General features: G+C 38.6%; 3 protein-coding genes across 5 annotated transcripts; all 3 read left to right on the forward strand.

Annotated features, from left to right (window-relative positions):
* The first annotated feature begins 10,003 nt into the window (after positions 1-10,003).
* NOTUM (notum, palmitoleoyl-protein carboxylesterase) lies at positions 10,004-26,340 on the forward strand. Its single transcript, XM_026667223.2, has 11 exons — positions 10,004-10,658; positions 11,684-11,736; positions 14,324-14,419; positions 16,040-16,100; positions 17,457-17,515; positions 19,466-19,568; positions 20,946-21,137; positions 22,594-22,694; positions 23,259-23,406; positions 24,339-24,386; positions 25,228-26,340. The coding sequence occupies exons 1-11, from the start codon at positions 10,330-10,332 to the stop codon at positions 25,532-25,534; spliced, it is 1,497 nt and encodes a 498-aa protein (XP_026523008.1). The 5' UTR covers positions 10,004-10,329; the 3' UTR covers positions 25,535-26,340.
* A 9,610-nt stretch (positions 26,341-35,950) lies between these two features.
* MYADML2 (myeloid associated differentiation marker like 2) lies at positions 35,951-38,435 on the forward strand. Its single transcript, XM_026667337.2, has one exon. The coding sequence runs from the start codon at positions 36,311-36,313 to the stop codon at positions 37,211-37,213; it is 903 nt and encodes a 300-aa protein (XP_026523122.2). The 5' UTR covers positions 35,951-36,310; the 3' UTR covers positions 37,214-38,435.
* A 4,188-nt stretch (positions 38,436-42,623) lies between these two features.
* On the forward strand, positions 42,624-54,010 carry PYCR1 (pyrroline-5-carboxylate reductase 1). Of its 3 annotated transcripts, none has more exons than XM_026667331.2 (8): positions 42,624-42,879; positions 43,284-43,384; positions 45,208-45,278; positions 47,994-48,173; positions 49,842-50,063; positions 50,719-50,811; positions 51,264-51,427; positions 51,526-54,010. In XM_026667331.2, exons 2-8 carry the CDS (start codon positions 43,318-43,320, stop codon positions 51,668-51,670), a joined length of 942 nt encoding a protein of 313 aa, XP_026523116.2. In that variant the 5' UTR covers positions 42,624-42,879; positions 43,284-43,317; the 3' UTR covers positions 51,671-54,010. The 3 variants fall into 3 exon arrangements, with proteins under 3 accessions (XP_026523116.2, XP_026523118.2, XP_026523119.2); XM_026667333.2 differs by having other exon boundaries at positions 42,860-43,038; XM_026667334.2 differs by having other exon boundaries at positions 42,860-42,942.
* The last annotated feature ends 3,322 nt before the right edge of the window (positions 54,011-57,332 follow it).

Raw genomic sequence — 57,332 nt, forward strand, 5'->3', positions numbered from 1 at the left:
CCCCTTTATTGCATAAACTATTAGGTGAGCCTTTTAAAAAAATCACCTGTTCAAAAAGGTGAAAAAGTGTTGAATACATTGGTAGAAGTCTAAATTCAAAATAATTTGACACGCATTCTGTGGATTCCATAATGCAGCAGGCGTCTCCATCATCACAGCATAAAGCCTTGTGTCATCTCTTTGGTCCAGGTATAAAGTGCTAAAACCCAAAAACTAAATCTAGAGTTGAAATCCAGAGCTTATCTAAATCAAACTCCAAGATATGATAACCTTGCATTCAGCATGTTAATAATCTGACACCCTAAGAGATATTGGGAAATATATCAGCAATAATCTCCAACTCCAACTCCAACTCTTTTATTTTCTCTTCTCTTTACCATCACAGAAATATTAACATTAAAATATTAATCGGGATCTTCTGTGATGTGCTACATATCTTTTAGATGCATTTTATTTTAATATGAGCTAGTATGGGATACGTGCTTTTTTCCACACTGAAGCAGATCCCAAGTAAATCGGGCTGAATTCACACATACTGTGTTTCAGATGATTTTGACACAGTACGTTTTATGAACCCAACAAGAATGTGAATTATATTATGACTATTCATTCAAAAAAGGAAATAGAAAAATGATACCGTTTGAAAATATTTGAATATAACCCTTTTATATTTCGAAATAATTTTCATTCTATGCCTCAAATATTAATGCAAACATTGCCTAATTTCCATACTAACTGATAGTTATTCAGTATTTCTTTTCCTGAATCAGTGCTAATATTGCAAAATCTTCAGTTGATTTCACAGTTGTATTTAATATGAAGAGACTTTTGTGATCAAGCCACATTATACAAATGTGATTCTTACATCAGTAGCCATGTTACTTTTCCTTGTGAAATGTAACAAAAAAGGAAAATTTGTGGTAGCCAGTCTCTTAGCAGTGGATTAATCTGCACTACTAAGCATTTTTTTTTAGCCAGTAAGTAGGGATCATGTCCAGGCCAGGTGCTTGCCAGCTCTTCATGTTTTTGACCAGCTGTTGGATATCTGCTACTGTGATGGTGACACTGATTTTTATTCTGGGTGATTGCTGTGGTCCACTCTCATAGGCAAAGGTCTTATAGCCACTTTGCACTAGAGATATGGGTCTTTTCTTTTTTCCATCTGTTCTTCCAGTACTGTTTAGTTTCTGCTATTGGTGGCTCTGTTATTACTATGTTGCTATACTGTAATTGGGGGTACATCTTGGATGGTCCTTTGGAGAATAGGGCATTTATCTTCTTGGCTTCTGTTTTTCTAGTGTATCTCTTGGCTTCTCCTAAATTACAGTAGTTGTAGTGTATTAGTTCATTAGTTTTTGTTATGATGATAAATGGGATTGTCATGACCATATTATCTGATGGTACTTCTATTTATTTATTTTTATTTATTGATTTGTCAAGCAAGTTTTAGATAACAGGTATAAGCATGGTTATGAATACATGAAATGGATATGAATAAAAAAGAAACAATAGGACAGGGACGGTAGGCATGTTGGTGCACTTATGCAGGCCCCCTACAAACCTCTTAGGAAAGGGGTTAGGTCAATAGTAGACAGTCTAAGGTTAAAGTTTTTGGGGTTTGGGGAAGAAACCATAGAGTCAGGTAGAGTATTCCAGACATTGACCACTCTGTTGCTGAAGTCGTATTTCCTGCAATCAAGTTTGGTGCGGTTAACCTTGAGTTTGTATCTATTGTTTGCTCTTGTATTGTTATGGTTGAAGCTGAAGTATTCTTTGACAGGTAGGACATTGCAGTAGATAATTTTATGTACTATACTTAGATCAGACTGAAGGTGGCATTGTTCTAGGTTGTCTAGGTCTAAAATTTCAAGTCTGGTGGCATAAGGTATTCTGCTACGAGTAGAGGAGTGGAGGACTCTTCACGTGAAATATTTCTGGACTTTCTCGACTGTATTAATATCCGATATGTAATGCGGATTCCAGACTGATATTCAAGTATTGGTCTAGCAAATGTTTTGTATGCTCTAGTTAGTAGTGTGATATTACCAGAGAAAAAGCTATGCAGGATTAGGTTAACAACTCTTAATGCCTTTTTAGCTATGTAGTTACAGTGGGCTCTAGCACTTAGATCATTAGAGATGAGTACTCCAAGGTCCTTGACATAGTTGGAGTCATCAACAAGGTCTTGACTATTCAGATTGTATTTTATTTTCTGATTTTTTTTGCCAATATGTAAGACAGAGCATTTATTTGTTGAAATTTGAAGTTGCCATTTGTTTGATCATTCTGATACATAGTCGAGGTCTTTTTGTAGGGTAGCAGTATTGTTTGTGGTGTTGAATAGCTTTACATCATCAGCGAAGAGAACGCAGTTGCTCTTAATATGATCACAGAGGTCATTTATGTAGAGTATAAAGAGAGTTGGTCCTAGAACGCTGCCTTGGGGGACACCATTGTTGACAGGTACAGGATTTGATAGGGTGTTCCCTATTTTGACAATTTGTTGCCTATTTGACAGGAATGCATCTATCCAGTTATGCAGGTGTCCGGAGATACCATAAGATTTTAGTTTTAGGAATAATTTGTTGTGTACCACTGAATCAAAGGCTTTACAGAAGTCTATGTAAATAGCGCCAATTGCTTTGCCCTGATCAAGTTGTGTAGTCCATATATTTTTGCAGTGTAGGAGTTGCAGATTACATGATAGTTTTTTCCTGAAACCAAATTGTTTATTAGAGAGTAGGTTGTTTGTTGCTAAGTGGAGGATGATGGATTGGTTAATAATTGATTCCATGACTTTACAGTCTGTAATGGTCTGTAATTTTCAACTAGGCTGGGGTCTCCCTTTTTGAAGATGGGGATGACCGTGGCTTGTGACCATAGTTTTGGCAAGGAGCTGGTCCTGAAATATTTTTCAAAGATTATGTTTAGAGGTTCTGCTGTGGCAGTGGATAGCTTTTTTAAGAAGTAGGCACATATTCCGTCCAGACCAATAGCTAGAGATGGTTTTAGATTGCATAGTGTTTATTCAACATTATCTTCTGTAAAATCGATGAAAAATCTACTGAGTCTTGATGACTGGTCAGGGTTGATTGTAGCTAATTTAGCCATTATGCCTCATATCAGCTACTATGCTCTATAGTGGAGGAGTGGCAGAGATGTTCCAGCTTCCGGTGTTGGTTGGACATCCAGTTGTTCTTCCAAGTCTTGAGTCCAAGATGCCTATGAAAAATTACTAAAGCAGTTTCCTCTTCACTATGTTGAAACATTGGGTAACTCTGTATTTCCCACTCAGTTTGGATGCAAGTCTTCTTTCCATCTATATTTCCCTCAAATGTTTCCTGTCCCACTTCTCATTAGATCTACTGTTGTAGTTACATTCCATCAATTCCTGGTACTCTTGTCTCGTCCATATATAATTTGTTCCAGTAATTAGCCCACTTATCGGGTTGTCCTGGATCCCAAATTTCTGGTGCAGATCTTGTTAATCCAGGTTATGTCCCAGCTGGCATGATTCTCCTAGTCCATGTCATTCTCATATTAGTGATAGGCAAGTGAAGCATTAGGGGACCTTATCCCATTTAACTCTATTGTAAGGTAGGTACTAGCTGGTATTTGAATCCTGATCTCCCATTTCAAAATCCATGCTGTAACCACTACACAATCCAGCTGCACCACACACATTTATCTCTTTTTTTCTCCCTCCTTCGTCAATCTTTGTAAAGTTTAATGGCAAATATAAAATGCTAAATTAAAAGATGCTGCATATTAAATTTTATGACTGAGGCATTTGGAAGGGAGATGGGTCTAGCTGGCAGGCCCTATTAGGCTCAGGAGTCAGTAAAGTAAAAGTGTTACATATAGCTAGGCTAAGAAAGGTGTGAAGAACTGCTATTAGCCAGAGTACACAGGGAACAACATGAACTATTTGGTGGAATAAGGTTGAGTGGCAGGAATTATTGAATATATGGTAGTACTGGCAAAGTGTTACTGGATAGTGTAGCATGACTTGTTAGTGCTTGGCATACCCCTAAAACAGCTCTCAGTGTATTACTGGATAATGTGTATTCTTACCAGTGTCAAAATAAAATTCAGCTTTCAATGTTGCATAAAATGAGGAACAGAGTGAACTGTTTTGCCTTTGCCCTATGCAAACAATGTATTTGAGTGGTTCAGAGGCAACTCATGTTTTTAAGAAAACATCCCTTTAAACTTGCCAGAATAAGGATTTATCATAATTCCATTTTTGAATATACTGAAAAGTAATTAGTTCTTCTAATAAATTGAAAAGGCACATACCATTAAAACCCACTGGCATGTATTTAAAAAGATTATACAGCTAGCACTTTTTCCTTCACCCAGTCTGAATTTGGAATGGCTAATGTTCTTCTCTGAAGCATACAGCTGTTTTCCATTTTGTGTCTGAAAGTGGCACATCTTTATAAGAACTGTGTAACTTCTGTAAGAAGAACACTCTTTGAAGTAACTTGAGCTCAATTATCCATGTTGCACGATTCAACCAATGACTCCAATTTCCAAAGGCATATAATACAGTAATCACAACTGTTGTAAAGAGGTGAAAGGTCACATTTCACATCCAGCACAACTCCTAATTTGAAATAGTTGGATAAAATTGGAAGCATCAGGACACAGAGGAGGGGGAAGGAATTACCACCTGGAGCTCATTACAGTTCAGCAAAGAGAGATGCATTCATCTGAGAAGAGGTGACTACACACTTTTCAATTCTCACTTCTTCCATTGATTTATAAAATAATTCTTGAAGTTCATTTATACCCCATTCTAAGCAGAGCTCAACTGTCTCTTTCTCTCAACTGAAAATGTTTCTGTTTCCCTTTCTCTTTTAACTTCATCAGCATAAAGTTCAAAAGACTTAGCTAAAGGACTCATGACTCAAACACAGGCTTTGCTTGTAAAACATGTCATAGTCTATTATATCTCCAGTGGGGAAAAAATAGGTAGCTTATGACAGAAAGGGCTTTTTTTCTGGAATCCTAAAGAATCAATGCCAGTAGACAACAGAAGGCTGAACTGGATGGATTATAAATCCCCAGATAATGTTGGACATCCTTGTCTTGCCATTGTTTTAAAAACTATAAAATTAGTATCTTGCTATATTAAAATATAGTTAACCGAACATATATGTACAATATACAGGGTATTTCAAAGAATAGTCAATACAAATAGTAGGTTATGATCATCTTAAGTTTGGAGATGCATTTTGGGACATACACTGACATGATTTGACGTTGCCCTAATATTACCATATGTGGCCTGAAATTCATAGAATTATTAACATACTTAATAGTAATTGCTGATTGTTGTAGTCACTTCTTTCTGGAAATATTCCCAGTAGTTGAAGATTATTAAAATATCAGGTAATATGGAATCTGTATGTATATATCATTGGAAAAATAAATTTATTTGCAGCAATGCCATTTGCCAAAAAATTGAACTATTCTTTTAACTGAGATTAAAATATTTTCAAGCAAACTTCAAATTTTCCTAAGAGTTTTTTACATAATAAATTTCAAGGCTTCCCCCTTCCTTTTATAGCATAAAGTTATATCACATATAGCTTTATTATTGCTTTTGTTGAGATTTATTTGTAAAGAAATTGTATATAGCCACCTAATTAACTCACAATAACTCTGGGCTGTTTACAAAAATAAAACCCCAATACAAAAGCTAAAAAATCACCTGTGGCAATAATAATCAGATCAACCACTTGATGGGCTCCATTCATCAGAGGTGGTGTGTGTGTGTGTGTTTGACCATGCCACCAAAGGGTGGGGGGACCAAGTAATGAAATATAATTTGAGATACAAACACTGCTTTTCTGCTTACATGGGACACCATGGTGCAACTATAAAAGGATGGAGCATCTGACATTTCATCCTTTTAACATCATTATGGTTAGGAATGGATGCCTATGCATGCCATGTGGATTCCAGAGAATTAGCATGTGATAAAACGAGCAGCATATGTAATCTGAGATGACACAATGCATTTTGAAGTAATTCTTTGAGAACCTGCTTACTATGTGAGGTCATCTCATGAGAAAGGTGGCAAAATGTTATATGGATGAAGAGTTGAATAGACCTCTAGTCAGGCCTCAGGAAAGTATTTTTCCTCCATCTATGTCCTACATCTTGCACAGGTCAGAAATGCAGAAAGATGCACTTAACCAACATTCTTGGTTTCTTTCCCTTATCTGCAGTATAAACTTTCTTCAGAAAAAAAGATAAGAGATTTTTTTTTCAGGCAAGTCTTTGTGGTATAGGGTTGGAATGGGCATTTTAGGCATGTCTGGAAAAGGATCAGAGAGCTGTTTGGGATCATAAAGCTTGAAGAAACTGGTTGTCGTGATAGCTTTCAAACTGAAGAAACGTAAAGATAGTTTATAATGTGACTTTTAAAGGCCAGATAGTTTAAACAGTAATTGAGTGTTAGTAACTACTAGAAAATGGCATTATATTTGAAAATCTGACTTTGTGCAATAACTCTGAACTAAAACAATAAGTCAGCAGAGTTCAGGAACTCCACCAATCCTGCAAAAGTCTCCTGTTTCTCTGTGTCATGATATTGTCAGGAGCTTCCGGACCTAGCAGATTCCAGCAATGAGACAATTTGGATTGGACTGCGGAGCAAATTTCTAGATTTCTCTGCTGTGGAGAAGACTTCCAAATACTCAGCCAAATAGCAGCAGCTACAGCAGCAGCAGATTGGCCAGTTTCAATTCCTGGGGTGAAATGAGACTAATAATGCTGTTTGCTAGTCAATAAAAGTTGCAGATGCTCATATGATTGTTATTACTTTTAGTCTGTATTAATCTTTCCCACAATTGCAGGTACTCTGGCAATAGTTTAATAGTAATTGACTTTGGAAAATAGAATTCTGTTAAACTATATAATGTAACACAAAACTGCACAAGTTTAGTTTGTCCTATGATTAGGCAATCTGGAAATACAGATAGTCCTTGACTTAACAACCAACAATTTAGCCCAACATTTCCATTGCTGAGCAAGGCAGTTATTAAGTGAGTTGTGCCCAATTTTACAACATTTTTTGCTGCAACTGTTAAGCAAATCACTGCAGTTGCTAAGTGAATCATGCCATCATTAAGCGAATCCAGCTTCTCCCATTGATTTTGCTTGTCAGAAGTCAGCTGAGAAGGTTATAAATGGTGATATGACTCCCAGGAGAGTGCAACAGTCATAAATACATGCCAGTTGCCAAGTGTCCGAAGTTTGATCACCTGACCATAAAGATGCTGCAACACTTGTAAGTGTGAAAAAACGGTCATGTAACTTTTTTCAATGCCATTGTAATTTCAAATGATCAGTAAATGAATGGTTGTAAGTAAGTCAAGAGCTACTGCTACTCTTACAGTTTGATGGGCATACAAATTCATCTGTTTATTATAATATTTCAAAAATGATATAAATTGTGCAATTGTTCACTCAATTGCAATTTTTTCCTAGTAAAACATAAAATATAACTACTTTAGTCTTTGATACAATAATTTTCAGATCCATGCTTTATTGCATCATACAGTCTAATGTGGAAAATAATTTTGATTCTCAATAACATGGCAATGTCAGCAAACAGAAATATGCATATATTCATGTCTTCTCCTAATATATTTTTAATATCACTGTGAGCATTTCTTACACATTCACCCATAAGTAACATTACTACATAATGAAGTATGTGCATACAGAAGTATGCATACATTCATCTATTCTCCTAAAATACTTCAAATATTACTAAACATTTCTTGTATATTTACTTCTAAATACACAATCTGCTCACACATCCTTGAACCATTTGCCAAGCATTCCATTTATTCTCGTGTATGCTTTATTTCCATCATTTACCTGTTAGTGCATCCAACAACTACCCTTCAATGCCATAGCACAAAATATTCTATAATTCCCCCTATTTATGCTTTCTCAAATCAACAAATAAACTTCCTGTTTTGCTAAAAGCATCATATGAAGACATTATTTGGTTCATTTATCTTTAGTTCTGTATACTTAGGAATTTGCTATTAATTTTTTACTAAAAATATTCACTAAGTATTGGAAGAACTACATTTAGCTGCTAATTAGATTAATCTGTTGTTTTAATTTATTCATAATCAATGCTTCTGGATAGTGGATCAGATCTTCTATATAAATGCTACATAAGATTTTATATATAGTGTATGTGATTTTATATAAAAACTTACCAATACTATATATTCATGTTATGTGCAATTCTGATTTTAGAAATGAGACTCTCCTTCTCTTCCACAAAGGTATCTTCCCCAAAAATACCTCTGGTAAGAAACAATTACAGTATGCATTACCTAAAAACAAAGAAACCTCTGCTTTTGAAAACATTGCTTTTACCAATTTTCAAATGTATCCATATTTCATCAAATAATCATAATATGAAACCGTTGACTTAAATGAGCGATAATGCTTATCCTTACACAACAGTCCAAGAAATAAGACAAAAACACTCAGAGATCTACTTTACAAATATTTTCAACTAATCTCACTAAGGCGAGCCGTACATAAAAGTCCAGTATTCAAACAGCTCCGCTTTTGAATTTGACACTGGTGAGGAACACTGATCTGATGTTGCTGGCATTGTTTGCCATGGTTTCAAATAAGTCAGAATAAGACGTATCTACAAGAGAGATTCCCATTGTTTATAGGGATTTAGCCGGCCAGGCAGCTCGTCTGGAAATGATATTTAGCTATTATCTCTCTGATATGTGAGGGTGAAGGACAATTGTTCTCCGAGCTTGTGACTGGTTTCCGAACGTTCCCTTACCAGACTAGGTAACAACTTCAGTGGAGTTTAGGAGATCATAATATCTCTGATATGTATTGAGAATAAATTAATAAAGAGCGTCTTGTCTCATATCATTTACTGATTGGCAAAAGTCGTCTGGCTGGACGGCTAGAGCTGATGGTGGTGGTAGTTTTCTCTAGCTCCTTATTGCCATCTAGGGGTCATCGGGAATCTTGCAGCCCGGATATGGTAAACCTAATGGTAACTACAGTATCGTGAAACCTGAAAGGTTGGGTCGGGTTCTGCCCTTGATGTTTCTTACGTCCTGACGGTGAGGAAGAAAATTATGAAAGCAGCTAGGACCGAAGGTAGCGGGACACCCGCAGATCCTTCTGCCTTTTCCCCAAAGAGCTTCGGCTCGAGAGAATCGCCGCTGTTCCTCCACAATGCTGTACACACGCGAGCGCCGAAGAGGCTGCCTGGCGCTGCCTACGTGGTTGAGGGCATCCCGCATTGGGGCAGGGGAAGGGACTCAAAGCACGGGCGAGGAGGAGGAGGAGGACGGTCAGGCGCATGGGGGTCTCTGGAAGAAAAGGCGGGCTGCAGTCGCCGATCCTTGAAGATCACAACCGAGGCCCCGAAGGCTGTGGCTCGTCTTTCACCGAAGCGATTCCCACCCCACCCCAAGCTCCGCTTGCGAACGAGGGGAAGGCGACTGTTCACCGGCGTCCGTCCCCAGCAGGGGTGCAAGTCCCGGCGGGAAACCGGCGGAATTCAAAGTGCCGCCCGCTTCGCCCTCCCTTCCTCTGAGTCAAGAGCCGCGGCCGCTTTCCCGCTAGGAACGTCGCCCTGCGTTTTTGGGCGGGAAGTTACGAAGGTGCTTTGGCCTCCCTGAGCGTCTCGCCAGACGGGACGGGAAAACAGAAAAGAGGACGACCGGCAGAGCGACGTCTGTTGGCTGGGGCATGAAAGAGAATTCTCCCCCTCCCCTTGTACTCCTCTCCTCCCCTTCTCTTCCTTTTCCAGCGACGGGAAGGCGGGGGCTCACTGGCCGCCGCCGCCCCATGCGACGCCCAGGCTGGCGGCGCCCCCGGTGGGCTCCCCGTGACTCCTGGCCCCTCTTGTCATGCTTGTGGTTTGGGACGAGGCGGCGAGTCCGTGCGCCAAGAAAAGCCGAGCGCCCTCGAGCCCCGCCGCAGAACCCGGACAGCGCGAGCACCAGGCACCGGCTGCCTCTAACTACGCCCAGACGCTGCTTTGCTCGCAGCTCATTGGAGCGAGCGAGACGGGGCCGCTGCTGCCAGACCCTTGGCAAGGCAAGGCAAGGCAAGGCACGGAGCAGGCACAGAGGCCGAAGCCCCTCATCCCGCCAAGCGCCTTTGGCCACCAGGGGCAGAAGGAGCATCCCGCCGCCCGAGGCCAGACGACCGAGCCTTACTGTAGTCCCAGCTCTGCCCCCTTGGAGCTAGCCGGTGGCGCTTACCCGGTCCTCTTTCCTCCGCAGCAGGTGGCTCCGCGTCGCGATGGGTCGAGGGACGGTGCAAATGCTACTGCTCTTGGGGCTCCTGCACTGGGGCCCTGGCGGGGAGGGCAGGAAGAGCTGGAGGCGGCGTGGACCGCAGCAGCAACCCGCCGCGGCGGCCCGAGAGCGAAGCGAAGCGGCTGGGCAGCCGGTGGAGAGCTTCCCGTTGGACTTTACCGCTGTGGAGGGGAACATGGACAGTTTCATGGCTCAGATCAAGAGCCTGGCGCAGTCGCTGTACCCTTGTTCCGCGCAGAATCTGCACCAGGAGCTGAGGCTTCACTTGCTTCTGAACAGCTCGGTCACCTGCAACGACGGCAGTCCAGCGGGGTGAGTGTAGATGCCAAACTTGCTGCGCCTCGTCTCTTTCTGTTTCATTCAATTGCCAGTTTTCTTCCTGGATCCTATGCAGAGTAGAAAAAGAGAACTTTTCATGGAATGCTTCTTCGTGGGCTTTGCTTCATGTACCTTCATTTGTATATAGCTTAATTGCGGATCTGTATCCTCCCGTTTATCATTATTTTTTTTCCTTGCCTGAAGTATCTGGAATTCAAAGCGATACTGCTTGGAGGTGCCTTGATTCACAAATCTTTAACCGAAGGCAGACGAAAACCCTCAAAGTAGGGAGGAAAAGAGAAATTGTCTTCTGGATTTCTGAGATATTGATGACTGACCTGTATTAGACAAATTTACTCTAGTCAAGTGCAAAAAGATCAGAAGTTTGCAGAATGTATTGAAAAGATGTAGAAAGTTTCTCTGGGTTCTAATAAAAATGCAGTTCTCAGACTTTTTAGAATGAGCTTAGCTCTGGATCAGAACTTAGTGAATTTTCTAAGCAAGCCTGTAGCCTTTGCCTGTATGTGCTTAATGTATGGCTAGTCTCTTCCCTTTTTTCTGAAAGCATCATTTCCCCCCAAGAAGAGATGCTTCAGAGAGCACACAGAACTGTTTGCTATTAATACTTAGTACTTCAAAAGTGCTGAAACAATCCATCCTTAGTGTTTAAGCTTTGCTTCCACCATGTGGCTGTTACCAAGAGCACAGTCAGTAACAGGTGGAATAACTCTTTCCTGCCTGGAAATACTTAGGAATGCTAGGAATTTGTTTAATGCATTTAGTTTGGAGCAAGATGAAAGCCAGCTCAGCCTGGCTCAGAGTCCCTGAGAAGGTCCTTTGATCAGACTCTGTTTGGAGCTCTTCTGACAGCCATCCTGTTTCTTTCTCTTGTTCTTTAACCAAGTATTTTATGTAACTCTCTTGATATTATAATGAGTTGGTGTATCAAAGGGATTGTGGTTGAGCGAGCCAGTCTCCCTAATTAAGTTCACGCTGCCTTCTATTTGTTTTTATTTTAGCTACTACCTCAAAGAATCAAAAGGCAGCAGAAGATGGCTTCTATTCTTGGAAGGTGAGATTGAGTTTTCTTTAATTTTATTTTGAGTTTTAAAGCAAAGTTCAATGATTTCAGACCCTTTAGGTTAAAAAATTTAAGAGACGACAAAGTAACATCCCAGCTGCTTTCTTCAAAAATTTGTGACGAATATTAATATGTGCTGGCTGCTTTCTTTGCAACCAATGTCTTCATCCTTTCATCCTTACTGCCATTGTTGCACATGTCTTTATGTCTTGCAAACTTATGACAGTCTAATTAGTCCAATAATTCTAATCAGAGCTACATATAGGAATAAATGTTGCTGAGTTCCATGAAACCTATCCATAGGTGTTCTAACCTGGTGCACTTCATACACACTGAGTACAATTTCCAAAATCACCACTCAGCAACGCAATGTCTGAAGGGCACCAGAAAGTAGAAGAACGGTACATGACTCTTGTTGCCTTAGTATTCAATCCATTTCTTCTGTTTGCTTGTACTTTAATTTTATCTATCCTTGTAGTTTCTAGATTTTGCTGCATTTATTCAGTAAGCCTGTGAATTTGGAAATCTTATATGGTTTTTCCTCCCCCCCCCCCCTTCTAATTCATAAGCTTTTCTATTTTATGTCTACGGAGATTTTCAATCATCCAGGTCATGGTTGTCCCATAGGTGCTTTTCCAAAAGGCAATTGATTTTCTGGGTTGTTTTTTTCCTTGAAAACATTTTGCTTCTCTTCTTCTTTAGTTCTAACTGAATGGTGGAAAATGGAAGGTGGAACCTTCTTGGGACTGAAGGTTGTCCACCCTAAAGATAAAACATCCAGACACAAATTGAGCAATGTGGTTTGTGAAGGGGATTGCAGCGAGACATGTGCAGATTTGTACATTAAGGAAACAAAACAACCATTTCACAAACACATAGCACAACACAGGAAAACAAACCCATCGGGACATGATTAAGAAGTCCATCTGAAAGACAAAGATCACTCTTTGAAGACAGCAAAGTCCACATTCTGGACAGAAAGGACCCTTTTTGAAAGAGGGATCAAAGAGGCTACCTATATTGAAATTGAACAGCCCTCAATAGAGGGGGAAGGATCCCACACCACCTATCTTCTGTTTACAACACAGTCCTTTCAGCAGTCCCAAGAAGGTATCACACCCATTTGCACACTGGTTCAGGTGAATCTGAGCATTCAGATAAACCCTCAAGCGGCCTCAAAAGAATAGCAGAGAGAGCCTGACAATCAACCTTTAGAGCGCTAAAAGACTAAATGACTGCAAAGATTAGAAATCCTTCCATTCCCCACCAATCAGAACTAAAGAAACTTAGATGAAAAGCAAAATGTTTTCAAAGAAAGAAGAAAGAAAGAAAGAAAGAAAGAAAGAAAGAAAGAAAGAAAGAAAGAAAGAAAGAAAGAAAGAAAGAAAAAAGAAAGAAAGAAAGAAAGAAAGAAAGAAAGAAAGAAAGATCCTTTTGGAAAAACACCTTAGGGACATTTCTATTTTGAAAACCATCTGTTTGGAAGTAAGTCCCACTAAGTTCAATAAAATTTTGTTTCAGATAAAAACAGTTAGGATAACAACATTATGCTACTTTGGAAGAAATGATCAACTTTTACCTAAGGATTACCATTGTGATTTTTTTTTACATTTGCTATTCAGATAAACAAGATATGATAAACTAGAGATGTCAAGTAGTTCTAATTTCAAGAATCTTGTCAAAAATCCTGCATTTTCTACATAGGAAGCCTTCAGTTTTTCATCACAACCCTCAAAGCATACAATTTAATCTAATAAGGGAAAACAGATGTGCGTGTGTGTGTGTAATATATATATTACACACGGACTAAAGGCAGAGTCAAGTTTTCATGGTTATGACCTGAAAGTAAATCCTATTGAAACTAATTGGATTTATTGGATTTGCATCCATGGATCCTATCCTAAGGAATGAATGTGCCTGTTGTGTGCCCTGTAAAGAGCAGAACTATCTTTATTGGCATTTGATTACTCAGTCAGAAAATAATAAAGCAATCCTATTTCACTTGGATCACTTCCAGATAAGAGAAATAGGGTGTAATATGAAAAAACCAATGGCATACAGATTAATACTTTGAAACATACTTTGAAAGCTGAATGAAGACATGATTTATAAGGAAGAAATTCAAGACAGAACACACTGTATTATGAAAATGATAGTAATCTGCCAATGAAACCAATGGGTTGCTCATTACTTTTACAGTAGATGTTAAAAAGATGGCAAAAGTGGTAAACTACAATGCAGTCCTGTCCTATTCAGTACATATTTTCATATTAACAGGAAGTTAATATTGCTATGTTCAGATTATTGCAAAGGAAGTTTGCATAATTTGACAAGTTTAAGGTCTTGATCAAATTAGATTCTATGATTATTTTATGTGGGATTCTATATAGCTTCTAAAATATATCTATCTGATCCATAAATTTATATAGGAAAAATAATATCAAGTGTTATAAAATAATTTTATGGCTAATTCCATCAAGCATCTATTTCATAAATCACAGCTTAAAATTATGTGAATTAGTGATACAGGAAACAATTACTGAGGTATCATCATCATTATTATTGTTATTGGATGCAGGAGGCTGGTATTGCTTCAGCAGAGAGAATTGCAACTCTCGTTATGAAACAATGAGGAGATTAATGAGCTCCAAGGATTGGCCCATTACCAGAACTGGTAAATGTTTTCTTCCAATAAGTCTGAGATTTAAATTGTGAATTATATATTGTTTCTGCTGTCTACATAAATGCATACTTTATGTGTGTGTGTGTGTGTGTGTGTGTGTGTGTGTGTGTGTGTATGTATGTTCTATTATTTATTTGGAATAAATAATGTTTGCTTTATTCACTTAGTATTTATGCAGAGAGTTTTTTTAAAAAAAGAGATAACATACTAAAATCAAAATAATGCATGCTATTATTTTGAATTTTAATAGAAAGAAGCCTCCAATGCAAAATCTCCTTTTCATTCTTTGCAAAGCATATCTTCTTCTATAAATTGAAGAGAATGGGAAATATTTGAGTAGCATCCTAGAGCTGGAAAAGGCCATTGCAGTCATTAAATTTATCCCTCTGTTTAGAGTAGTGATTCAAACTGATATATTGTTGACAGATAGCTAGTAGAAACTCATGTTGTAAAAGAAAACCCACCACCTCTCTGATTAATTGGTTCCATTGACAATTGTAATTGGTTCCGCTGTTGTTATTTTTTTCAATCAGAAGCTGCCCCCCTCCATAACTTAAATCTATAATCTGCTGTCTTCCAGAATGGTGTGGAATAGAAATGCCAATGTTAGATTACACAACCAAGTTTTGACACTTCTGTTGCAAGTAGGACTTAATCTGAAATATTTTTTTATGTTAGAGAGCAATATTAATCTCAGATCTAACTGGCTCTGGAAGGAGTGAGAGTAATAACTAGATGGATGTATCCCCTCTCTTGCTACACCACATGCAGATCCCCAAATCTGTGTTACAGAAGTGAAGCAAGAGGGGAAAAGGGACCCAATTTCCTCTTTGCCAATATGGGTATGAAGCAACAGGGCTTTAAATAAAGTAAAAGATCAAATTCTTGTACAATTTTCCTCTTTCATTAATTATAGGGATTTGTAATGAACTGTTTAAAAAAGGAGAGACAGGCCTAATAAATAGATTTTACTACAAATCTCTACAGGACTGCACAGCCTCTATGGCTTCAGCATCTACATTGATGTTCATTGAAGTTGGAGAAGGATCCCCAAGAATGCTAAGAGACCATTGGCTGTCCTTATATGGCATGTTTAGTTATCATAGAACAAAGGTTTAGAAATGGAGATTGGTTAATTTTTGCTGGCTCACCAATACTTCTTTCCTGCCAAGCTTAATAATCAGTTATGCTCAAAGTATTCAGAATGCTGTAATTTTCCTTTGTTCCCTTACTTAGATTAGTCTGTGTTGTTTACTTCTAAACATGCTTAAGTTTCACTTAAGTATTTGTATGTGTTTAGGTTTTCCACTATGTAAGCTTATCTGTTTAGACCAAAAAGAAAAATTATTTCAAACATTAGTGATATAGGTTCTATTTTTCTATACATGAAGTACAAAAATGAAGTATTAAATCTAATATTTTCCTATCTTAGTCTGAAATATTTTTACTGTGAATATTGCATCCTTTCAGATGCTCTGGCATATATACCTGCAAATGTTGTTGGGTTTTTTTTAACCATCTGTCATTGAATTAATGCTGAATGTTCTCTGTTTTTTGCGTGAAGGATATTTTTCTCTATGTGTTAGTATGTATATTTTTTTCCATCTACAGGAACAGGCATTTTGTCATCACAACCAGAAGAAAATCCTCATTGGTGGAATGCAAATATGGTGTAAGTAGAATAAACAGCTGTGGGATTGAATGGAATAGTCAAGCAAAAATAAACAAGATAGAAGAACAGTAAACTAGGGGAAAGGAGAACTTAGCCTGCATATGAACAAACAAAGGACTGGAGTTTGCAAGTTGTAATGTTCCTATAAAAAAAGCATGAGTAGAAATTACAAATGAAAATAAATGAGAATAATGAGGAAACAGAATGGATTGTTAGTGCATTAAGAAAGTCTTCCAGAACAATCCAAAGACTGTGGGGAGGGAAAAATCCTGATAGTGAGATCTGAAGTTCTGCCTCATTCATGCCAGTAAGGCAGAAGTTCTCTAGGTGGGTAGGCTGGAAGGGAAAAACAATGTTAGCCTGAGATCTTTGTATTCCTCCCTTATTCTATGACTGTGTTAGAAACACCACTGCTAGATCTTTAATGCAGAATGGCTTGGCCATAATGGAGAAGCCAGTGAGGATGGATTTCATTCTCTGTCTGCACTTCTCTGATGAACTGTAGTCTTAGATATTTTCTATAATAGTAATAACTGACCCAACTGATTATGTGCCATCAAATTGGTGTTAATTCTTAGCAAAACTATACAGAGTTTCTCCAGCAAATAAATTCACACTAAGCCTTTTAGAAAGGTAATATAGTTCCATGTTAATAGAACTTCTGGCTAGGATGATTGGATAGCAGACTTAGGAAATAAAAGTAAATATCAGAGGATAGCCATTAATCTGAAAGCCCGCTTTACATATTTAAATGCTGTTAGAATGGCTGATTAGAATTAGAATGGCTGTTCTGTTCATTGGGATATTTTTTTTCCTTATATGACATTGTTTTTAGACAGCAGGGTCATTCTTTGACCAAGAGTAATGTCTAATTCAAAAAGCATCTAGACTAATTAATGTGTAGCTATCAACTAAGATGATGTTGATAGCTTCAATGGAGCACAATACAGGGGAAAGTAGAAACAGAATCAGAACAGTGGCATTTGCCATGCAGATCTATGAATTTTAAAATTACTGAACATTTTCCATGCTTGCCACAAAAGTAAGAATAAAGCTTCTATTCTTAAACATATATTGGAAATGCACTAAACTTTGACCAAGTGCAGCTCCCTGGCATTTAGCTCCAAGTGTTAGAGGAATTTTCATTTCATTTCATTTTATTTATTTATTTTGATGCTTCATGCCCTGGGATATCAGTTGTATAAAATGCTGGTACCATCAGATCTGAGTGAGCCAAGCTTAAACGATTTTCTCTTATCGCTCTTAGGGTTTAATTTGCTGGACTTTTACTCTTGTCTTACCCCTCCATGCATATCAAAAGAATATTGGTGCTCAAGGACATCTGTTCTCTTGCAGTTTCATCCCATATTGCTCAAGTGATGTCTGGAGTGGAGCCTCTGCCAAAACTGAGAAAAGTAAGTGCTTCTGACAGGCTCTTGCTGCCAAACAGGCATTATGCATTAAAGGAATCTGGCCTGAATTCTCTACAGTTGTGCAAAGGAAGAAAGGATGCTTGCCAGCGGGCAGGAAGAAATAATAAATATCCTCTAGATAATGCATCCGCTTGCAAGCCCTGCTTTGTCACGGTTCAGAACCCCACATGGGAGTAACTGAGCAACAGCCTGAGGGAAATGGTTGCATCTCAAGAGTCTGAGCAACTGTTTCATTTAGCTAAACTTGAAATAAGGAAAGACCAAATGGTGTCCGGACTTCCAAATGGAATCGAGAAAGTTCTTGATATCTGTGCATGCGCTTGAAGGCCATCATCATCTAGATCTATCACAGATATGGCATGGGAAGGCACTGTGTGGCCAGAAACATCCATCTGGATGTTGTTGATATAAGTGATAAACATTTGCTCTCTTGACTGACTAAAGCAGAGCTTCGGGCAGTTGGGACTTTTTAACATAACTGACTCAATAGATAAAATATGGACCTTTTGTATTTCTCTTTCCAGAACTTTATATTCTCCTTAGGACTCCTACCTTCCATTTGGCGTCAGTAGCTGACACCCCAGATTCCTGGATATTGACCATCTTCCCAGTTTTCCATTTGTATGGAAAACAACTGAGGAACTTCTGACATCTTCAGTGTTGCCTTAAATGTAGATTGATGTATGGTACCACAAGCCCCTCTGTTGTTTTTCATGCAAAAAATGAAAAGACGCTCTCCCTAAGCATGAACAACCATTCCTGACTATATCCTTGCTAATGTCACCTCAAGAACAATTTCTCTCTCTATAGTTCTATTCTACTTTCTACAATAGGATGTAGTCTTCTCTAGGATGCACTTCTCTTTCATCATAAGATATCCTTTATGTTGATTGAAGTTCATCATTTGAAATTGATTGAAACTCTATTTTCTCTTCTTCGGTCTAGTTTTTTTTTTAAGGTTTAAAGTTTTTTTAGAAAAGATGTAAAGTAATTAGCCTGGCTCACATGTTGCAACGAGTCATCATATAGCTGGGTTGATTCTGGCATAGAGTTATTTGTGACTCTAATTACTGTGGTTTGTAAAGATTTTACACAGTATGGAAGACCAGGTTGTTGTTGGTTTTTGCTAAATCAGAGATGTTCTATGAATGCAATCCCAGTTTCCAATGGTAACATTTGGTCTCAGTTAGCAGTGATCATGTGCTAGGTATTCTAGCAGGGAAAAAACAATAGCTATCTCCTGTAGTTGGATGCAGGTTAAGTGAAAGCAGAGGTTAGCAATTGCCAAAGCATGCTACAATCTTTCTCAACAGGATCTTCCCATAGATGCTACCTTTTTCTGTCCTCTGTTCTATTCTTCCAATGTTTGGATGGGGAACTTGTAGCTTCTGGATTTGCTGAACCTCAGCTCCCAGCTATTGAAGCTGTCATGGCCAAGTTGAGAGGTGTTGAGAGTTGGAAGTCCAGCAATATTTGAAGCCCTACAAGTTCTGCTTTCCTGAAACAGGAGAGATATATACCATAATTCAGATTCCCTGCTGTGGATAGAGGTCCATCTTGCTGCTATTTTTTAAAGAATCTTTTCCCAGAATTCTGTTCTTTCTTTGATCAGCTTATAAAACATGTACTTGGAAGGTAAGGCAAATAAATGTTCAGAAAACTAATCCTAAACTTGAAAGAAGATGAAAGGCAGAGATTGTCCAGTTTGTCACGCTCAACAAATAAATGAAAGAATTTAGATCTGAAGCATGCTAACAAACTTGCAATATTTGCTAGGTTCACTTTTCCACTGAACACTCATTAGTAACTTATGGTATAAAAGTATATTTTTCAATATTAATTACTCCATATCTTCAGTGAGAATAGCAAAAAATCTTAGCCAGTTTTACTTACTATAATTTTTTTCATCTCCCCTCTCTTCATCTCCTACAGATGAATTTGTCTTCATGGGTGCTCTCATCATACAAGAAGTTGTAAAGGAATTATTGGGGAAAGGCCTTGGAAATGCCAAGGTGTTGCTGTTGGCAGGAAGCAGGTATATGTCTGTTTATGAAAACACATCTAATAAATATATGCTTGTGTGTGAGTTGGAGAAGGATGTTAATAAAACATTTCAAAAGTAAACATAGAAAAATAAATAATAGAAGCAAACTTTTAAAGTAAAAGATGCAACTCAGTGATACCCAGGGGTGGGATTCAAAAATTTTAACAACGGGTTCTGTGGGCGTGGCTTAGGTGGTGGGCATGGCTTGGTGGGCATGTTATTGGCTGGGTGTGGCCAACTCAATATCACTCACATCAAGGCACGCATCTCCTCGCCTGGCCTCTTGTGACTGTGGGAATGCAGCAATAGTCGTAAGTGTGAAAAATGGCCATAAGTCACTTTTTTCAGTGCCATTGTAACTTTGAATAGTTACTCCACACAAGCAAAGTACCAGCAAAGGAGGGGGGGAAAACTCCAGAGAAGTTCCTGAGACAGGAAGTCTACTCCTGCCAAGAATGTAATAAGGGTTTTCGGAGAGGCAGTTTCTGTAAGCAACACCAGAATGTTTCCTTCCTTACAGGATTAGGCCAGTAATTTCTTCTAACAACCAGTTCTCTTAACTGCTTAGAATGCTAACAATCGGTTCTAGCGGATAGGTGCGAACTGGTAGAATCCCACCCCTGGTGATACCTATAAATAACCACAATGACTAACTGTACTTGTTGAAATGTCCACTTAGACAAAGTAGGGTTGTTGTTTTTTTGGTCTGAATATAAAATCAATCAGCTCCAGGAGAGATTTTTTTGGGGTAGGGTGTTTCACAGGTGGAGCACAATCTTCAAAACCTGCCTTGACGATAATTGTCCACTTAATTTTAAGGTGCTGGGATCAACCTACAAAATCTATTCCCTCATGTTTTTTCTCATAATGATAAAATCATTTTTGAAGCCATTCTACAAATGCCCTCCCATGATAAGCATTCAATGGAAGCCATGACGAGCTCACAGATCTTGTGCCACCATACAAATGATAACAATTTCTATCAGTTATTTGTACCATGTTATGATATCATTCTTATGCAGCAGTGCAGTTAGTTGCCACCTGGAATGGGCTTTTTCAGTATCCATCCATGAATGCCTTCTCAATAAAGTACTCTCAGTTGTCTTTTCAGAACCAAAGGCATTTTTATTTCCTCCAGTTAAAACTATTGTTTAATCAGTTCTTAAAGAGATATGCTGCTTAGAAACTATTTGTGTGGTTTTTAATGCATTGTAAATGGCCCAAAGAATGAACAAACGAATAAGCAATTAAATTTGGTATTTAATTAACATTAATTGATGTGATGTGATAGACCTTGCCTACAAGCCATGGTTCTGCAGGCAACAATATGGAGGAGTTCTGCTTCAAAGACTTGACTTGTCATTGCAGTGCTGGTGGAACAGGAGTCCTCTTGAATGTGGATCGAGTGGCTGAACAGCTGGAAGAGCTGGGATATCCTGGGATTCAGGTCCGTGGTCTTGCAGACTCTGGCTGGTTCTTGGATAATAAACAATATCGTAGGACAGACTGCATTGATACCATAACCTGCGCCCCCACAGAAGCCATCAGGAGAGGAATTAGGTACTGAAGTTTTTAACATATTTCCTGGAAATCTAAAATGAATGAGACATTAAGTGAGACTTTCCCTTGATAGTTAACATGAGCTACAGTCTTCAGAGATGCTAAATAATATTCATGAAATGTGGTGTTCTGACCCAAGCCTCGTTCAAATCAAAAAACGCAAAACAGAGATGAAAGCAAAATCTTTTTAATGCATTTCTGTGAATTCCATTCATTCACATTAAAATGCTATTAAAACTAATTTTCCCAGATAAGAGCAAGCCCTGTCAAGGTTGTGCAAGGCTGCCAAGAACACAAGATAAATTGCCAGGAAATATTCAAAGCCAAAAGTCTCCGAAAACAAACCAGGATAAACCGAACTTCCACAATAACTTGAAGTGCAAGAACTTCTTTGCTTCCTGCAAAGAATCCCACCTCTGAGGGCTGGCTTTTATCCCTTAAGGGAGGGTCATCACCTTGCAGCCTTACTCCCAAGTCGCCCAGGCTGCTGCAACTGCTCTTTCCTTTGAGCAGCCCTGCGTGCACATGCACTGGGCACAGGCTCCTCGGGGTCCCCTGCATCACTGCTACCAGGCTTCACAAGCTCCGAAGGCAGCCTCCCACTCTCTGGTAGTCCTGGCCCCATCCCTGCATCACACGCAGGCCCCTCAACCGAATCCTCACTCTCTGAGACCTCAGCCGTCCACACCTGCTGCCAGCGAACCACAACATGTGGTTGTGTAGAAAGTACATAGTAAATATTCTAGTAATCTATCAATAGACAGAGAAACTGAAGGTGTATTTCATTCCAGCAAGCAACACATGATGGGGTGAGCTCCTTTTCTCACCCCAACTCCTGCCATCCTAGCAGCTTGAAAGCATGCAAATGTGAGTAGATAAATAGCTACCACTTTGGTGGGAAGGTAACAGCGTTCCATGCGTCTTCATTGTATAGTCATGCTGGCCAAATGACCACAGAAAGGTCTTTGGACATTGCTGCCTCCCTCTGCTAGGAAACGAAGATGAGCACTGCTCCCTAGAGTCAGACGCAACAGAACAAAGGAAAACTTTACCTTTTAACTTTTTAAAAATATATACATTTTCAATGTGTGGTTTGTCTGCCCTCTACTGTCCACTGTTTTTGGAATTTACATACTAATAAAGGATAAACTTTATAGCTCAGGGTTGATGTGAGGGGTTCTTGGTGCTCTCTGAGTTTGCTTGTTTTCTTGGAGACGTTTCATTATCCAAACTAGGTAATATCATCAGTGCTAGTGCTAGTCCTAGCACCGATGATGACGCCTAGTTTGAGTATTGAAACGTCTGCAAGAAAATAAGCAAATTCAGAGAGCGCCAAGGACCCATCATGATTTACATACTCTTGCCTCTCAATCCCAAATATTCTATATAGCATAATTAACTATTTTTGTAGAATGAATTTGGGTAATTAACTCGAGCTATTTTTTTTAACTCTCAGATATTGGAATGGACTTGTTCCTGAACGCTGCAAAATGCAGTTTAGAGAAGGAGAAGAATGGAATTGTTTCTTTGGCTATAAAATTTATCCTACTCTCCGATGTAAGTGTGCCAGTAAAGGCCTGTTGCTGTGTGATATCTGAAATGCATTTCAGACAAATTCTCCTTATCTGTATAATTAATACTAACTGGTTGTTATTAAGTATTGCTAGTATTGTCAGCCAGGTAAATGTTTTGTTTTAGTTAATTATGTGATTTTTACGTTTTTCATTGATTTGCTGGATATAAATAAATATTCATATTACTTTAATACCTCAGTGTAAATAGGATGTGTTTGGGGAATGTGAGACTATTTTAATTGACTATTTTAACTGAAGAAAGTGTGGAGTAATCTTCCAGAGACATCTACAATTTAGCAAATAAAGACTACCATGTGATTAGATAAAAATGGTTTCAACAGTAAATGCACAAGAAAATGTTACATGGCATACCAGGATATACCAAAATTTGTCCTTAATTTTTTGTTTCTCTTTCTAAAATTTCCATATACTAATCTAATCCATTCTTGGTTACTTAGTTCAGTTAAGCCAGTAACTTAATCACTTAAGCCAGTAAGTTTATAGCCCTATTAGTGATGCTATTAGTACTAAATTCTTCTTTGTGTAGGTCCTGTTTTTGTGGTGCAGTGGCTGTTTGATGAAGCTCAACTCACTGTGGACAATGTACATTTGACTGGCCAGCCTGTACAGGAAGGACAGTGGGTTTATATCCAAAACCTGGGCCGTGAATTGAGGAATACTCTCAAAGATGTGACGTTAGTTTTGTTTCATGTTTCAAAATTTCCGTTTAAGGACATTTCCTTTCCTGGGATCTAAGAATTTTATCTTAAAATTTTTCAATGATATGTCACATTATTAAACACTAGACTTGTATGGTTAAATTTTTTTGCTTATATTGCTGTTCATGGGAGTCAGCAGTGCATCTCAGGCCTTTTACTCTGTTAAAATTAAGATAAGGACAGTGACTTTATATTCCTGTCACATGACTCAGTTGCTTTCTCTTGACAGAAGTATTCACAATACCCAGTCACAAGAGATAATGAAATTAAATCTGTGGTGACTTAGCTTCTGTGTGGTATGTTAAGAATAGTGCTTCAAAGCAATTCAAGTCTGAGATCTAAGCTTCCTGCATCTAGCAAGTTATATACTGTATTTTTCGGCCTATAAGACGCACCTTGGTTTAGAGGAGGAAAGCAAGAAAAAAATAGTGTTTTGCCTCCATGCGTCCCGTTTTTGCCCTCCCCAGCGTCCAGAAGCACTCTACAGGCCAAAAATTTGGCCCGTTTTTGGCCTCCTAAAGCCTCTGAGCATCCTGTTTTCGGCCTCCCTGACACCAGGAAGGCAAAAACAGGATCCCCAGAGGCTTCCGGACGCCAAAATCAGGTGCATTTTTGGCCTGCAGAGTGCTTTTGGACACCGGGGAGGGCAAAAATGGGACACGCAGAGGCTTTGGGAAGCCAAAAATGGGCCCGTATTCACTGTATAAGATACACAGATATTTCCACCCACTTTTGGGGGGTAGAAAAGTGCACCTTATACTCCAAAAAATACGGGTAGATACCTTTATTGCAGCAATATGCCTAAATTCTACTAGGTATTCTAAAACTCAAAGTTGTTAAAAAAGACATACCAAAATGTTTCTTTTTCTATCACATTGATTTTATGACTTTCCCCCCTTCTCATTCAGAGCCAGTTTTGCTCCAGCTTGTTTGTCCCATGAGATCATAACACGCAAGTAAGTATGTAGAATGGAAAGGTGCACCTTCCTGTTTTCTCACTTCTCTATCGAATGAAAGTCATTCACTATTTATTAAGAAAGGCTGGCTAAATCAGCAGTGAGCAGAAAATACACTGAAATCTATAGTATGTTTGTAGATTTCTGGGTAATTTACATTTATAAGCATTTATGATTAGCAGAGGTGACATAAATTTGCCCACAACTTTTAACCAGGCTGCTAAAAATGAGAAAAAGTGGGATAGACAGAATTGATCTTTTTCTCTGAAAAAACTAAATATAGTTTGGATACTGAGAATAAATGACTGGTTTCAGAAGCTCCCCTTTTTGCATTCTGCTATTAGATGTCTACTTTGAGTAACTGTTTTATAGTAAACGTCAGTGGATCTTGAGCTGTCTTGGGAAAAGAGCAAAAAGTGAAAAAATCCAGAAAGTGAAATTCTGCCTCTCCTTCTCTGGAACACTGCTGACTTTCTAGAATGTTAGAAAACTATATTTTGAGCATATAAATTATATATATAAACAAAGCAGATCATCCAACTTTTGGAACTTCTAGTAACCTGTGTAAATTGATTCTGTATTATTTTGATTCTCATACATTGTCATGTATTCTGTGTTATTTTGATTCTCATACATTGTCATGTATGTTTCAGATAGATTGAACCTTTTTTTTTTTGTTGCTACCTCATAACCCATGAGTGTTCAGAAGCACAGCTGAAAGTTCTAATGTCAGCTGGCTCTCTAGAGTTATGCCTATATTGTGATTAGTCACCTATAAAGTAATGTTCTAAGTAACATGCAAATTGTCACACGTTTTCATCTGTATGGGTTGCTTTTTCAGTCACTGGACAGACATCCAAGTGAAAGGGACCTCTTTGCCCCGAGCTCTGCACTGCTGGGATCGCAGTCTACATGACAGCAATAAGAATGGGAAAGCCCCATTAAAAGGCTGCCCGGTCCATCTGATTGACAGCTGCCCGTGGCCACATTGTAACCCATCATGCCCTACCATCCGGGACCAGTACACCGGCCAAGAGATGAATGTGATCCAATTTCTCATGCATATGGGTTTTGATGTGCAGAAGATGGCACAGCAGCAAGGGCTGGAACCCAGTAAACTTCTAGGGATGCTGAGCAGTGCTAGCTAGAAGTGTATTCTCTTAGCGACAATGGCTTGACTCTTTAGGCACCCAAACTTTCTGCCTTCTTTGCTCACGTACAGCACATAAACATGTACAGAGACAAGTAGCCAAACTAATGCACATAGCTCTTGCACAATTAGCCTATCAGGATCAAATGGACAGAATCTCATCTACCCACTTAAATGAAGCATTACCTCCACATTACTGCCAAGCAGTACCTCTGTTCACAAGGACAATCTACAGGAAGTAATGGGTGCCTAGAAACTCCATCTTCAAGAACACATAAGGGCCTTCATGCATTTTGTCATTTCCAAGGCATTTCTAGGCCATAGAGTGACTTTGGGGATGGGTGGGAGCACTGAATTATTCTCCCATCAGAAAGGAAGATACGACCATGAGGACTTCCTGGAGCCAGCAGCTCACCATGTAAGATACTGTACAAACAAAGCACAGTGGCTACAAATGGATCTACCATGTATTCTATTTACTTTTGTATTGTTTTATAAAATGATTTTATTACTTGACTTTTAAAAGAAATAAGCAAGAAATATAAAATTAATGATATTGTTTTGTAACATATTTTTTAAATAATGAAGAAAACAGCTTATGCTATTTTGGCAATGTGAAAATATTTATTTTAATATGTAAATGCTATTTATAAGGGCTGATCCAAGACATGCTCACATGTTGTAAAGTTGTAAATACTTTCTTGGAAAGGTTTTCCTTGTGAACACATATGTGTGGGAGAGGGCAAGGGTCAGCATTGGCATTATTATATTATTATTATTATTAAATCCTTATGACTCCCTTTGTACTATGTTCATTTGTGGAAATGAAATAGCAAAATTATGAGTGAAGGATTCAAGAACTTTTTTCCAATTTAATTTATATGATGTTTGTACCTTTATTCATCTTTTCATTATAGGAAATGCATAAATTTGAGGGAGAGAAGCAAGGGCCACTATGAATAGTGTGAATACTGATTTAAAGTGGATATGTATGCAGGTAGTCCTTACTTAACAAGAATAATTGGGGCTAGTAACTTGATCCATAGGTGATGTGATTATAAAGCATGATGCCATATGACTACACCGGTTTACAATAACAGTTGTGACAGCCCCAGTTGCCATCATTAAGTGAACCCTGTGCAGTCACATTATCATGTGATCATGTGATTGCCATTTGCAACTTCCTAACGGCTTCCCCATTGACTTTTTTGTTGGAAGCTAGAAGAGAACAGAGAAGAATAAACATAAATTCTATTATTCCCCCTCCCCATGGTAGAGACAATTGTTATTTGGCCCTTCCTTTGTTAGTCTTGGGCACCAGCAATTGACACAACAGTTCTTCCTAACCTGAGAATTCTGATTGTTGAATTATACACAAGCTCCTGTTGTCCAGTTGGCCCAAGACATTTTACTTCTCAAATAAAACAATCCAAATTACACACTTGTGTTAAATGTAAGCCCAATAACAGATGATGATATATGCTTTAATGTTATTACAAAACCTGCTCCAAGCAAACCATGATGCTGAAATGAAGACAGGTATGATTGGGTAATCGTACAAATGCCACAATTACATAAAATGCTCACTTGCCTCAGGACATCTGATACACGTACAAAAATCATCCATTGTCATATTCATGTTGCCATTGTTCCCTCCACCAGGCCAATACCATGGCCAATTGGGATGTTGCCTCAAAATTTTAGTTCCACATTTTTATAAAATAATAATATGAATATGTAAAGATCAGAACCTCAAGGGGAAAAAAAGGGAGTTAAGTATTAAAACAGACCTAATGCTATTTAGTCTCGAAACTTGACCATAATTTATTTATTTATTTGATTTGTCAATTGCTTACAAGATAATAGGTATAAGGATAAACATAGTTATGAATACAAGAAATGAGTACATATAAGAAAAATAAAAAAAACAACCAATAGGACAGGGACGGTAGGCACTTTGGTGTACTTATGCATGCCCCCTACAGACCTCTTAGGAAAGGGGTAAGGTCAATAGTAGGCAGTCTAAGGTTAAAGTTTTTGAGGTTTAGGGAAGAAACCACAGAGTCAGGTAGAGTATTCCAGACATTGACCACTCTGTTGCTGAAGTCGTATTTCCTGCAATCAAGTTTGGTGCGGTTAACCTTGAGTTTGTATCTATTGTTTGCTCTTGTATTGTTATGGTTGAAGCTGAAGTATTCATTGACAGATAGGACATTGCAATGTATGATTTTATATACTATACTTAGATCGGACCGAAGACGGTGTAATTCAAGGTTTTCTAGTTCTAGAACTTCGAGTCTGGTGGCATAAGGTATTCTGCAACGAGTAGAGGAGTGTAGAACTCTTGTGAAATATTTCTGGACTTTCTCAACTGTGTTAATATCAGATACGTAATGTGGTTTCCAGACTGATGAGCTGTATTCGAGTATAGGTCTGGCAAATGTTTTGTATGCCCTAGTTAGTAGTGTGATATTACCAGAGAAAAAGCTACGTAGGATTAGGCTAACAACTCTTAATGTTTTTTTGGCTATATAGATACAGCGGGCTCTAGCACTTAGGTCATTTTTTTTTTCATTTTTTAAATTTTGTGCTCCACTTCCTTGTCTCTAATATTTTCTAAATGTAAACCTGAAAGTAGAACAAGAAACAATAAGACAAATCTGGGATTCTACTACTATGAGGAAATTCAGAAAATAAAAATTTGGGAAGGCTCTCTAATGTAAAATGAATGTGTAAATGTGTTGTTGCCACCTAGTGGTAAAGTCAAAAAGTGTTGCGAAAAGTAGTTTCAGGACAGTTGCCATACTGTGGACTGTACGGGTAATCCTCAACTTGCAACAGTTCATTTAATGACCGTTTAAAGTTACAATGACGCTGAAAAAAGTGACCCATGACTGTTTTTCACACTTATGACTGTTGCAGCATCCCCAGGGTCATGTGATCAAAATTCAGATGTTTGGCAACTGGTTCATACTTATGACAGTTGCAGTTCCCAGGATCACCATTTGCAGCCTTCCGACAAACAAGGTCAGTGGGGAAGCCAGATTCATTTAACAACCATGTTACTAACTTAACAGCTACAGTGATTCATTTAACAACTGTGGCAAGAAAAATCGTAAAATGGGGCAAAACTCACTTCACGAATGTCTCACTTAGCAACAGAACTTTTGGGCTCAGTTGTGGTTGTAAGTCAAGGACTACCTGTATAGCAAAGACAAAAAGTCAGCAATTCTTTCACCTTACTGTATTAGTATAGTATACACACACAGAGTGTTTATGATATTGTGGAATTCTAATGTTCAGAGCATTAGAGTGGAGAAGGAATCAGATGAGCAACCAAAAGACGAGTTCTGGACTTGCCTTGGGCACAAAGGCCAGCTGGGTGATCTTGGACCAGTCCCTCTCCCAGCTCTAGGAAAGAGGCAAGGGCAGACCATTTCTGAAACCATATTGCCAAGAAAACTGCAGAGAATAGTCCAGGCAATCACTAGAAATCAAAAACTTACTCAAATATACAAAAAAAAATTTTAGGATTATCTAAGAGAATTTTATCCCTTGATTTTAATCTTTATAATTTTGAATACAAGCTGTATATTAGACACAAGAAGATGTTTCAATCAATTGTGTTCCTTGTGGTACTACAGTGATTGATCCAGATAATTTAATTTAATTTAAATGTCTTCAATACAGGTAGTCCTTAGCTTGCAACTATTCATTTAGTAACTGTTCAAAGTTATAACAGCACTGAAAAAAAATTCTTATGACCAAAAATTTCTTATGACCATTTTTCACACTGATGACTACTGCAGCATCCCCGTGGTCATGTGATCAAAATTCAGGGACTTGGCAACTTGGTATGTATTTGAACTGTCCTGGGATCACGGGATCACCATTTGTAACCTTCCCAACCAGCTTCCAACAAGCAAAAACAATGAGGGAAGCCAGGTTCATTTAATGACCACATGAGGTACTTAACAATGATTCACTTAACAACTGTAGAAAAAAAAGGTTATAAAATGGGGCAAAACTCACTTAACAACTGCCTTCGCAACATGTCAGTTTAGTTTAGTTTACTTTGTCATTGCACCTCGTACAACGAAATCAAACACCATCTTCAATGAACATCATGACCATGAAAATAAACACAAACACACATCCTTCACCCTCCACACATTGAACCGGAAACCCTCGACACCACACCAACACTGCACTATACAGCAGAATTCAAAAGCTACTGCCTGGGATAGAAGCTGTTTTTCAGCCTATTTGTCCTTGTTTTTATTATTCTGTACTGTCTGCCAGATGGTAATAGTTCAAAAAAAGGGTTCCCAGGATGAGATGGATCTTTGAGAATGTTTTGAACATTCTTAAGGCAGCAGGAGCTATAAAGCTCTTCCAAAGAGGGGAGAGGGCAACCAATGATCTTCTGGGCAATGACATTAACCTTCCATTGATAAGCAAGGGCTGCTTGTCTGATCTGTTCCTTCTGTAGTCCACTATAAGCTCCTTGGTCTTATTGGTGTTGAGGAACAAGTTATTGTCTCCACACCACGAAAGCAACCGGTCCAACTCATCTCGATAGGCAAATTCATCCCTCCCCCTGGAGATGAGTCCCACCACTGTTGTATCATCTGCAAATTTAGCAATAGTTTTACTAGCATGAGTGGGAATGCAGTCATGCACATAAAGAGTATAGAGTAAGGGACTCAATACGCAATCCTGTGGTGTGCCAGTGCTAAGAATAAGGGCTGAAGAGGTATGATTACAGGGGTGGGATTCTACCAGTTTCCACCTATTCTCTAAAACCGGTTGTTAACATTCTAAGCAGTTCGGAGAACCGGTTGTTAGAAGAAATTACTGGCCTAATCCTGTAAGGAAGGCAGGAAGGAAACATTGTGGTGTTGTTTACAAAAACTGCCTCTCCATTAACCCTTATTACATTCTTGGCAGGACTAGACACTCCTGTCTCAGGAACTTCTCTGGAGGTTTTTCCCTCCTTTGCTGGTACTTTGCTTGCGTGGAGTGACCATTCAAAGTTACAAAGGCACTGAAAAAAGTGACTTATGACCATTTTTCACACTTAGGACTGTTGCAGCATCCCCACAGTCATGAGAGGCCAGGCGAGGAGATGCGTTCCTCGATGTGAGTGATATTGAGTTGGCCGCGCCCAGCCAATAACATGACCACCAAGCTATGTCCACCCAGTCACATGACCACCAAGCCACGGCCACCACCTAAGCCACGGCCACAGAACCAGTTGTTAAAAATTTGAATCCCACTCCTGTATGATTACCTAATCTGACCCTCTGTGAGCGGCCAGACAGGAAATCCATAATCCAAAGGAAGATTGAATAAGAAAGTCCAAGGTCCAGAAGTTTAGACACTAGTCTATGTGGAAGAATTGTGTCAAATGCAGAACTAAAATCTACAAAAAGCATCCTCACATAGCCGCCCACTGTTCTATTGTGTTAATTATTATGTTAATTATATGTGTTCTATTGTGTTAATTCTATTGTGTTAATTTTTGGGTTCTATTGTGATAAGTCAAAGACTACCTGTAGTTGAATTTTTGGTTTCTATTTTTTGAAGTGAATGGGCCCCCTTCTGCAAAATAAACCATTTGTAAAGTAACATTAATAGATGTCATTTCAACAGGGTTTGCAGGTATCTTCATGCTTAGAGGGACCTGAGGCAGAACTCATTAACTGTCCCCCTTGTCTTGCATTAGTCTGCCATATCTAAGGTGTAGGTTTATGGATGATCATTAGATGGCAGCAGAGAATAGCAGCAATCTCTATATCTTGTTCTAATCTAATGTCCAGATCTGCAGTCTATATGGGGTAGCCCGTCTCAGATTGTTTTTGCTCTAAGGATTGTTAATTAAGATTTAGAAAATTACCAATTCACTTTGTTGCTGGGTCACCGTGAAAATGTCACTCCTAGCTCATTATCAGAAAACAAAGGAAGAGATAAGGCACCTTGCCAACTATGCAAAATTATCTCCTGACTTCATCAGAGTGCAGTTCTTCAGCTTTCCCGTGTTTGTGTAGCCTTAAGGAAGCTGGTCATCAGGCCATCTCCACCTCCTGTGCTGGCATGTGTATCCAAAGTCACAATCTGATGCCACCTGTTACATCAGATAAAATGGTATTTGAAAGTAGTGAGAACCATTTGCATCAATTGAAATGGATCTCCATCAGTAAATTTACACACCCTACCTTCAGAAATTCCCTACCTTGGCAGGAGAGCTGTCCATCATTTTTCTCCCCACCCCACCCTCTCTGGGTGCTCCAACACCAGAGGTTTTTGAGAAGAGATTGGACAACCATTTGTCTGGAGTGGTATAGGATGTCCTGTTTGACCAGCAGGCTGGACTAGAAGATCTCCAAGGTCCCTTCCAACTCTGTTATTCTGTTCTTTCTATCATCTATCTATCTATCTATCTATCTATCTATCTATCTATCTATCTATCTATCTATCTATCTATCTATCTATCTATCTATCTATCTATCTATCTATCTATCTATCATCTATCTATCTATCTATCTATCTATCTATCTATCTATCTATCTATCTATCTATCTATCTATCTATCTATCTATCTATCTATCTATCTATCTATCTATCTATCACATTTCTAACTAATGCAATGGCTAGGTACAGGATGGCAGTTGTGTCCAAATTCCCATTATTTCTCTGACATTCTCTACGGGTTTTTACAATGCCATTCCAATATTTTAATCATTATACCTCACTGATTCTCTAAACCATGATAGCAATGCAGTTTAATTACAGCACTGTTCAGTTAACACTCTTCTTCCTTCCATTCAAGTCAATAGCAAGTTTGGGATGGAGTGGGGGGGATAAAGAAGAAACAGCCCTCCACTATCTAACTCTACATCGATTCCCAAAACTTCTCAACTCCTATATAAATCCCACATGAATACAGTGGCTGGCTTCACTCATATTTAATTGTAAATCACTAAAGAAATATCTGAAATTGCACTAAACATTAAGCCATAGTTTACAAACCACTAGGGTTGGCTTCACAAACTATACTGTATACATGCATCTTATGCTAATCCCTTTTGGGACAAGCAACATTATGTAGAAAAAAAAAAATAAGAAGCAGCAATGAAAAGCAATTAAATCCAGAGACAAAGCAGCAAAAAAATAACTAAATTAGAGTTGTACCAAAACTATACCTCTTTGTCATGAAAGGTGATCCAGAAGGAAGTGTTAGGTTTACCAGAGAAGTAAAGTTTCTGGGCTGTAGACTAGTATTTCACAACCTTGACAACTTGAAAATATGTGGCTGGGGAATTCTGGGGGTTGAAGTCTGTAGTTCTTCTAGTTATCAAAATTGAGAAATACTGCAATGGATATTAGCTCAGCAGATACTATAGGGTGCCAATAGCAATGAGTTAAAAGCAACTTCCCCTTCTGCAGTACTATTGGAAAGGTTTTGGGGATGCAGGAACTGCTTGCATCAAGCACATTAGCTCTATATTGGTTCTCTATATCCCCGCTGAAAGTCAAGGGGTGGCTTCTTTCAAAGCCTGCAGAGAACAGGAGCCTGTGAGCCTGCAAGGGAACACACGCAAAGCCATATTTCACACATTATGCTACACTACACCGTATTCGCTTGGTTTGGAGTTGTGTAAACCTAGCCACTATGGTTTGTAAGCCAAGTTTCCTGTTTTGAATTTTGTGTAAATTCAGCAGTTGCTCATTCAATTACTCGGCCTTGAATAAAGCACGTCATTACTTGTTATATAAACTAAATCACTGTGTACTTCTTTTGTTTTTTGGTTTAATAGATAAAGTGAATCCAGCCACTGTAACATGTATCTTAGCAAGCTAGGCAAAAACAGCCTTTTATTCAATGAGCCGTGATTTGATACGGTGTCCAAGCCTGGCCAAGGCAGGAATGGCTCCTGAAGCATGTGAGCAGAGTCGCCTGAACTGCAAGATGAGCAGCAAATAAATTTGATAAATGAGGGGTCCTTGGTGCTCTCTGAGCTTGCTTATTTTCTTGCAGGCATTTCATTACCCTAACAAGGTAATATCATCAGTTCTAGTCTTAGATTAGATAGATACTGTATGATAGATAGAATGATAGATAGATAGATAGATAGATAGATAGATAGATAGATAGATAGATAGATAGATAGAGCAGTTGTTCAAGAGAAAGAAGGGAAGAAGTGAAAGGATGGAGCTTGGCTACAATGACATCTGAAGCTAATCATGATGATGTCAACATAATGGTACCTTCACAGTCTTCCAAAATATGCTTGGTTCTACCATCTCTATACCCATAATTTGTTGTTCTCTTATTGTTCTTTGTTCTCTCTTTTGGAGAATCTCATTCAGCTTTACCTAAGGACAAATTTCTTGGTCTTCTCCTTCCTCTCAACCCTTTTGCATGTTCGTTTATTTGTTTCTTTTGCAGCTCCATCCTCATTCCTTCTCTATAAGCAAACTTCCTCAACATCTGTCTCTTGGATTGGTCACGCCATTTTGTATTCACTCAATAGCAGTTTCAGGTGAATCAGTATTTCCAATCTGAAACAAACTGAAGCAATACAAGGCTTATCCTCTTATAAGAGGATAAGAAAAACTATAGTTGAAGCCCCACAGTTGCTGTCAGGTGCAGAGTTCATACAACATGTTGTTAAATTAAAATGCCATTTGCTTTTAAAACAGTAAAAGCTTAGATAACCAGTGTTATTTGTACACCAGGATTTATGGCATAGCGGCATGTCACGATCTGCAAAAAAGAATGGGTGGCCAATGTGTTTGAATTTACATTTTAATATAACTGAAATATAGTAAATGTAATTCTTCAATCATGTATTTAACCATTTCCTTTTTCTGTCTCATTCAAATTATTTGGTACCGACTTTTGCAAGTCTCTGGAACCACGTTCAAGATTTAGGACTAAAAGTGGTTCTGGGGCCTCCAATCTTGCACTTCTGGACTTGTGGGTTGTGTGAATTGTATCAATTGTGGTCTATTCAGTTAACCGTAAGTAAGCAAACTAGTAAGCTTAGTAGATTGCATGAGCACAGTCACAACTACACTAGATTTATATACAATCCACTAAGCTAAAATGTGGTGAGTTTGTAACTCAGTACAAAATCCAACATGTATTGTTCAGAATTTTGCCAAATCCTGATAACTGGATTAATTCATTAAATCATGATTCAGTTAAGTATCGGTTGGCAGTATATAGATACAGACACAGTACAAGACAATGTTCTAATCTTACAAACAATTTTTTTTCAACCAGCAACTAAATCAGCAGGAAATACCATTTTTCAGTAAGCTCTTCTGAACAGGTCAGCACAATTCAGCATGACTTGTTTACTATTATATTAAGATAAGTACTGTATGTTAAAGTGTGGTCAAAGTCACAAGCAGCTCCTTTTAAGTGGTCCCAAAGTCCCTTCAGTTTAGTGCTCTTATATTTGTGTAGATGCTATATATAGTCCTAAAACATAAACTGTCCAGAGATCTGTAAATACGTGGAATAGGCAACTATATGTACCATGATTTACAAAGTACGGTCCATGGATCGCTAAACTGCAAAGAGTCAAAACCAAATAAATCAGGTTAAATTTGGTATAATGTGTAAAGACAGCCAATGTTCTTTCCCATGAACCATGCTGACTGTTTGGGTGCTCAGGTAGTCCTCAACTTATGGCCACAATTGGGGCCAGAATTTACACGGCTAACAAGGCAGCTGTTAAGTGAATCAGGCCCATTTTACAATCTTTTTGCCATGGTTATTAAGTGAATCACTGCAGTGTTAAGTGAATCACATGATTGTTAAGTGAATCTGGCTTCTCCCATTGACTTTGCTTGTCGAAAAGCTGGCTGAAGTTATAAATGGTAATCTTGTGATCCTGAGATGCTGCAGCTGTCATAAATACATTCCAGTTACCAAGAGCCCAAATTTTGATTACATGACTATGGGGATGCTGCAACAGGATCCACTATTAGTTGTTTTTTTCCAGTGCTGGTGTAACTCTGAATAGTCACTAAACAAATGGTTGTAAGTCAAAGACTACTTGTAATATGCCATGAGTTCAGCATTTTGACAGAAAAGTTAAAAGTGTACCTCTAATGCAAAGATGTAATATATCTGCATTTTTGCATTTGATATGTTTCCCATCCTTGTTTCCTGTTGGATTACTTGCCTTTTGCCATTCAAATTGTTTTAGTTTATTTCTGCCCCAAAGAAGAAAGCGGTAATACACGAAGCTTATCCTGGACATAGCTAAAACCAGCTTCTCATTCCTCCATGCCCCATGCAATTTATTCCATTCTGGTAAGTCTATTAATATAGTCTTCTATTTATATGCTGGCCCTTTACAGCTCAGAGTTGAGAGCTACAGCTGTGTAACCGAAACAAACCTCCTGAAAGTCACTTGGGAAAAAGTGATCAGTTGAGACAGAGAAGAAAAGCAACAGGAGTGCAGCCAGAGTGCTTGGTGTGCAGAACCCAGCGGGACAGGTTTGATGGATCGTAACTGCAGCACAGACAAAGACAGGTCAATACTTTTACTGCAGAGGCAAGTCCATCTCAAAAAGCTGTCAGAAACACGTACTATGCTTGCCGCATAAATAGCAGCCAGCAAAGATTTGGGTGGAGGGGATACAGAGCTTCTTCTCGTGGCACTTCCTGCTTAGCCTCTGAGCTTCTGATAGGACAAGGACAAGGGAAACCAGATCCAACCACCAAAGGGAATCTAGGACTTCCGATCCAGCGATGGAGAGATCAAGCAGGACATACCTCAACGTGGATGCTGTGGTCTCTTGGGTGGGAGTTGCTCGACTCTTGCAGGCCATGTTTGGATGTACTACATTCAGCCTTGTGGCCCACCGAGGGGGATTCAGTGCGGCCTATGGCTCTTTCTGTATATCGGTCTGGTGCTTTTGCTTTGCCGTCACCGTCTTCATCCTCACCTGCGAGTTTACTCGCCTCCATAGCTACCTAAGCATCTCCTGGGGGAATTTCACAGCTGCCTTTGCCATGCTCGCCACCCTCATGTCTGTCACCACTGCTGTGATCTATCCACTCTACGTCCAGTTTGACTGCGATTCCAATAGTTGTGAGGTGAGAAACTTCCGCATTGTCAGTACTGTTTTTGCAGGGCTTCTGTTTTGGGCATATGCCGCAGAAGTATTTTTAACTAGGGCCAAGCCAGGACAGGTGACAAGTTACATGGCCACAGTTTCAGGCCTCTTGAAAATTGTCCAGTCCTTTGTAGCTTGCATCATCTTTGGCGCTCTGGCGAAGGACAGCCAATACAATAAGTATGCAGCTACCCAGTGGTGTGTGGCTGTTTACAGCTTCTGCTTTGTGGTGACTGTGGTTGTGGTGGCTCTCAACGTCACAGGAAAGGCAGCAACGCTGAAATGCCCCTTTGAGCACTTTGTGGTAGTTTACACATTCGTGGCTATCCTAATGTACGTGAGCGCTGCAGTGATATGGCCGGTTTTCTGCTTTGATCGTAAATATGGCTCTCCGCAACGTCCCTACCAGTGTTCCCGAGCCATGTGTCCATGGGACAATCAAGTGGTCATTGCGGTATTCACCTATGTGAACCTAGTACTCTACATGGTGGATTTAGCATACTCGCAGCGTATCCGCTTTGTCTCAGCTCATTAATGCTCAGCTCTGGTGCTGCAAGAATCTTAAATGACTCCAAGAATGAGAGGGTCGGGACCCATTATAAAGCCAACAGTGACACACAAAGTATGAACTTGAGGTGTATTCATGGGGGGAAACGGGATGGTTTGAAAAAATATGTAATGTGGTCTGATGGGCCATACATAGAATAGAACATCTTCAGTATTCTAGCTCACAGACAGGTTTATTGCAGCATCCGGGTCTTAGACCTAATACTACGAATTCAGAAATAGATTTTGAGCCCTTATTTGTTGGAAGGACTCCTGAGTAATTTAAACTTTAGCAGAAATGGAACGACAGTTCAAATGCTAGGAAAAAAGCATCTGTCCACCCTAAGATAAGTTTTTGGTGAAGGAAAACATAACACCATTTTTATAAACCTGATTGGTATTGTCAACTATTCCACAGTGGGAGGAAAGAAAGACTAAACCATCATGAAGATGTTTCAACTTCAACATTCTTCCAGACAAAGGAGAATTTCTGTGTACCTGTGCTGCGTGGGGAGTATTGGGGTATTCTTGTTGGGACATGTTTGAAAAATATGTTGACATTGTAACTGACAACTGCAACATAAAGGCTGCTGTGCTTTCAAAACAATTACTTCCAGACTGTCCTTCTCAACCTGCAGTCGTCCAAGAAGAAAGAATCTGAAGACACCTAAATGCCTGTGGAAATTATGGCTATCTGCAAGATATGTTTGCCTTTTAGATCAAAGTATACTAATTCAGGCAAATGATTGTTATGTGTAGTACAAACGGTGATCACAAGATCCCGGGACATGGCAATCATCATAAATGCATGCAAGTTGCCAAGCCACCAAATTTTGATCACATGACCATGGAATGTTGCAATAGCCATAAGTGTGAAAAATGGTTATAGGTCACTTTTTTTCAGTGCTGTTGTAACTTCAAACAATCACCAAGCAAATGGTTGTAAATTGAGGACTACCTGTATTGGGACAATAACTCCCAGAGTTTCCAGGTATAATGGGGGTCACCGAAGAACAAGTTGTGTGCCTTGTCATTGGAAAAGAACTTGATAATTTTAATAAATTCAAAGAAGTGCCTGTTGCCTGAAATATACTTGTTCTTAAATTATAGCTAGGAAGTCATTTTCAAAAATAATCTTGATGCAAATAACAATACAATGGTTGATATCTTACAGTGTGAAACAGTATCTAAATAAATTTATTTTAAAGAAATGGATGTGTTTGTTCTAATGGTTTATGTTAAATGTGTGTGAATAAGATATTTCAATCCAGAATAAAAATGGCTAATTAGAAAAAAAAATATTAAAAAATCTAAAGCACAAGAATTTAAACAACAAGAACTGAACTCTGATTGAACTGCTGTTACCATGTTACTAATTTAACAGCTACAGTGATTCACTTAACAAGTTGGGCTCAACTGTGACCATATGTTGAGGACTACCTGTAAATGAAGATAAGTGAATGTAATGTATTTGTTTATATCTTATTTTAAATATGATTTTCCCTCTGAAAAATTGGCACACAAATAAAGAGCAACACGATCACTTTCATTCATGTGGCCTGAATCATGCATTCAGAATTTCAGCAACTGATTAATGAATTGACAGAGAAGATAAATGCACATTGTGGCTGGCAAAAGTGTGCTTGAACAAAGCTACATAATTCTGGAGAGAGTGATCAATTCTCAATTGTTTGGGGGAAGCAAAAGATGTAATGATATAATTTCTCAATCAGATGTTATTTTAATTTGGTGGAATGAGGGGATTACTGCAATTATAGCTCTGATTCCAATTAAAAACATACAACTTGAAAGAAACATATTTTACACACAGATACACACAGACACCCAAAGAGAGAGAGAGAGAGAGAGCTCTCCAAATCAAGAATTAACTGTCTTACACCTGTTCTGCTACTTAAATTGCTCTGTTGCCTTTAAAAGCATCATTGATAGTTTGAAGAATGCCATTGCATTCCTCGCAGTATAAATTCCATCAGGACTCCAAGATAAAAAGAGAAGAGCATTTGTGGAATGTTCTAAAGAATCAGCTGGAAAAATCATCCTAAGTTTTAATTCAAACAGTGACCTTAACTTATCTACTGTATTATACAAAGAATTAGTAAATAGTTCTTAATTCTTTTTAATCTACTGAGCACTACTTTTCTTCCAAGGTTTTATTGGATCCTAAATTGTTTGAGGTACATATCATTAAAAACGAAGGGACTAATATTATATTATCATAGAGCAAAAGGATTTACAGTAACTAGCCTTTCCCAACTATGTATCCACCAGATATATTGAATTAAATTTCCCAAAATTATGTTTGCAAGAAATGCAACACACCTGGAATGAACCAAGAGAGTTTGATTTTACCATGAACATATTTAGTAACACACATATGCTGATATTTATCCACTTATACAGGCACAGTGACCTATACTGTATTATATAAGCTCAATTGACAATGATGGTTATATCATATTTGCAGAAATCCACATAACCTCTGGATGGCAACAAGAAGTTAAACATTTTTGTAGTTTATATATTGTAGCTATAGTACTAAGGGAAAGATTTCCACAAATTCTCTTCAAATATTTGTTACTTGAATACAATTTAATATACAGGTAGTTCTCAATTTACAACCATTCATTTAGTGACCATTCGAAGTTACAACAGCAGTGAAAAAATGACTTATGACCGGTTTTTACACCCACGACCATTGCAGCATCCCATAATCATGTGATCAACATTTGGGTGCTTGATAACTAGCATGAATTTATGACAGTTCCTCTGTCCCAGGTCATGTGGTCTACCAATCACTTCCCTCAGTCTGGGCTGAGGGAAAGAGGAGAAGTTTTGATGTATGCGGATTTAGCCATCTGTCAATACTTTTAAATAGAAGTATGGCTCAGCTCTACCCTTGTAAAAACAAATATGCTAACAGGCAAGCACAAATCTAACTGGCAGTTATTATATATAGTACTGCTTTCTCCAGTAACAAGAAAACCAGGATCTCTTTATAGTAGCCTTCTTTCCAAGGCAACTTTTCTTTAGAGAATTAAGGTTTGTAATTTATTGAATGTTGCAATTCTTCGTACTTCTTACATCGTTCTAGTGATGTAAACCAGGGTAGTGACTTGCCTATCATACCAATATAGAAACAATTTAACAGGCAGTCGGCTTTGTGACCATGGATGCTCTTGAAATACCACAATGAGCATTCCAGGGACAAGTCAGGAATGGTGAGAATATGGGAATTCTGCAGCCCTGGAGACCTTGTATAAAAATTGTCAGCAAATGGACAGGTAATAGGGAAAAAAAGGGGAAGAATCTTGTTTCTTTTTGCCCTCACTGGTTTGAATCTGGCATGGCTTAGGGAAAGAGACATCTGGCTGGTTAGCCCATTTGGACTTTTGAAGATCTATTGTAAACACTAGAGATGCTATGAGTTGAAAGCTACTTATTCGCAAGGTAGCCGCCATCTTATAAAGTCACAAACAGAGGTGGTATTCAGCAGGTTCTAACCAGTTCTGGAGAACCGGTAGTGGAAATTTTGAGTAGTCCGGAGAACCGGCAAATACCACCTCTGACTGGCCCTGCCCCCATCCATTCTCTGCCTCCTGAGTCCCAGCTGATCAGCTGGCTCTTCTTTTGTTGCCCTACACAGGAGAAGGGAGCTGGAAAGCAGGTTAGTGGGGTGGGGAGGGAATGGGATTTTGCAGTATCCTTCTCCTGCCATGCTCACCAAGCCATGCCCAAGCCATGCCCACAGAACCGGTAGTAAAAAAAATTGAATCCCACCACTGGTCACGAAACAAAAAAGTCAGATGACATAGAAAGTTGTGTGAAGTACTAAAAAGTGACAAATTGATATCACCTTTTGGTGCTTCACACCACCACACACTAAAGGCAAACATTAGTAATGGTAGTGAATTAGAAGATAAAGTTGGCTACTTCCATATTAGCATTTTTAATTCAATCTAATATTTCTGAAAATCCATACTGTAGTATAGTGAAGTCAAATTGTTGTATCTTATATTAACTATAATCTTCTGGAACATACAACATATAATAATACAGTTGAAAAGGGTGTTGCGGGTCTTCTAGTCCAACCCCGTGCTCAAGAAGGAGATCTATATCATCCTTTTAAAAAAGACATTCCTTTATTTAAAACATATATTTAGGAAATATATATTCATGATGCAATTGGGAACACAGGGGGAGTACCCTAATACTTTGTCCTGCCTGGAACTTAGGAAAACCTTTTAAATAAGGTAGTTAGCATTCCACAAAAATCATGAAAGAGACAAAAACAACAACAGGGAAACAATAACAATAGAAAACAATAGTAATATCAGCAGACAAGGCAAAGGCAAAAAGTAATTTTCTGATATTGCACAATATCAATATTATATTTATATCCGGGTGCAAAGAGAAAATATCTGCTGTGAACTGCACATAGGCATCAGGAAAGTCATCTGGCCAGTAAACACTCAGCTCCATTTTGTTTTCCCCAACCCCACCCTGAAGGAAAGGATTAAAGGGTCATAAAAACATGTTTTTGTGTGTGTGTGTGAGAGAGAGAGAGAGAGAGAGAAAATATTTTTAGGGCTCATGTCAGACTAAGAAGTAGCTACGAATTAGTGGAGTTCTGTAGAGGTACTGTGAACTGAAAATGGCTCTGTGAAAGTGGAGCTGACAACTACAGCAGACAAAAAACCTCATGAGTAAACTTCTTTATACACTTATTTTTTCTTAATTAAATTTTTATTTGTTTACCTAATTTATTGGCTACCCATCTTATCACGGGTAACTCCTTTCTTTTTTTCTTTTTTCCTGCATTTTCTATTCTTTCTTTCCATTGTATTTTCTTTAAGTTTTGTTTTAGTTTTTACTACTGTAATTAAAATTCTTAATAAAATGTGTATTCAATAGAGAGATTGGGGAGGCTGGGAAGAGACTAAACAATTCAGCATATGTGGCAAGAAACCCGTGAAGGAGTATTTCAGATCATTCCAATAACCGTTCCGTAACGAACTCACTTTATATGAGAGCTGGAAATTCCTCTTCCAGTTTTCAAGATGCTGCATATACCCAAGGCGAGTATTAAAAATACCTTACTGGAAGTCCCAACTCTTCCCCAAAGTTGAATTAGCAACATTGCAGTTAGAAAATACTGCTGTCAGATCAAACGATGTGATTTCCATGCAAGTTTCATTCCAAACACTTTAAATCAAGTCCCCGCATTTAAGGGGTATCACTATTTTTCTATCATCAATTTTTTTCAAGCAGGTTTTTTTTTCCCCACCAGAGACTACAATTCCCATGAAGCAGCGCAATCGTGAACCCGTATTTGTATCGTATGGAAACGCCCAAGATGCAGCAGCCATTACCGGCAAAAAAAACAAAGCCTGAGCATCGCTCGAAGAAATCAGTCCTTCGCGGCTTCCGTGGAAGGTCGACTGATGCAACTGCAAACAAAGCTTATTCCAATAGCTAGCGGGCGATGCGCTTGCTCGGCAGCTGATTGAAGGAGAAGGCAAGGAAGCCACACCCTCTCATTCGGATTGGCTGAGGAATTATCTTTGTCCTGGGCTTTGCCACGGCTTCTCTTCAACGCCCCCCCCCGATTCTGAACGAGACACGTGGGAGTATCAGGTTTGTTCGCTAGGGGGTAAATGGGCTCCATAAAGACGCCTTGGTGGTGGCGGGGGGAGCCGGGTAAGGGGAGAAGCTGAAGAGTATGGAAAGGATCGATCCGCGATGCAAAGGGGACGGGGGACGGTAGGATGGGCAGGAAGAAAAGCAGAGCAGCAGGTGGGTGGTGGAGCCGGCTCCAAGTTAGGAAAAAGATTAAACGAGCTGTCATGTCAAGTTGAGGGTGCGTGTTAGTTAGGGATCCTGCAGTAGCCCTTCTAAACTTTTTTTTTAAATCCCAGATAAACAATCTACCCATTCTCTAAACCCAGTGCAAAATCTGAAGATCGTTGCTGGAATTTGCAAGAATTATATTACTATCATCGGCACGTTTAGATGATATTCTCAATTTTTGTTTATACCAGGGATCCATTAGGTCACTTCTAGAAACTTGTTACCATGAGTGTGGGATTCATCGGTGCGGGGCAGCTCGCCTTTTCCTTAGCGAAGGGCTTCACCGCAGCAGGTAAGCAAATGCAAGAAATTGGAACTGATTTGCAATAAACTCACTGCTACATCAGTGTTACATTTATTTCTGCAATTTTCTTACAAGTTTGCACAGTATGTTAGATGCCATGTAGTTTGTTTGCTTTTGGTTTAATATATTGTGCAGACAAGCCAGTTGTATTATTCAGTTAACCATGTGTAATGTGCTTGTAATAGCTTAAATGTAACATTTCTGAAACATTAGAAATGGTATTCAATTTTTATCAGGTCACATATCTATTTGTCTCACAGATCTTTATTTTTTCTTTGATTCAAGCATGCTTTGTATTTGTGTAATGAACTTATTGTAATGAAGACATAGTGCTACTTTTATTGGAATACAGTTAGATACAAGTTTGAAACTAATCTTCTTTTGTATTTTGGAATTCATGTTACTATATTACAACTCTCTCCAGATTAACTTGTTACAGTATTGTTGGGAAAATGTTAATGAGATACAAGCAGATATATGTATGCTATATTTTTAGGAGAAACTGAGATGCATTTAAATACTTGTATCACAGTAACCAGAACCCTAGAAGCCCCTCCTAATTTCTAGGAGTTGTTTTTTTTTAACTTCTTATGAAATAGTATAATTACAGGCTAGAAGAGTAGCTCACTGGTCATAAAACTGCAAACACTGCAATTGTTTTGCAATGACAGCACAGAACTTTCCATAGATTTAAAAAACAAAGTTCTCAAGAGTGTAGTTCTGCATGAACTTTGCCTGCTTATATATTATCTTAGTTTAGAATTTTCCTTTACTTTAAAAACTGTATCAATAAATTTCAGGATCTCTTCACTTAAAAAAAATATAAATCTACAATTAGATAAGAGGTAGTAAAAATTATACTGATTGAAAAACAACTATATAAGCTTAATATTTAATAATGACAAGGATGATGCAATATGAAATTAAACGAATAAAATGAATAGGTAACTATGGTCATGTTTGTATTGAGAGGTGAAACCTGGAACCACACTGCTTGCCAAATGAGAATTTTTCATTAAAAAAAATAAAATGAAAACAGAAAATTGAATAATTGAATTATTAGGTATGAGAAAATTGAATAATGGAATTATTAGGTATGTTTAATTGATATGGTGGTAGGCATTTGGAGAGAGTAAGGTTGAAAATAAATATTGAAGTATGAATTAATATGAATATAATGCAATGAGAGATGTATGGTATACTGATGCCACACTGTTAATGTGTTGTTATATGTAGATTGAAATAAAAAAAATTTGGAAAAACAAAAACAAAATGGGTGTATTGAGAAGAGATGTGATGATAGTGGCAAGAATATCATGAAAACAGAGGAGGGCAGGCAGAGCAGGTTATGCCAGGCTCCAACAAACCTGATTGGACGACTGCCACAACTGGGCAGCACAAATTTAATTGATCACTAGATGGCAGTAAAGAAAGATCCTTTAGTGTCCTCTAGTGGTCATCTAGATTTATTCAGTCATGATAAAAATAAAAAGGGTTTCATGCAATTAGGGAGGGGAAATGAATTCCCTATGAGTCAAGGGGTCAAGCAGGAAGGGGGGAAATGATACTTCAAATAGAGAAGGGAACTCCTGACATGGCATATATTGTTGTAATAGCATGGAAGAAATGGCTAGGTGACCTTCCTCTTCCCTTTCTCTCAGCCTGGTGGGACTCTGCATCTGAACTCTCTCGGCACTGGAGGAGCCCATCTAAGAGGAGCTGTAAAACACTAACTGTGCCTCTGATAATAAGAACTGAATCATCACTTGAATAAGATGTAGCAAAATGAAACATAATATTTATTTTTCTAGGGATTTTGGCTGCCCACAAGATAACAGCAAGCTCACCAGACACTGATCTCCCAACAGTATCAGGCTTGAGGGTAGGTTATAGCATTTGAAATATTAAAATGCCTCTTTTCTGCTCTCAAAACTCTCTTAAATCTCTTGGTAGCTGTGTTTGTATACTGAACTCTTCATACATGATGTGCACACTACTTTGATTGATGTCACTGATGACTCCTGGCAGGGAATGCAACTAACAAATCAGGTGTTTTTTGGTTTGATTTCCTTGCATAGCTTGACAAGAAACTTGGTGGTTTATCTTGGAACAACCCATATCCTGATGCCAATAACAAAATTGTGGCACCAGTCTGGCTTGTTCCAAGATGAATAAAGTTGAATTCCTAGTTTATACATCTTAGTCACCTAACCACAGAGCGTACAGGTTTTTTAAACTGTGACTGAGGGATCCAATGGATGGGATAGCAACAACAGGGAGCAGCATACGTTTAGTGGTAAACCAGAATACTGGCTTGTAGTTCCAATAAGAATATGGGCATTTCATGCTTCATCCATGTGCAGAGATAGTTTAGGATTTTTTAGCTCTGATTTATGTCTACAGGAACTAAACTTCCCAGTCAGAACTTTTTCTATTACTATTCTAGAATTGGGATATATTTCACTCATATAAAAAAGAAAAATTGAGAGAAAATAGTACGGCTACATGTTACTCAGAAAAACATATACAGGTGATCCTCAAGGTACAACAGGCAATTTAACAGATATTCAAAATTATGATAGACTACCCAAAATCACATATGACCCCATTTCAAAGTTATGATGGCTGCAGCAGGCCTGCTGTCCCCCCATCCCACCCGTTGAAACCCTACAGCACTTGAGCCTCCTCCCAATACGCCCATTATGCCCCATACTTATCTTTTGAAGCTCTCTGGACCTCAGGTTATAGAAGGCAAGCAGGCCATGTGTCCCTGGACCAGGCAATGGTGATCCAAATGCAGATGCCATTTTATCTCACCCATTTGTGGGAAAAACAAAATGTTGGCCACCAGAGAAATTGCTTCATTTTGCTGCCTTAGTGCTGCAGAAGCTTCTGAATGTGGCAGAAAGCTTCTGCAGTACTGTGCAGAACTTGGCAGTGACTGTCATTTTGTGGGAGGGACAAAATGGTAGCTACTTTCAGAACTGTGCCATGTGGCCACACAAAAAAGAAAATCAATCTGGAAGGCCTCACAGTTTTTCAAAAGGTAAGCGAGAAGGGCATTTTTCCTGGTGGGTGGGGTGGGAATCAGATCTAAGGCCTGGGAGGATCAGTGGGAGTGGGAGGAGGCATGTGAACACCCAAGGCACAGGAAGTGGAGCACGGGGTGTCAGCGATGGGGAAGGCCTTGGGAGGGCCTGGGCAGGCAAGCTTGGGTCTGTATGAGGGCTCCAAGACCTCCCCCACTCAGGAAGCACCCCACACTCCACTTAGTAACCCGCATGTTCTTTTTATGTTTCACTGGGGAGAGCAGGGATGGGAGGGGGGGGTTGTTAGGTGACACCTTTCACCTAATGACTGCCATGACATATGATCATAATGGGCAGGCTCCATTACAGTTGTTTCTCAAGGTCTACTTATACTTTGATTTTTCACTTGAAAAATAACTTTAGGATGAGATACTAGCGTGGAAATACTTGTTGGGAGGAAGATATAATCCTTTTTTATTTATTCAAAGGGCATGTCTTCTGTTGCAAATAGATAAATGTATGGAGAAGATTTGATACATTTAATTACTGCCTTGCTTCTGTTATTATTTATGGTGACATTGCTAAAGGAATTACGTGTTATATTTATGTCCATAATACATTGTTTAATCCTTAGTTTCTATCTTCAGGAATATCATATTCCTAGAGTTTAGTTGAGACCAGACTTCTTGTTAAACTGTGGACTGTCTGAGATTGTGGTTTTGATTATAAAATTTATTTATAAAATTTTCATATATAAATACAGGTAGTCCTCAGCTTACAACCATAATAGAGCCCAACATTTTTGTTGCTAAGTGAGACTTTGTTAAGTTAATTTTGCCCCATGTTATGACCTTTCTTGCCACAATTGTTAAGTGAATCACTACAGTTGCTAAGTTAACAACTCGGTTGTTAAGTAAATCTGGCTTCCCCATTGACTTTGCTTGTCAAAAGGTTACAAAAGGTGATCACATGACCTTGGGACACAGCAATGGTCATAAGTATGAACCAGTTGCCAAGCGTCTGAATTTTGACCATGAGATTATGGAGATGCTACAAAGTTGTAACTGAAAAATGGTCATAAGTCACTTTTTTCAGTGCTGTTGTAACTTTGAATGGTCACTAAATGAACTGTTTTAAGTTGAGGACTATCTGTGCTAGAGTCATCATAGCACATGGTAAAACAGCACTACCATAAGTGTTAAAACTGAATATACATCTAGATACTGAACACGTTCCAAACATGATATATGATTCTTCTCAAGAAGTTCCTCTCTATCTCAGTTTGTATACAAGCTGCTGCAGTTATTTCAATCAAAAAACCTCATCCCAGCCCCAGTAGTCAAAACAGTTGAACCTCTATGTTTGCCTCATTTTTTTGCCCATTTAAAATCAAGATGTGAGATTATTTTGGCTTTAATCTATCAAGTTTATTTTGCCTTTGTAGTTCTAGGAAAATAAATGTGTGCCCAAGCTTGCCTGGTTTCATGCTTAATTCAAATGTCCTTGTTATAATCTCAGCACAAAGAAAGAGGTGCTTCATCAATTGCTATGCAACTTCTTAATTCCAGAAAATGGGTGTAAATTTCACCATAAGCAACAAGGAGACAGTTAAAAACAGTGATGTCCTGTTTCTGGCAGTGAAACCTCCCATAATTCCCTTCATCTTGGATGAAATTGGCTCAGACATAGAAGATCGACATATTGTAGTCTCGTGTGCTGCTGGTGTTACTATCAACTCAATTGAAAAGGTGAGAATCAGCACTCATCTATGTTAGGTTTCTTGGACCTAGAGATGTGCAAGGGAAGGGCAACTAGCAGACATTTCTGAAAAACAAACTAATAATGTGGGTGGTGATAGTGCAACAAATAATTGCTTTGCTTATATAGAAAGAAGAAGAAACGAATCTCCGGTTGATGATATAGTAAATAGCTTTGTAAGTAAGCTGGTTATCAGCCTGCATGAATTGGCATTAATATATTATGTTTATCAACCTGAAAAAAATAGCATAAATTATTCTAAATTAGTATAAATTGTAATAAGTTATGAATATTATACCATAGCATGAATTGTGGGTATTACTCAATAAATTATGAATTAATATATTATTATAAATCATTACTACCCTGGATAAATTATTAGGAGTATTACCCAGATAAACTACCATGAATTAGTAAGGCGTAAATTAATAAATTATGGTATAATTATTATAAAATATTAATCTGGATAATTACCATAATTTAATACATTCCCATAAATCATTATCCTGGATAAGTTATATATTATCATAAATCATAATTAATATCCCAGATAATTTATCATAAGTTATTGCACTGGATAAATTATCAGAAATTGTGATTCTTAATCTGGATAAATTAGCATGAATTGCTAAATTATTATGAGTTAATAAATTGTTATCAACCTGAATAAATTAACATAAGTTGTTCTACATTTGTATACATTTAATATTATTCTGATTGAATTCTCATAATGTGTCTAATTATCATAAATTGTGATAAATTATCATATATAATATGCCAATCAATGGACATTCCTTAAATTGCAAATGGGGCAGTTGGACAGGAGTCTGTAATGTATAACTTAGCTTTTCTGTACTTGGCATCTCCAGATGTGCTGGGATTACAACTTCTAGAATAATCAAACCCTCAGTTAGGAAAATGGAATTGCAATTCATCTGGAGGACACCAAGTTGGAGAATGCAGATGCAATGCTTTTAAAACTTTCAGTACTTCTTCTGTAAGGATCTTCTGATATATGAATAAGAGAAAAGTGCCTAGGGAGAAGAATAGGTTCCTAGCTGAAATCTTTGCCCTCATCAGGCCACATTTCATTTAAAGATATAAAGAGATATTATATGGGTACCAAATGAACATGCATGGATTCTTCCCTACCTGTCAGTAACCTGGCACAGATGAATGTTCTAGAGCAGGGGTCCCCAACCGCCGGTCCGCGGACCGGTACCGGCGGAACAAGCCTTACCGGGCCGCTGGTTGCTGGGCGCCGCCATCTTTTTGGTAAAAGCGCTTCTGGTGAGCTTTTCCGGGTAGAAAGCTCACCGAAGCGCTGTTTCGTCATAAAAGATGGCGGCGCCAGCGCTCGTGAGCTTTTCGGGTAGAAAGCCATTTCTACCCGAAAAAGCTCACCAGAAGCGACTAAGCGCCGCCATCTTTTATGAAAACAGCGCTTCGGTGACGTCACCGAAGCGCCTTTTCATCATAAAAGATGGCGGCGCCCAGTTGACGCTGGTACCGGGCGCGGCGCCCAGCTGATGTCGGAACCGGGCCGCGGCGTCGAAAAGGTTGGGGATCCCTGTTCTAGAGCACTTGTCAGATCTTTTTTTTTAAAGTTCTGAATTAAGTACGGTATTCTCAATTGTTCCTCTTATTTTTATCTCAAGAAACTTTCTGCCTTCTGCCCCACCCCAAAAGTGATGAGATGCATGACAAATACACCAGTCATTGTGCGGGAAGGGGCCACTGTTTATGCCACAGGCACACATGCAGAAGTGGAAGATGGGAAGCTCTTAGAACAGCTGATGGCAAGTGTGGGCTTCTGCACTGAAGTGGAAGAAGATTTGATAGATGCCGTGACAGGACTCAGTGGCAGTGGACCTGCTTATGTATGTGCCATATCTTTGCTGTAAATTCTTCAAAAAATATATAAAATTTTTGGGTGGGGACGAGGGTACGGTTACATGCAGAAATGTAACTAATTTTATGCTATATCTTATTTTACGAAGAGGCAGATTGGCTTGCAATATTTGAGAATGAGGCTTTATAACTGAGTACTTGATTTCCTAGATGTCATTAGAGCTATTAGTCTAGGTGATTTATTCTAAACTGTTCTAGGCTATCTACAAGGAACCACTGTTAAAATTCTAGAATACAGCAGTTGCCTCAGTCTGTATTAATTGGAAATTCTTGACATTGTAGCTGTTGCACAGTTAGATGGCACTGGATTGAAGAACTTTGATTAGAATAAAACAGAATATTCTTTATTGGCCAAGTGTGATTGGACACATAAGGAATTTGTCTCTGATGCATAAACTCTTAGTATACATATAAGCAATAAAGTGATAAATCATAAATCATAAGATACAATCATAAATCATAAGATACAACCAACAAGTAATAGTCACAAGATACCAATAGAGTAGGTAATAGGAAAGGTGAGAAGGATAATAGTCATGATTTAGGTTAATCAGAAAAATACATTGCATTGTTATGTTCCACTTCCAGAATGTTTACTTCTCTTTTTAACTACTGATTTCCTAGGCATTCACAGCCCTGGATGCCCTGGCAGATGGAGGAGTGAAGATGGGCCTTCCTCGTAGGCTAGCGGTCCGATTGGGAGCTCAAGCCTTGTTGGTCAGTATCTTAGCTTGTGATTATCAGAATGGTCATTGACTACTCTGCTTCCTGATATTTGATAGGAAAAAAGTACAGTGTAACTGTGTACTGTGTGTGTATTATTCAAACACTTCTCTCAAATACGTCTCCCTGTATGCGCTCATTCTCCTAACGGGGATTTACCTCAACAGTCAAATTATTTTTTTTTAAAAACTGGTGTTTGAAATTCAAAGAAGGACCCTATTACCACCTAGCTATGAAAGTACGGTACAGAGAAACAGAAATACTATTGGATCATTCAATCATGTATGGTCAGGTTTTTTTTAATTCAATGGCCAATTTGCAGTTTTAAGGAACTCTTGTCTGCCACAATTTACATTTTCTCCCTCAAAGATTCAGCTAAATATAGGTTAAAGTAACATTGCTCCTATCCCCTAAGTTGCCTTTGTCTTGTCTACCTAATACCATAGGGAGCTGCCAAAATGCTGTTGGATTCTGAGCAGCACCCTGGACAGCTTAAGGACAATGTTTGCTCACCAGGAGGTGCTACCATCTATGCTCTCCACTTGCTAGAGAGTGGTGGTTTCCGCTCATTGCTCATCAATGCTGTAGAGGCATCCTGCATCAGGACACGGTATGCTTGCACATAGCAAAAAAAAAAAAAAAAGCCCTCTCACACACCCCTTGAGCTGTGTTCTTTGATTTGTTTAATCCACTCTCTGTCTTCAACAGGGAACTACAGTGCTTAGCTGACCAGGAGAAAGTCTCTCCAGCTGCCATTAAGAAAACCTTAATGGATAAAGTGAAATTAGAGTCTTCCTCTGCCAACAAGGTCAGCCTATTCAACAAGAAGAATCCTGACAACAAGAAATACTGAAGAGACTCAGGCCTTGCCTGAGCCTGTTTTCTTTTTCTTTGAAGGGAATATTTAGCACAAATCATTTTAAAATGAGATGTTTGGGAGAGCGGGGGGAGAGGTGTCCTGGACTTGAGATGCTGAAAGAAAGGCATTTAAATTTCCAGAAGTAATTATTAAGGTATAGTAGATAGGGCAATGTTCTTGGAGGCTGAGGGGAAAGTAATTTTTTCTCTTAGAGAGGAAACTACAGCAGTCTTCATTTGAACTCGACAAAGTTCAAGATGATGATTTGAAGATGATTTGTTTACATTTTTCAGTCCAAATTTTCCCAGTTAACCTCACAACAGATTTGCACAACAGGTGATCAAAAGAAATAATGACATAGTCAAACAGAAAGCTATATTCAAGTATTTCCAAGTCTTGTTCACTTGCATTCATTCATTTGTTCATTCCTCTCTCACACATGCACACACACACACACACACACACACACACACACACACACACAGACAGACACACAGGATAGAAGCAGACTCTTCAGATCTTGTTTCTGCAATGTCTCTCAGTTTAATAAAACAATTGTTTGTCTACTGCTTTCAGATTTCATACAGGTTATTTGTCTAGGCTGATCTCACATAATATGCTTCAAAAAGTAACTATAGTAATCTATAATCTCTTCATTCCATAAGAACATAAGAATCTGTTTTAAACAGATCAGTCTGATTCTCCATTTGGCCACATATTGTGTCTGTTCTGACTGGCAGCATCTTTCTAGTCTTTAGCAGAGCTCTTTCTCATTTCTTGCTACTTAAATTGGATTTGCTCAATATTTTGATCTTTCATTTTCATGCAGGTAATGTGCAAGCATCTAGTAGGTAAGCTATAAGAAATCTCATCTAGGTTCAGAATCTGCTACAGCATATGTCTGAAAGTTGTTCAGATTGTATGGGGATTATTCATACATAATTTTGATTTTCAAAGTGGAGTAGCTATTAATACATGATATTAACATTTTGGTAGTACAGTCAGAAATAACAACAGTACTTTGATGCAAGAATGAGTAACCATTAGATGCACTTATAATTAATCATGAATTTATTGGATTTATTCACAGCATTCCTCTAATGGATAAGGATTAAGACTTGAAGCTTGCCTTAGGCTGCAAACTGGAAAAAAAATAGTTGTGAGGTGTAACTTCTAAGTAGACCTGAAACCTAAGGACTTCTTATAGTGAGGTGCAGAGAAGTCGGCTCTCTTATTTCTTTTAATGCCAGAATTTTGCTTTACTAAAATGCTCCTTGCCCTTTCTAGCACATGGATATTGTTGTGTTATATATTGCTCCTGAGTAAAATATTTTTCTGCTGAGAAAAGCAGAACTTAGCCTTTATCTGTAGAACTTTTTATATCCTGGAGGCAGACATGTGTTCTGGACTAATTGGGAGCTTCAGCATGCAGGCCCTGCTAAAGAGCCCAAAGATTGTGAAGATATAGCTGGTGATTGTGCCCACAAAAAAAGATCAAGGCAGAGCAAATCAGTAGTACTTCATCATTGTCCCCTTCCTGCCTTAGACTTTCTAGTCTTCTTGTCACTTTTTCCTATTTTCTGGAATACAAATAACAAGCAGTGGCTTTTATTTTTGAATGAGCCAAACCATTGACTCATTCTTTCCCATCTTTTATACCTATAAGGAATAGCTCAGAAACAACGATTCTGTCTTTTAACAAACCACACTTCTTGTTACATCTGAACTCAGGAAACTTCTTAGATAATGAAGTGGCAATGGTCTATTCTAGAGCTATATCCAAAGGAATATGAAGCAGGACTCTCTTGAGGTGAAGATTTAGCTAATTTTTTGTGACTACTCATATAGTCAAAGAATTGAAAGAGAAAATGTTTTTCCTCTAGGTACTTGCTACAATTTATAGATATTATTTTTCTGGAAATTTTTATGTATGGGACACTGATAGCCTACATTCTTCAATTTAAAATTATGTTTGACTACTTCTGTATCCTGATAGCATTAAAGTGCTCAGTGTCTGAAACTTCAGGTGTTTTCTTTCTTGCCTTTCCTTCAACGACAACTTGGCTATCAAAGACCTTGCTTTTGCCACTTCCTTGAATGGAAGAGATGGAACAAAATTTGGTTGAGAGAGAAAAACATACAGTAGAGTATACTGTCTATCAGCATCTTGAAAAACTGATAGAGGAAGATCAGGTTGTAATAAGAATTTTGGTTAATTTAGAACAAAACTGACAACTTATATGTAAGAAATACATATTACAGAGAAAAGTTTGACTATCACTTGCCTGTAGGATTGAAGCTGATACATATTTTAAAATAAAGCAATTAACACGGTTTGTGTCTAGGTTTTTTTCTGCTTATTTTGATGGTCTGAAAGAGGATCAGTTTTCGAAGAATCTTAAAGGCACATAGCTTTTCCTTCTTACTCTAATTCTTCAGTCTGATTTTCTCACTTGAATGTTGGTGTGTAAGTTTTCCAAATGGGATAGCTAGTCTATTGTCTAAGCAGATGGGAATCTGGCTTCTAAACAGATATGATTGAATTATTTCTTTCTCAAAATGTGACATAAAAATACTTGGTCTTTTTTAGTCTGTAAAATCCATATACACATAGAACTGTACTTTATGATATGTATAAACCATGTATTTTGTATTGGTGATGGTCTCACAAGATTAATGTGCTTTTATTTGAAGAACTTTTCATTTTTCTTCTGTTATTTTTTATATAAATAAAGAAGAAAAAGGAAAAAAATCAATTAGAAAACAAAAAGTGTGGACTCTTACCCTAAGATGTTGCTAAACAGTAGGGATTTTTCTTTCTCCTGTCAACTTTGTCGATTTGCTGCTAAAGCTGATTCTTTGGCAGTCCTGTTCCCTGGATTTGAATGGGAACATGTAGGAATGACCCAAGTTAGCTTTTGGATGACCGTGAACATACCTTGGAAGAGGAATCTTGAAGATTGCAGTTCCTTATGAGAACCATTGGAAAGTCACTGGTCATCCATCTTTCCTCCAGCAGTTCATTTTCTTAAGTATGCCTGGATTTTAAATTCATTTTTTGAAGTTTCAGTTTTTCTTTGCTTCCTATCTTTAAAAGTTGATTGGCTGGTTGAATGCTGATTTATTTAAACCTCCTTCCGGACTGTATTTAATAGGGGGGGATTTGTCCGCCACCCCCCACCAAATAGAAAAGAAATAGAAATCCTTTCATGCAGAACTTTTCTAGTTCATAAATATTAGGTATCTTTGCATACAATACTTATCTTTTGGATTTTCAGTATTTTAATCCAGAGTCTGACTTTCATTCCAAAACCTTTATTTTTAAATGCTTCATGGTTTATTTTTTGATTTGGATTGTTTCCTTCTATCTCCTATAAGCAGTTTTCATATTAATGCCACATATCAACTATCCTTGGCAGCAAATTATCAGAAACCAGTACAAAACATTGATCTGCGTTACTATTAACATCCACTTGCAATATAAAATACTGAAAAAACAGGGGCTCTATATGTGTGCCATTGTTATATTCTCTGCTTCTTTTTCTGAAGTTGTACAAATAATGCACATAAATAATACCCACAGGTAGTCCTCATAACCATTCATTTAATTACCAAAGTTACAATGGCACTGAAAAAAGTGACATATGACCTTTTTTACACAAAGTTGCAGCATCCCCATGGTCATGTGATCAAAATTTGAGGCTTGGCAATTGGCATGTATTTATGACCATTGCAGTATCTATCCTGGGGTCATGTGATAATCTTTTGTAACTTTCTAAAAGCAAAGTGGGGAAGCCAGATTCACTTAACAGCTGTGTTACTAACTCAAAAACTTCAGTGATTCGCTTAACAACTGGCATAGAAGGTCTTAAAACGGAGCAAAACTCACTTAACTATCTTGCTTAGCAACAAAAATATTGGGCTCAATTGGACTCATAAGCTGAGGGGAAAAAAAAAAGAAACCCCCCCCAAAAAAAAAAAAAAAAAAAAAAAAAAAAAAAAAAAAAAAAAAAAAAAACCCCCCCAAACCCCCCCACACAACCCCAACCCACCCCCAAACCACCCAACCCCCACCCCCAAAAAAACCCCCCCCCCCCCCCCCCCCCCCCACCAACCACAAAAACCCCCCCCCCCCCCCCCCCCCCCCCCCCCCCCCCCCCCCCCCCCCAAAAAAACCCCCCCAAAAAAACCCCCCCCCCCCCCCCCCCCCCCCCCCCAAAAAAAAAAAAAACAAACCCAAAAAACCCCCCCACCCCCCCCCCCCCCCCCCCCCCCCCCGAGGACTACCTGTACTCCAATTTACGAAAAAGCTACTATGTTTATCTCTATACACCCACTCCTTGATTAGAGACTACTTCAGCAACTACACTATTTGAAAATATGATCGTAATAAACAGTAATAAATTGATTTTCTAATCAGTGAGTTCATTTATGATCAAACGTATGTCTGACAACAAAGCATACTGGAGTGAGAATGACACTGGAGTAGCAGTCTGAAACAACTGTATCTGAATGTGAAGGCACCAAGCAATGATTTTTGCAGCATCTCTCAGTGCAGTGGCCAGTGCAGACTTGGATAGCGAAGAGAATCATCAGCCTGAGGGGATTCAGCTGGAAGAGTTGCTTAGCAACCAAGAAAGACAGTTATCACTAGACGTCAGAGAGGTAGCACTAGCAAGGCCCACTGTGAGAGAAGGGCTGAACAAAGACTATTGGCCAGAAAACCCTGACCTGTGAAGAGAAACAATCCTGGCCGTGCCACTCCTACATAAGAGGAGCCATGCATCTCGCATTTCACGGATCTGTGGAGACAACTCTCTTTGTATCTCACCATCGTGTACCTCAACCCCTTCGTTGCCTTCTTATTTGTTCAAACCTTTTGCCATCAAGAGTTCTATTTCAAAACATAATGTTTTGAAGCATGTCTTTCTGCGGGCCAGGACAGAACAGATTGTCATCAGTCTAAGTCCCAGTCACCTAGGGAGAGTAATTACCGGCCACAGCAATGGAAATTGTCATGGATCAGCTTGCTGCCAAAATCTCATTCATGCAGAGGTTGTGCTACTTAAAACACAGCTACAAGCTTTGCAAGTCTAGTCATTGCAGGCAGCAGCAACAGTGCCATACCACACAAACCAAAAATGTTCAGTAACATGCCCAGAAAAGTTTGATGGGGTGCTGACTCAATTTTGTGCCTTTTGTATAACCTACAACCTACAGTATAACCTATATATAAGCCTAAGAAGTGAACATTTTACCTCAGACAGACTTAGGTTGGATTTGTCATCAGCTTGAGCATATGTACCAAGACAAATTCCTTGTGTGCCTAATCACACTTGGCCAATAAAGAATTCATTCATTCAGCTTGTCAGGAGACTGCTAAATGGGCCACATGGTTGCTAATGCACCACAGCCCCCTACTGGACAACATAGCTGAATTCAGCCTTCAGTTTCAGGCTATTTATGCCAATCCCCAAAACACCTTTGGGCCACGAATTACCACAATCGAGAATTAAGAGAAGGGTGCTGCTATGCCATGATAGCCCAACTGCAGGCCACTTTGGTTTCTTCAAGACTCTTTAATTTGTGAAGATTTTTGGTATCCATGAATCCAAGATAATGTAAGTTGGTATGTTATTAGGCAAAACACTGGGAT

This window comes from Notechis scutatus, chromosome 2 (assembly GCF_049901735.1).
Source record: "Notechis scutatus isolate UNSWTSFEM ecotype Mainland chromosome 2, rNotScu1.2, whole genome shotgun sequence".
Lineage (NCBI taxonomy): Eukaryota > Metazoa > Chordata > Lepidosauria > Squamata > Elapidae > Notechis > Notechis scutatus.

What these genes read in the sequence shown, in the direction of transcription:
- NOTUM (XM_026667223.2), top strand. Translation starts at nt 10,330, where the DNA reads ATGGGTCGAGGGACGGTGCAAATGCTACTGCTCTTGGGGCTCCTGCAC. An exon ending in CTCTGCCAAAACTGAGAAAA is followed by an intron (nt 17,516 to 19,465) that starts GTAAGTGCTTCT and finishes CATCTCCTACAG; the next exon opens with ATGAATTTGTCTTCATGGGT. An exon ending in AATTTATCCTACTCTCCGAT is followed by an intron (nt 22,695 to 23,258) that starts GTAAGTGTGCCA and finishes TTCTTTGTGTAG; the next exon opens with GTCCTGTTTTTGTGGTGCAG.
- PYCR1 (XM_026667331.2), top strand. Translation starts at nt 43,318, where the DNA reads ATGAGTGTGGGATTCATCGGTGCGGGGCAGCTCGCCTTTTCCTTAGCG. An exon ending in TGGGAGCTCAAGCCTTGTTG is followed by an intron (nt 50,812 to 51,263) that starts GTCAGTATCTTA and finishes CTAATACCATAG; the next exon opens with GGAGCTGCCAAAATGCTGTT. An exon ending in GCATCCTGCATCAGGACACG is followed by an intron (nt 51,428 to 51,525) that starts GTATGCTTGCAC and finishes TGTCTTCAACAG; the next exon opens with GGAACTACAGTGCTTAGCTG.
- MYADML2 (XM_026667337.2), top strand. Translation starts at nt 36,311, where the DNA reads ATGGAGAGATCAAGCAGGACATACCTCAACGTGGATGCTGTGGTCTCT.